The sequence below is a fragment of the Staurois parvus genome, unplaced genomic scaffold (assembly GCF_062004578.1).
Source record: "Staurois parvus isolate SC_StPar_1 unplaced genomic scaffold, SC_StPar_1.0 ptg000439l, whole genome shotgun sequence".
Classification (NCBI taxonomy): domain Eukaryota; kingdom Metazoa; phylum Chordata; class Amphibia; order Anura; family Ranidae; genus Staurois; species Staurois parvus.
This window is the reverse complement of record NW_028318235.1, coordinates 5956903-6028991: the sequence shown is the minus strand read 5'-3', so window position 1 is coordinate 6028991 and position 72089 is coordinate 5956903. Positions and strand designations below refer to the sequence as shown.

Below are 72089 nucleotides of genomic sequence, written 5' to 3'. Positions count from 1 at the left end.
CGGAGATATCTCCCCCCCCCCCCCTGCAGAGCAGATTATTCCTTTCACTTCTTCTCTCTACCTTTTCTCGCATCTAACATTCGAACCTACCAAAAGTTCGACCCCGAATTTTGAACTGGGACAATTTACTGAGTGGTATCTTACCTCATCTGAGTATACAGTAAGATACCACTCAGCTACTAAAATACTGCATGAGTTATATTATTAAGTGCGGTATTTTAGTAGTGAAACATTATTTTTCCCCACTGACAGCTGAATGTAAAACGAATTGTCGGCATTCCCCGACAAAAAAAAAAAAAAAAGCATGGGTTCTCCCCTCCCATTCATACCAAGCCCTTCGGGTCTGGTATGGATTTTGAGGGGAACCGCCAAGCCAAAATTTAAAAATGGCGTGGGGGCCCCCCCAAAATCCATACCGGACCCTTATTGGAGCATGCAGCTTGGCAGGTCAGGAAAGGGAGGGGGCAAGCACCCCCCTTCCTGAACAATACCAGGCCACATGCTCTCAACATGAGGGGGGGACAAGGGCCTCTTCCCCACAACCCTGGCCGGTGGTTGTGTGAGTGGGGCATAATCTGGAAGCCCCCTTTACAAAAGGGGGCCCCCAGATCCCACCTTGTGATGTCATAATGCACTGTGATTGGCCAATAACAATGCACTGTCAGGGTGCAGTGCATTGTGGGGCATGGCGGGCATGACTTTCTAAATGTCTAAGTGCAGAGCTACAGATACCTATTGTCTAAACTGCAATGGCGAGCATGAACATAAAGCTTACGTTTGACTTGATATAAAGCCGATTGCTATTTGTTCAGACATTTATTATTTCAAAATGAATGTATATGACTTTCTAAATGTCTAAGTGGAGAGCTACAGATACCTATTGTCTAAACTGCACTGTTCCTTACACTATGTTTTAGAACTAGGAGTGTCATTGACAGCCACTGGTCTCATAATTGTGAACCAAGAGGACTGGTTCTTCATCACAGGGATTACCTCATTACAGACAATCCTGCTGGCTATGGCTGTCACTGTAGCTCATACAAAGGGAAGCACAGTAACAGCTGCAGCTAGATTATAGTTGTAGCACTACCCCCTTAGGAGTCGCTAGAAATGTAGTTCCCCCTATAGTCATGCACAGCAAGGCAACACGCATTTCCTTCCAGACTTGCATTTCAGTAAACCATCCTTGAACTTGTTTTTCTGGATTTTATTAGGGGATGTAAACTTGGATGGGGATGAGGGGTACATGGGTTGCCCAAGGAAGTGATAAACTGGGGACACCTTCCTTAAACTATGTACAGGTGCACAGAATGATTTCTCTTCTAAAAGAGCTCTCCAGCCTCTCCTGGTATAGGGATCTCTGGACAAGGGGATCTAGAGTCTGACACTTTAAAGGCACAGTCCAGCTGGGGCTAGTCAGGTTTCCCACTCAAATGCCCTCTCCCCTATTCCCGTCCAGGGGGTGTAGAAGTACTCACTTCCCTCTTCTGTAAGCTGGAGGTCGGTAGCTGCTCTCAGGCCTTCTGCTGGGCTACCATCTTCCTCACCTCCACAGATGTCCTCTCTCAGGGGCTGGTGAGGTTCAGCTTTCTTCCTTTCAGCAACACTCCTGGAGGTAAGCCCCTTCCCTGGGCCTCCTCCCAGGATCCACTTTCCAGCTCCTGCTCTCACATAGTCCACTTGAACAGGCTAAGCTATGCTTAAAGGCTGTCCCAACTCCTTGCCAAGCCTCTTGCTTGGGGATTGATCAGGATCCTATAAGCATACAGATCAGCCACTCCTTACCCCATCCACTTAGTACTAGAGACTTCTCCAAGTCTCTAAATCAGGGGGAGGTTTCAGAGAGCTGATTTGCAGAGCCTTTCAGCCCTGACCCAAATTTGACCCAATGACTATTGCGCCAAGCTGCTATTCAGGCTCTGACTAAAAAAAAATAATAATTAACTAGCTCCCCCTAGCTTTGCTAGGAGGGTGCTACAAAGTGTATACAAATAATAATGAAAGAAAGAATACAAAATTATAATACAAACTATTATTTGTAAACTAACCAAAAAAGGACATTTGAAATTCTTTATCTTGGAAGACAGTACAGGACACAGGATAGATATTCATAGACCATGGATTATAAGCTATCTTCAGGTGATTGGACATTGGTAAAGCTTCTGTACAACCCCCTTCCCTTTCCTTGGGTGTATCCATATAACTCTACTCTACTTTGTGAGACTTTAATTTTATATCATGCAATGACCCAACAAGCCCAACAAAACAGGAAAGAGTTAAAAATCCAACTCAGAGTGCCACCGATAGAATCTTCTGTTGGAAAGCTGCATCTGTAGAGACCTGGATATCCATCTGGTAGGACTGTGTGAACTGAAGCCTAGGTGGACACCCAACAAAGTTGAGCAATAGACGTCTGATGACAGAAGGCTAATACTACTATATGGAGAAAGGAGGGTTTTGAGCATAAGACTACTTTGTCTTATCTGAAGGATTAGGAAGAGCTCCCTACAAAGAGCACCACTAACTCCAAAATACATCTGACAGACAAGATAGCCACTTTGCAAGAAAGATCACTCAAGAGCATTTACTAATGGGTCCAAAGGGTGGTTACTGCAGCAAAGGGAGGACCAGATTGAGATCCCAAGGAAGCACAGGGTGCTGTAATATGGGTCTGATCCATGAGACAGCTTAAAATAATATTTTACAAATAGTGAGAAGCCAAAAGCTTTTGAAATAGGATGGACAACACCAAAACCTGTACCTCAAAGTGGTAGTAAACTCACCAGGTCAGCCTCATGTAAACCAGTATAAAATTACTTACTAGTGGGTGTCTATAAAAGTTCTTTCAGGTGCACTGTTTAGAAGATATTGCAAACTCCTTGTTTCAATTACGTCACTTGCACATGTGCATTGTTATCCAGATTGACGGCTCACTGAGTGCCGTCGGTCAATACAGCTATGTGCCGTGCCGCCGTCAGCATTACTCCACTGAATTATGTTATAATCTCATGGGATTGTTGACCATTCACCAGCGCCTTGGCATAACCTTACTGCGCATGCGCAAGATTAATGTGCAGGGCGAAAGTTCAGGTAATATCTACTGATGCCAAGTATTGCCCTCGTCATTAGAGAGTCAATAAATGACCTTGCAGATTCCATGAGAAAATTGTGGTACTGTTAACAGGTTTGAAAAGAGTCCTTTGAACCTGACCTTCGGGGGGACAAGAACAATCAATCAATGGGACAAGAGATGTTTCAGGGCAGTTTGTAATCAGACTGTCCTTGGGCAGATTGTTGGTTTGATAGAAGAAACCAATGAGGGGGTAGAGTTTAGTACCCCTTTGAAAACACTGATTGATCCATAGGTCTGAGATATCTGTGACCCAGAGGAATGCAGACTGTAACAGATATCCCCCCACTCTTAAGAGTGAGGGCACTCCATCATTGTGATGGCCTTGTGGCAGACTTGGTGGGCTTTCATTCATAAGCTAATCAGGATTATAGCCATAATATAACAGTACCTTTTGGTAGATGGATATTCAAAAGATCTATATTGAGTTTATAACCCCACCATATGTTCACTTTTCTGTCCATGCAGATTGTACTAGGGCACGGGTGGGCAACTGTGGCCCTCCAGCTGTTGTAGAACTACAAGTCCCATGAGGCATTGCAAAACTGACAGTTACAAGCATGACTCCCAAAGGCAGAGGCATGATGAGACTTGTAGTTCACCAACAGCTGGAGGGGTACAGTTGCCCACCCCTGTACTAGGGGAATGTGCTTCACACTAGAGACTGGAAAGTGGCAGCTGAAAATGCATAACTCAACACCCCTTACTATGGTGATATATTACTATCCCCTGGGTTCCCAGACATACATATGAATCAATAGGTCACTTCCAATAGTGCCTCATAGTATATACCTGTATAACAGAAGCTTGCCACAGTTACCAATTCATCAGGTAAGTATACTGTTGCAGTATATTCCCTCAGTGCCAAAGGTGTTATCCGAGCTGTGTCCTCCTCCCCCCCTATTCCGGCATTTGACATCACCCAGCCGGACATCACTGTGCATGTACGGCCACCCAGCACATGTGCCCGACGCTTGGCAGAAGGCTGCATTGCCAAGGAGATGTTGACATGGCAATGCAACAAGGGAACTATGCAGGTGCAGTAGTGAAGGGGCCGACATGAAGCTGCCCCCACATGCCATGGATGTGCAGTCCTCAAAACAGCCCAACCAAACTGAGTAGTCAAGCCACATATATCATGGCTTTCCAGCTGCACACTCACAAAAATGCAGGGGACCAGCACCAACCCCCTTGAGGTTACATATAGAAAATGAATATATGACAACCATGATTCTGGCATACAACAGTTAACAACATAACATTGTGTAGCTAAATTGGCACAGGTCAGGAAGTATATATCTCTAGATTATATACAGTATGTCCTCAACAAGAACCCTTGGCCAATTCTACCGAACAAAAAAGTGGCCAATTTCTCAAGGGATAGGTGCAATAATACATAATCAATATAACACAAACATTACAGCAATATACTGTATCATAGGTTATACATATGGGTTTCTGAAGGTACCTATATAATAGGTCATAAGAATGGTTTATCAATCTCATTGATGCCAGGAAGTTTTGTGGCATTCAGTCGTTCAATCCAGAGGGTTTCCCTGCATAGGATTCTCGTATCCCAGTTTCCTCCACGAGGGTCTTTTTTGACTACCTCTAAAACAATACATTTGAGACAAGAGGTATCAAATTTATGATATAAGGCTAGATTGCAGCTGATGGGAGTGAGCATTTTGGTATTAGAAGAGTAGTATATATGGTCATGTATCCTTTGTTTGAACTGATGGATAGTCTTACCTACATAAAAGGCTCCACAAGTACATAACATAAGATATACCACTCTCTGGGTATTACAGTTGACATGGAACCAAGAAATAAATCTTTCACCATTGGGTAAATGGAAGCTCAGGCCTTCCAAGACCCATGAGCAATAGGTACATTCTGTCTACATTTATAGATACCCTTTGCAGATACTGGGGACCTGTTAGGTTTGTAATAGCTAAGCGTTAATTTGATTCTGATAGAGGCTGACTTTCTAAATACTATTTCTGGATAGTCTTTGATGTATTTAGAGAGTGTAGTGTCTTCTTGTAGTAAATGCCAATGTCTTTGTAAAATTCTATGTAAGTGCTGAATGTTTGGTAATGAATTTGACAGTGTTGTGTTCTGTTTTAGATGTACATGTCGAATAGAGCAATGCTGTTCTATCTTTCCCCAAGGCTTAATTATAAGCTTTCCTTAAAAGGCCACTTTGGAGGAGGCGCTGACGCAATTGTGTAGCTTGTACTTTCAAATCTTGTATATGAGTACAATTCCACCATAGGCAATACTTTGAACTAGAGCTGGAGGATGGGCACTTTGGGCATGCAGAATCATATTCCCAGCTGTCATTTTGTTATATAATTTGGTAGCAAGGCAATTGTTAATGTCCTTTAAGATCTGAAAGTCCAAAAAGGCAATAGATGCCATGTTGTAATTCATAGCAAATTTTAGATTAGAAGTGTTCTGAATTTATTCATTAATTCCTCCAACATAGCCACAGTGCCCATCCAGATGACAAATGCATCATCAATATGCCTGAACCAGCATATAACATAGTCCAGGTATGCACTCAAGGTGTCATCAGAAAAAATGTCTCATTCCCACCCCCCAGGTACAGATTGGCATATGCCGGGGCACAAGTGCCCATAACAAAGCCCTGCACCTGTAGGTAGTGGGAACCCGTAAATGTAAACCAATTGTGTGTTTGTATATAGTTCAGTAGTTTGTTTTGTTAAACTCCCAGTGTGTATGATTTTGTTCCATCAAAAAGGGTCATATTACCCCGACACCCCGCTCATGAAGGATGCTGGAGTAAAGTGTTCCACATCAGTTGTCACAAGAAGGGATTTGGAGGACACATCTAACCATCAATCTGCTTAAGTAAATCTAGTGTATCCCTCACATATGAGGTTAGCCTGGTAACATAGGGCATCAGAGAGAAATCCACCAGCCTGCTGGCGTTCTCAGTGATGGGACCCTATCCCAGATATGATGGGCCTTCCTGGTGGTGATGTCATGCCTTTGTGGATCTTGGGCAGGGTATAAAAGGTTGCCTCACAAGGAAATTTTACATTAAGAAATTCTTAAATTACTTTGTCGATTATGGCATTGATATGCGGCCAGTTAATCAGATCTTCATATTCAATGTTAAATTTGGCTGCCATACTAACAGGAATTTTCCTATACATTGCTCATTGTTCAAAATCTCAAAGCACATTGCTTCATATTGGTCAGACGATATCACTACTATATTTCCACCTTTATCGGATGGGTTAATAACTATATTGGGTCTGTTTTGCAATCGAATTATAGCTGGTCTTTGTGCAGATATTAAATTAAAATCTTTGATCATTGTATCCATAGGTTTGACATTGCTGACCATGGCTATAAGGAAGTAGTTGCAGAAAAGTCTGCCCTAAACAGGCAGGCCAAGTGTTGCATGCCTGAGATAGCGATAGTATCTGATGCAGAGACCATCATTAAAATAGGATCTTACTCCAATGCAAAGGAAGCATTGTTACTCTCATCACTTTGCGTACTTTGAAGGCCATCAGCAGAGCAAATGCTTGCCTGAACTTTTCCCTGACTGCCTTGCTTCCGGTTTCTGACATTGCTATCAGTAAGGGTATTCCCCTATGGGGTATTCACAAAGTAGGGTGCAGAGCTCTGGGCAGAAGTGGTGGTAGCGGTGCATCCTGTGTTGTGACCAGGGGCGGACTGACCATTCGATGCCCCTGGTACCTTTCATTGGCTTTTTCATAGGCTTTTTTGGGTGTGGGCAAGGACACAGGGGCCCCATGATCCCCTATTTCCCGGGGCCCTGGTTGTGACCCAAACCTAAGCTCTGAATGGTGACATTTTTACTGCCAAATCTGAACATTTAAAGTGATTCAAAGCTATTGGCTCCTGTTTCTGTCAATCACAGTCAGAAGAGAGCAGGGGCAGGCCGAGCCATGTTCTGTGTGTCAATGGATACACTGAGCCGGCTTGAGAGAGAGCATGGACAAGTGGCTTGCTATGGGGGCACAAAGCAGGTGGGTGGGACCAGAAATACCTGTGGGGGACATGAGAAGAGGAGGATCGGGGCTGTAGACAGCAGGTAATTATGACATGTTTGTCATTTTTCTTTTTAAAAAGTAAAAGTCCTGCCTTTAGAATCACTTTAAACACTCAATAAGGGAATAAAGTCAAACAATTCCAGGTTTCCTGGTTCCAGTTTTTTATAATTGTAAAAATGAATACTCAGGGGAAACTAAGAGGTGCACTGCAAGTGGAGGTCTTGTATTCGTCATAGGGCTACAGTAACAGTGCAATAACAAGAAAAACCTGTCTTACTATTTCTTTACCTGTCCCAGCTACACCTGGCACTGTGGATATACCCCTGTGCAGGGATCTTCGGGGTCTGTAAACCATAGGAATGGGCCATGACCCTGGACCTATATAGAACCCTGCAACTATCTATATCTCTTGTACCAAATGCCAAGGTCAGCACCCAAGCAGAATCCCGAGTTTGAAGCAACATTACAAGTCATCTCTATAGTGTTCCCAAGGTTTTCCTGAGGTTGCCCAAATCTGGATACATTGCTTCTATTGTTGTATTCAAAGGCAGTGAAGAAGTTGATTTAAGAGTTGATTGAAGGAATTGAAGTAAATATGAACTAGTTAAGCACAGGAACTTATCTATAAAGTAAAAATGGTCCATCACCTACAGAACATTAGCAAAACAGAGGTCCCACAGATTGGGGCAGAGTTATAGAAGTGCGCCCAAAATGGGCGTGTCCAAAAGCTTTGGCAGTGACTAAATCACCTGAAAGAATTAGCCTATAACCCAGGGAATATCCAACTTGTGTTCTCTACTGTACGATTAAAGAGGAATTCCATCAATTATATTTTTACATAGTTACATTGGCCTAGTTTGGACCAAAACAATGCAAATAGTGATGTGTGAGGACAATGGCAACCCACGATGCTCAACAAGTACATAGCTATAATCAGTCAAAATACAGTGCACACATAAATATCTTATAAATGTACAGTGAAATACAATATTCCAATCTCAACATTAAATAAAAAAACTTGAAATATACAAAGCATGTGTTCATAGAAAATAAAATGGCCACCCCAACCACATATGTAGTAATCAGATTTTGACCAGGTATTGCTAATGATCGACGTGTTTCGATTACAAGACAATTTTCTTCAGGGGAATAAAAATTGGTGGTTAATCTGTAATATGAATAAACATATCAAAAACGTACTCATATACATGGTATAGAATGCATAAACATGACATATAACAATGGTATCTAAACCCACTTACATGAGAAACTACCCAAACAAGGACCAATTATTAGGCAGAAGTTAAAATGTGTCAGTCAGTTGTCAGTGACCAACTAGAGTGTGAAACATGAGAGAGCAAAGGGCACATGGACCTCCTCCTGCATTAAGAAATATAATTAATAGCAAAAAAATAAAAAATTATTATACCAAAACATATAGGGAAGCCTAAAGGGGCATTGTGTGTAGCTCCTAATATAACCCTTACCCACTGTAGAAAAGAGTTAGCAGGACTGTCCACATAACCTAATAGAGATGCAAATAGCTGTTTACAATATAGTCACATCCAGGAAAAAAGGGGGAAACAGCAACTAATCCCCCAAATGGATATGCACAAAAAAAATCAATAGTCATTAAGGTATGTGGTACAAAGACTTATAAACCACCAACACCATATCAGATTCCCTACATAAAAATAATAGGGGAATACTACCAATAACAGATCAGGAAGGTTTCACATAGTCCCAATAGGTATCCAAACCCCAAGAGGATACAAAAAAAACTAATGTAACCACGGTTTTAAGACACTTGTATTACTAGATATATATAAAAAAGAGGAAAAAAAATGTTACCCAAAGGGATAGTGAAGGGTTGCAAAGCTCACCAGGCAGAGGAGGTACAAACTGTGTTTGCCTAATCAATAACAGAATAGTGTGACAGGAAGCCAGGAAGAACTAAGGGATGTGTCCAGGATGGAAGGTATATATGTCCCAGATTCATGCTTTACACTGACTGTTTCTCCTTTTGTGCTGTGTAGTGAACCTGTTTGGCTCACTGATGATGTAATTAGCTCAGCTGTAGTTGCTTAAGGGCTCTGGGCTCTATAAAACTCCCAGGCTGCTTAAGGAGAATGCTCCAACCTGGAACCAGTTTGCTGTGCAGGACAGACTGGGGAGTGTAACAATATGTTATATGCTGTGTATGGCCTCTAGGGGTCTCACGACTTAGATACTGGTACAACTGTGTTATTGCCTCTCTTTGGTTGTAGTTCTGAGAGCAGACACATGTATATTGGCAGCTAGGAGCACCTAATAAAATGTTTCCTACTAACTACAGTGTGTGAGCATCTGAGCAGGATCCACTAACAGAACATGGTGGCAGCTGGGCACTGAACCTCTGAATAGCAAGTCTTCTGTCTACAAATACAGATTGTGTGACACTAGAACTGTACAGAGAATCAGCAACTGTAAGTACAGAGTCCCTATCAGACTGCACTATGGAGAGTGGCCTGAAACCTCCTCAGAGACTGGATGTCACTTCTTCCAATCTCTCACAGACATGGAGACACTGGAAGGAAGAGTTTACTTTGTATGTGGACCTGACAGTGGCACCCAGAGATGAGCAGAGGGAAGTAAAGCTGTTTTATTACTTGATTGGGGAAAAAGGAAGAGAACTAGCCGAGACCCTGCTCACAGACAGCATGGCACTGACAGACATACTGCATGAATTTGATAAGCACTGTGACCCCAAAAAGAATGAGACAGTGGAGAGATACAAGTTCTACTCAAGGAATCAGGAGATTGGGGACAGTGTGGACAGATATGTGACAGAGCTGAGGAGACTGGCTGCAACCTGTGGATTTGGGGACATCAGGGACTCCCTTATCCGAGACAGGATAGTGTGTGGCATCAGAGACTCTCACCTCAGAGAAAGATTACTGAGGGAGGAAGAGCTGGCTTTGGAGAAATGTATACAAATATGCAGGGCTGCTGAGCTGACTAAAGACAGGCTGAAGATGATGGAGGGCACCAGTGATGCCTCAGTACATGCAGTATCTGTGAAAGGCAGAGCAAGGTCCAGGCTCCCTGTGAGCTCAGTCCAGTGTAAATACTGTGGCAAAAGACATGAAAGAGACAAAGAGAAATGTCCAGCGTATGGGGAGTCCTGCAGGACTTGTGACAAGATGAACCACTTTTCAGCTGTGTGCAGATTCAAAACCAGCAAACAGTACAGACAAGTCCACACAGTGACCCAGGACACAGACGAGGACAGCACAGAGGGCATCACATGGCTGCAGCTGCAGTCTGCAACAGAGAACGTCAATGTAGTCAAACAGCCAGTAGCCAATGATGCAAAGCAGCTCTTTGCCATATTTATGGTGAATGAACAGCCCATAAGATTTCAGCTGGATTGTGGAGCAAGCTGCAATGTCATTCCATTTACTCTGCTTAACAAACAGGTTCCCATTGAGCCCACTGATAAGGTACTGGTCATGTACAACAAAAGTGTTCTGAAACCCATGGGAACATGCAAGCTAAAATTAAGAAATCCACGTAACAGAAAGAGCTACAGAGTGGAGTTTACTGTGGTGCAGGAGGACGATCACATTCCTTTGCTGGGAGTTAAAGCAGTTCAGGCTATGGACTTAATAAAGGTGCAGTCCCATAACATCATGGCTCTGGAAGTTTCTGAGAATACTCAAAATCCTAAAAAAAAGGCAGAATACATTTTGGATTTTCACCACATAAAAACAGAGTATGCTGATTTATTTGAAGGTGATGGGTGCCTGGAAGGTAAATACAAACTAGAAATTGATCATACAATACAGCCTACCAGACTGCCTACAAGAAGAGTACCTGTAGCCTTAATGCAACCACTTAAAGAGGAACTGCAGGATTTGCACAGCAGAGGTATGATAGCACCAGTACAGGAAAGCACAGACTGGATAAGCAGTTTGGTGGTAGTGAAAAAACCATCAGGCAAGTTAAGAATATGCATTGATCCTAAGCCACTGAACAAGGCCCTTAAAAGAAATCACTATCCAATGCCAACAATAGAAGATATTCTACCAGATCTATCAAAGGCTAAAATATTTTCGGTATGTGATGTGAAAAATGGGTTCTGGCACGTGGAACTGGATAAAGAATCAAGTTTATTAACAGCATTTTCTTCCCCATTTGGACGCTATAAGTGCTATAAGTGGCTTAGAATGCCAATGGGAGTAAGCCCGGCTCCAGAAGTGTTCCAACAAAAATTGATGCAAGCTTTGGAAGGACTGTCTGGAGTAAAAATAATAGCAGATGATATACTAATAGTTGGGGAAGGTGATGATCTAGAATCCGCAACAAAGGATCACGATAAAAAGATGATACAATTCTTAGACAGATGTAGAAAAAAACAAATCAAACTGAACCTGGAAAATTTCTAACTAAAAATGACAGAAGTACCATATATTGGACATCTTCTTACCTCAAATGGTGTTAAATCGATCCAGAGAAGGTGAGGGCAATACAGGACATGCCGACACCTACAGATATACGTGGAGTACAACGATTCCTGGGCATGGTGAATTATCTTTCCAAATTTTGCAAGCATTTATCAGACATGTGTGAGCCACTGAGACAGCTAACTCACAAAGACGTACTCTGGGAATGGACAGAAAGCCATGAAACTGCTTTTCAGTCAGTGAAAAATGCTATTGCAGACGCAGCAACGCTAAAATATTTTGATCCAGATCAAGCAGTGGTAGTACAATGTGATGCCTCAGAAACTGGCCTTGGAGCCACATTAATGCAGGATAAACAGCCAATCACATATGCAAGAAGAGCGTTAACTCTAACAGAGCAAGGATATGCTCAAATCGAGAAGGAACTACTAGCGGTAGTATTTGGGTTAGAGAAATTTCACCAGTACACCTACGGTCGACAAGTGGTGGTGCATTCAGATCACAAGCCTTTAGAAAGTATTACAAAGAAGCCACTACTGAATGCCCCAAAAAGTCTGCAGCATATGCTGTTAAGGCTTCAGAAATATGATTTTAAAATTTGTTACTGTCCAGGAAAGGATTTACTGATTGCAGATGCCCTAAGCAGAGCTTACTTACCCATCACAAATGAAGAAGAAAGACATTGAAAGCATCAATATGTGTGAATATCTGTCTGTCTCAAAAGACAGACTGAAACAAATACAGACCTGCACAGCGGAAGATAAAACTCTACAGATCCTAAAGACTGTCATCTTGAAGGGATGGCCAAAACACAAGCAGCATGCTCCAATGGAGGTTTCTCCATTTTTTCATATAAGAGATGAACACTCTGTGCAGCATGGAATCATCTTTAAAGGAGAAAGGGCTGTCATACCACAATCCCTTAGAAGAGACATTATAGAAAGATTGCACTCGACTCACTTAGGTGTAGAAGGATGTCTACGTCGTGCACGAGAATATGTTTATTGGCCTGGAATGAATGACCACATAAAAAACTTTATAGCACAGTGTGAAATATGTGCATCGTGCAATGATAAGCAACCGAAAGAGACATTGCAACCACATACAATTCCAAACTGACCATGGTCAAAAGTAGGAACAGATCTGTTCACGTGGAACGAAAAGGAATATCTGGTAACTGTGGACTATTTTTCCAACTTCTGGGAGATAGACTACTTACAGGACACAAGGGCCAAAACAGTAATTAAAAAACTCAAGGCCCATTTTGCCAGATATGGCATTCCGGATATTGTGTTCTCTGACAACGCCGCTCAATTTACATCGGAAGAATTCAAAAACTTCAGGGAGAGGTGGGAATTTGAGCACCAGACATCATCTCCTGGATATCCACAGAGTAATGGTAAAGCCGAGTCAGCAGTAAAAACAGCCAAAAGACTCATGCAAAAGGCAAAACAGGCAGGTACAGAGATATACCTGTCTATACTGGACCACAGAAACACACCCACACAAGGCCTAGACACCAGTCCAGCACAGCGGCTTATGAGTAAACGTACAAGGACTCTCTTACCAACTGCAGGTCAACTACTAAAGCCAAAGCTTGTGGGCAATGTTAAAGCCAAACTAACGAAGAATCAAGATAGGCAAGCTTTCTATTATAATAAATCTGCAAAAGATCTGCCTGTTCTCCAGAGCAATGAAAATGTACGGATTCAGCCAATAGGCAAATATGACAAACACTGGAAAAAAGCGAAGGTTGTACAGAAATTGGGACCACGGTCCCATGAAATTATAACAGAGGAAGGAAGAAGATGGAGGAGAAATCGGAGACATCTGAGAAAAACACAAGAAGGAGATGATACAGGGCCCTGGGAACAGTATATGGACACTCAAAGCGATGAGACTATGAATACCAGCAACAAAGAAACAGGGACTGCTGAGGAGCATAGGGAGGTCTCTAGGCAGAGAGAGACAGCCCCAGAAAATAGACTGCCAGAATCATAAGAACACCAAGATTTCTGTGAAGAAACCTCATATGTTACGCGAGCTGGCAGAACAATCAGAAAGCCGGCTCACCTCAAGGATTATATCTAACTTATAGCTATGTTCTACTTCACCAATTTGTGTTTGTTATATTTCATTGTTCTTTTATTTAAAAGAGAAAGGATGTAGCAATATGTTATATGCTGTGTATGGCCTCTAGGGGTCTCACTACTTAGATACTGGTACAACTGTGTTATTGCCTCTCTTTGGTTGTAGTTCTAATGCAGACACATGTATAATGGCAGCTAGGAGCACCTAATAAAATGTCTCCTACTAACTACAGTGTGTGAGCATCTGAGCAAGATCGACTAACAGAACAGAGAGCAACCAAACAATACTGTGGTGAGAGTAAATCTGTGTGATCTTGGACTAGGAGATGCTCTGTGTGAACACCGTGTCTGACCAGCAATAGGCTGCATCCAGACAGGTAGATAGGAACCTGTGTTTGCAGTTAGATGCCCAGTGTGGCAAGGCTTTATTTTCTGTTTGTATTTTCTTTGCTGTTTTGAATATATGCACCGTGTGTTCACCAGTCTTGTAAATAAAGCATAACTTTCTTCACCAAGATCCTGCTGTTGTGCTGAGCCTCTTTCACTGTGCTCTGACTTATCCAGGGGGTCAAGCACAACCTGCTACTGGGCTAATCCCTCACAATAGGTATGCACCTTTGGTGAGTGTGATTCCTTAAGTGTGGTGAAGGGTAATTTTAGAGATTTGTTTGATTCATTTGAAGATCCACTGGGTGTTAATTTCCCATATGGAATTATTGGAATTTCACATATGTTTTTTTTTTTTTTGTATGTGATTTTGAACTTATTTTCTATGGATACATGATTTGCGTATTTCCGATGAAGGAAAAGGCTGATGAAGGAGGTGTGGTTTTGCCTCTTAAACGTTCCCTGACTGGCTACTAGCACCCAGGCTGAACACTCGATCTGACAGTTCTGAGGTTCCAATGACGGCTCTCTGATAGCTTCTTTGGATCTTATCACTGGCATCTACTGCCTCTCCATGGTCCCAGCGGCTCCAAGTGGGACTATAACCACTACTGATGACTTCACATTAAGTTAATTCTATGCCTGCATTGTACTGAAGCTTGTGATTTCATTACCATTGTTAATATACATTATATGAATAAATTGTTGCTGCACTATTAAAGGCCTGGGGCCTTTCTCTTCCCTTCCCTTACTATAAAAAGTCCCTCTCTCACATTTTTATATCGGCTTTTGTTTGTTGCCAAAAATTTGAATCGATTTTCATCAATTGACCAAAATGCAAATTGATTTTAGTCTAGTTTTCGTCACTGAAAAACATACTAAATTAGCACTGTTATATTATTTAGGGGGGTATTTTATTTCAAGAGCAGTTGGGTATATTTTTTTCGCAACGTTAGTGTTTTGTTTCGTGTTTCACATTATAGCACGGAAGGCTTAATTATTATGCATATACCAATACCTGCGGGGTCCCTCTAGAAACTGGAAATCACTTTAGTAGACACCACTACTCCAATGATCTCCACTTGCATCTGGGTTGGTTCCAAGCGGCATTGGGAGCACAGAAGGTCGGTCACTCCCAATGAATGCAAAGCATTCCCTGACTGAACGAGATTGAGAGGTGGCAATATCACCGCCTGAATTCGTGGCAGACTCTGTTTTACCGAATTGGATCTTGCCTCTGCGGTGGAACACTTTTCAAAGGGTGGGAGACATTACCATTCATGTAAAAGAGTCCTTAGGCCGATAAATTAATGGTAATCTAGGCTTCAATTACCTCATGGTCATGTAGGGGCTATACTATAGGAAAACCTTTAATAAAACCTTTGCTGATTTTTTTTTAGCATGATTCTGGTATAAATGCTGTAGGGTTGACTATGGATAAAACCACACATTTGTCTCGTACCAATTTTGGCAAGTGAAAAAGAGGTCTCCCGGTCAGCTAGAGGTCTCCCAGGAAAATATCTGAAACTGACAAACTTAAGAGATCCCTCTTTATCAAATTAGAGAGATTCTTAAAATGCTTTATTAAGGCAAAATTTAAAAAAAGTCAAAGATCTTTGCAATGCATGCACATGTCCCCATGTTTTATTCATTATGGGCCCATTCACACTACAGTGGTATGTGGGACACCTCCATTCCATGCTGGTTTCCCACACCACATTGAAATTGGACTGCCCTTGCGATCTGAAACAGGTGTCAGCGCAAAGTTAATGACACCCCAAAAGTGCGTTACTTTTGTACCATGTGATCTGGTTGCAGTGCATTTCCAAAAGTAGTGCATTCACTATGTTTGGTGCAGTGTGATTTATTTTGAATGGGCTGAAATTGCACAGCACGGAACTGCATGTGAATTGCACAGGGCCATGCACTGCATTCTTGTGCGTTTTACAGGCACTTTGTCAGGAAATTCCTGAACAATTAACTTATTCAGCTAAATTGATCGAATCACAGTGCCTCAGAAACAAAAATAATTTAACTGACTTAAATATTTTGAGTTAATTTTGCCAAGCAGAATTCTTTAGGAACACAACAAAATGATGTAAGTATAGACTGAGGCTATGGAAAATAAATTTTTATTCATTACAATGTCACTTACAAACCGGCTGGATATAATTTGGCAGATAATATCCTACATTGGACTAACTCGACACATAAACCCGCTGCAGTAAAATTACCAGGTGAAGTTCACTTAAAGTTATGCCAATTAGGAAAATTAAAATGACCAAATTTTGGGGTGTTAGGAGACCTAAATGGTTAGCAACTCAACTAACAAAAATACTTGCCTATACAGACATCAATAATAAATGTGGAAAACACAGTTACCTTTTTAAAATGGCTATTTGGCCAGACTCTCCTCAAATGCTTAACTAATGAGTAGAGTTGATCTTCCCCAAAATGATGTATATCTAGGCTGCAGCTAAATGCCCTGGTTTCAGTAAGGTATCAGATCTTGATGAGGTGATCCTTCAGATGATGTGTCCTGCTGATGATGAGTCTAATTCAGATGATCCCCTGTACTGATGGTGAGTGTTTCATTCAAATGATGTTGTTACGTACCTGATGGGAGACTGAAATGACGAGGTCAGCCTCACTTGTGTCACTAGCCTTGACCCCACTGGAGTTGGAACAGAGGGAGTATAGGACCCAGGGGAGCAAGAGAGCCAGTAGTTGTTGTTTGCAGCTCTTGCAGATGATGACTCTGGAAGACTGGTGATCTTCTGATTCAGGCACAGTATTAACAAGCAGAGCGGGTCTTGTAGATTGCCAGGCGTGCACCAGAGCAAGGCAGGTAGTGAGCGTAAGAGACAGGAGCAGTGTCATGGGAATAGCCAGGGTCATCAACAATCCGGCAGCATGGTACAGAATCAGAAGGAAAGCCAAGGTCAGGAGCAGAGCCGAAGTCAGGAACCAGTATCAATCAGGAGAGCAATCAGAGTCAGGTGAGGAACAAGCCGGGTCAGCAACAAAGGAATCACACAGGAACAAGCAGGACACGGGGGAGCTGAAGACCAGTCAGCACTCAACATGGGCAGAGACACTCTTTAAATAGGCCGTCTGGCCCCAATCTTCACCTTGCGTGTGCGTGATCGCGCATTTCTGCGTGCATGTGCACAACCGGTAATTCTTCTCCGGGAATTCCTATGCACATGCGCATTTCCGATCGCGCTTCGTCTTGCCGGAAATCCCTTACATTGCCCCTCCCCTTAGGGGCAGCCTCCGGATGCCCACTATGCTCGTTTTTCAGGGTGAAGATGGAGGTAGGCTTGAACTATCCGTGGGGCATGGACATTAGTGGATGGCTCCCAGGAATTATCCTCTGGACCATAACCTTTACATTTAATGAGAAACTGGGTTAGTCCGCCCCTCTTCCTACAATTCAAGATAGCCTCAACCACGTATTCTTCATTTCCCTCAACCAGCAGTGGGGCAGGCGCCTCCGGATCTCGATTGTGAAATCCACTTGGAATATGTGGTTTTAGCAAGGAGCAATGGAACTCCGGATGAATCTTCATATTAGCAGGTAGTTTTAATTCGAAAGCTACAGGGTTAACTTTTCTCTTGATAGTAAATGGTCCCAGGTATCTTGGACCAAGCTTTCTTGAAGGACAATTCAATTTTAGATTTGCGTTGGATAACCAGACTTTATCCCCTTGTTTCAGTTTTAAGTTTCCCCTTCTCCTTCTGTCAAAAAATCTTTTGTTACTCGCCTGAGCTTCGGAAATAGTTTTTTGCAGTATTTCACTGTTCCTCCTGAGGAACTCCATCCTTTCTTGTACTGCCGGGACAGCGGGTTCCACTGGTATTTCCGGAAGGAAGGAGGGGTGATATCCATAGTTTGAGTAAACTATTGCTTTACTATTTACTATTGCTTGGTAGCCGAGTGAATGGAATTATTGTATGCGAACTACACTAACGGAAGGAGAGATACCCAGTCATCCTGTGAATTTGAGGAGAAGAATCGGAGGTATTGTTCCAGAGTTTGGTTCGTTCCCTCTGTCTGTCCATTTGTCTGTGGACGATATGTGCCTCACACAGAGCTTTCCAGAACTTGGATGTAAATTGTACTCCTCGATCGGATACAATATTGATAGGAACGCCATGCAATCTTACTATCTCTTTGATGAAGGCAGAAGCAGTTTCTGTGGCAAAAGGAGCCCCTTTCAAGGGAATGAAGTGAGCCATCTTTGATAGGCAGTCAACTACTACAAAAATAGTGGTGAATCCCTCCGATGGGGGAAGTTCCACAATAGAATCCATGGAGATCATATTCCAAGGTTTTTCCGATACAGGCAAAGATTCCAACAGGCCCCAGGTCATGGCTTTGTCAGATTTGTTTCTAAGGCAAACTGCACAAGATTTCACTTAGTTCTGGCAATCTTTCATTGAGTTTGGCCACCAGAAGGAACAAGAGACCAAATTTGAGGTCTTGTGGATCTCGAAATGACCCGCTAAGGGGTGACCGTGACACCTTTTGAGGATAAGAGTCCTGAGTTCTTCGAGCACAAAGATTTGTTCCTTATGAAAATACAGACCGTCCTTTAGCTGAAGATGCATATCTATGGAGGGTGGATGATTGTCCACCACTTCTCTTATTTGTGATACAAGGTCTGACTGCAGAAGTAAAAAGTTCTTGGCTGGCAAAATCGTGTCAAGTTCAGACTGTATGATTGGGTCGGGAAACATACGGGAGAGTGCATCGGGTTTACCGTTCTTTGATCCAGGACAGTATGTCAAATGAAAGACAAAACAGGAGAAGAATAGCGTCCATCTCACTTGTCGTGGCCTTAGACGTTTTGCCGTTTTCAGATATTGAAGGTTTTTGTAGTCTGTGAAGATGAGAATAGGATGGGATGCTCCCTCCAGTAAGTAGCGCCATTCCTCAAGTGCTGCCTTGATGGCTAGCAGCTCTCTGTTTCCCACATCATAGTTCCTTTCAGAGACATTTAACTTCCTGGAGAAAAATGCAACAGGGTGCAGAAGGAATTTGAGTCCCTGTCTTTGTGACAAAATGGCTCCTACAGCATTCTCAGAAGTGTCTACTTCGAGGACAAAGGCTAGAGCAGGATCTGGGTGCTTCAGGATAGGTGCGGAGGTGAACAAGGTCTTTAATTGTTCAAAGGCTGTTTGGGCCTCAGGAGTCCACCTGAAGGGAATATGTTGCCTGGTGAGCTGTGTTACTGGTGTGATGATCCCAGAGACGTTTTTGATGAATTTCCTGTAGAAATTTGCGAATCCTACAAAACATTGCACTGCTTTCCTGTCTCCTGGAACGGGCCATTCTAATACAGAGGACACCTTTTGGGGGTCCATAGAAATGCCTTTGGGGGTGATCACAAGTCCGAGGAACTGAATAGCCTGTTTCTCAAATTCATATTTTTCAGCCTTTGCGTAAAGGTGATGTTGGTGTAATCTATCCAGAGTCTTTTTTACATGATCCCGATGTCTTTCTATTGAACTGGACAAAACTAAGATGTCATCCAGGTAAACGATAATGAATTGATCCAAATAGTCCCGAAATATATAGTTTACAAGGTGTTGGAAGGTTGCTGGGGCATTACAGAGACCAAAAGGCATCAACAGGTATTCAAAATGCCCGAAGCGAGTTCAAAATCTCGTCTTCCATTCATCACCTTTGCAAATTATAACTAGATTCTAAGCGCCTCTCGCCATGCTCCTCGTAGCCTTTGGAATAACTAAGGACTAGGGGAAGGGGATAACAATTTTTGACCGTTATCTTATTCAGGTCACGGTAGTCCACACAAGGTCTGAGGGTGTGATCCTTCTTCTAAACAAAGAAAATGCCAGCTCCTGCTGGTGATTTAGAAGGCCGAATAAATCCTTTTTCCAGACTCTTATCAATATAACCCCGGAGGACCTCTAATTCTACTTCGGATAGGGGGTAAATTCGTCCAAAAGGAATTTCGGCGCCGGGCAGGATCTCAATCGGACAATCATAGGAGCGATGTGGAGTAAGAGTATTGGCACTCTTCTTGTTAAATACATCCAGATAATCATGGTAAACAACAGGAACGAGTTTTATGGTCTCGGGATCAAAGTGAATACTAAGAAGAGGGGTTGCTGCATTTGGTTCTTTAGGAATGCAGTGATTCAGACAGTATTACAAAGGAAACAGGATCTCTCCAGACAACCAAGTGATGGTTGGGTTGTGTGCTCTTAGCCAGGGCATACCGAGAATAACTGGAAATATCGGGGGAAGTAATAATATCCAGACACAGAAATTCCTGGTGTCCCGAGGAGGTGAGGCATAACATTGGCACGGTCTCTTGTGTTACAGGGCCAGAACTGATACCGGACCCATCCGCTAGATGAACTGAAAGTCTTTGTGCCTTGGCACGGAGCGGAATCTTATTCTGGGTAGCGAAGTTTGCATCCATAAAACAACTACAAGCACCCGAGCCTATAATGGCTGGGACCGTGATCGTCCTTTCGGCCAGTTGTAGTTGAAGGTGGAAGGAGAGATGCGTTCGGCTTGTTCCTTGGGGATGCATCATATAGAACCAGCTGGGAGAGGGCTTATGAGGTCTTATTGGACATGTCACTACATAATGACCTGTGTCACCACAGTGGAGACAGAGATTGAATTTCTGTTGTCGAATACGTTTTGCAGCGGACAACTTTGGTCTCCAAAAGCTCCTTCTAGATGGATTAAGATGTTTTCTTTTATTAATGGGTAACTCTGATGGAACAGCAGTCATAGAGGGCACAGGGGTCCCCATTTCTGAACATATCACAATCATCCTGTCTTTCCCGAATCCGACGGTCAATGTGGATAGTCAGGTCTAACAGGTTCTCCAGCCTGGTTGGTACCCCCACTCGGGCAAGCTCATCTTTCAGGATGTCAGAAAGGCCAAGATGGAACTGGTAGCGGAGAGCCGACTCGTTCCATTGAGTATCGGAACTCCAGATGCGTAAATCGGTAATATATTCCTCAACAGGCCTTTGGCCCTGCTGTAACTTGCTGAGCATGGATTCAGCAGTCTGACGCAGGAACGGATCAGCATAGAGTTGTGCCATTGCTGTGAAAAAAGAGTCCACCGAAGTTAGAGCCGGATCATGTTGCTCACGAAGGTGATGTGCCCAGAATTGGGTTTCATTCCTAAGAAGTGTGATGATGAACCCCACTTTGGTGCTTGGTGATGTAAAGGTCCTTGGAAGCAGGGAAAAATATAGCTTGCAGGAGTTACAGAAAGTTCTGAACTTCCTGTGCATTTCTGCGCGCATGCGCAGCTCGTGACAGCTCGTGAGGAGAGAAATGCCGTTAATGCCGCATTTCCCTATTTACATGCGATTAGCTGTGATTGGACACAGCTGATCACATGACTGAGCCGACATCTTCGGCTCTTTCCGTTGATCGGTGATCCGCTGTGCTCTGAGTGCTCCCGAAGCCGCGCATGCGCGGTTAGAATGGGAGGGCATCATATGACGTCCTCCCAGAATGAGAGAACCAACTTGCGCCCGTCATTAGCTTATATGGCGGGCGGGAGGCGGTTAAACTAAGATTGAGGGGGGAGGCTGAACTAGAATTCAATGGGGCAGACAGGTCAGTTAGGGGGCAGACAATAATGGAGGGTGGAATGAGGATAGATGGGGGGAAGGTTATGACAGGTGATAATTAATTTCCCTTGTTACAAACAAACATTGGAAAGTAAAGTTTTATTTGCACTGCTAAAAAAGATATGTAAAACACAAGAGCAAAATGTGATAATGAATTAAAGTGTTTGTTCACCAATGCCCAATGTCTTTCAAGCAAAATAGGTGAATTAGAAGCTTTGGTGCACAAATAACTATGATTTAATTTGTATTGCTGAATCATTCCTCACATGACTAGATTATTAATATTCCAGGCTGTGCTCTGTTTTGGAGATTATGTCTATGTGAGAAGTGATCTCTAAGAGAGTGTGAAAGAAGACCTGCTTGATGGAGAATGTGATGAGGCCGAAGCATTATAGGTGGAACTGCACATGGATGTTTGTAGTTCAAAGTTAATCATTGGAGTTTGTTACAGGCCACCAATTGTTAATGAGGAGATGGAGACTCAGCTCCTTGCACAGATGGAAAGGACTACAAGGGCACAGTGATAATAAATGGGAATTTTAACTACCCTGATATTAATTGGAGTATTGGCACTGCTGGAAAAGTTAGGGCAAAGGGCAAAAATGTATAAACCTATTACAGGACAATTTTATGGTACAGTTCATAGAGGCCCCAACTAGGAATGATACTCTGCTGGACCTGGTAATCTAAAACCATGCAGAGATTTTTTACTAATTTTCAGATAAAAACATCTGGGGTAGCAGTGACCAAGGCATGGTTTAATTTAATGTTAGCTATAAACAACAAGCGCATAAGATAAAACCACTTACATTTAAGAGAGCAAATTTTCCAAGGCTGAGAGGTGCTCTCCAAGATTTAGATTGGGAGAGAATATTGGCATCAATGAATACAGAACAGAAATGGGAATTCTTAAAAAAACCCATATGTGAACACACTGCAAAATATATTCCCATGGGCAATAAGTATAACAGGCTAAAAATAAAACCTATGTGGCACATGTTCAAAGTTAAAAAAGCTATCAATAATAAGAAAAGAGCCTTTAAAAAATATAAAAATTAAGTAACACCTTCATCATTTAAATGTTATAAACAATATAACAGAATATGTAAAAAGAAAATCAAGGGCGCAAAAAATCAAACCAAACAACAAATTGCAAAAGAAAGTAGAACAAACCCCAAAACATTTTCAAATATATTATTAGTAAAAAGGTCAGGTCTGAGCATGTGGGCCTTTACAAAATAACCTAGAGAGGGTGACTGGGGACAAAGAGAAGGCAAATTTGTGATATACCTTCTTCAGCTCTGTGTATAAAAAGGACCAATAGGGGAACTCATGTCCATAATGGGGATGATATTGACACAACCGCAAATGATCCACAATGGCTCAGAATTTATATGGTATCTATACAGAATAAAAGTGAATAAAGCACCTGGACTGGATGACATACACTCCCGGGTCCAGGGGCGGACTGACCATTTGGAAACTCGGGCACTGCCCGAGGGCCCGGGGTCAGTAGGGGCCCTATGAGATGCCCCTGGTACCTTTTTCATAGGCTTTTTTGAGTTTGGGCAAGGACACAGGGGCCCCATGATCCCCTATTGCCCGGGGGCCCCATGAGTTGTCAGTCCGCCCCTGCACGGGTCTTAAAAGAATTCAGCTCTGTCATTTCAAAGCCATTGTTTCTAATATTTAGAGAAACTTTTATGACTGGCATAGTACCACGGGATTAGCATAAGTTCAATTTGGTACTTATATTTAAAAAGGGGTCAAAATCTTTACCAAGTAATTATAGACCTGTTAATTTAACTTCTATAGTTGGTGAGTTTAATAAAACACCACATAGATGTTTTAAGTAACAGACAGTATGGATTCATGAAAGACAAAAGAGGTGAGCAAAACCTTAGATAAAGGCATGAAAAGGGGGGGAGATTGGAGTATACTCAGTTGTCGGGTAACTGCCAAATAGATAGTACGCTAGTTCTACGTCCTAGTTTACCAAACAACAAGGGGGAAAAAGCAAGGGGAGGAAGTGCATAGCCCTTTAAAGGCACAGAAACCATAAACACATATTTACTAAAATAACGTTGTACTTTATTTTGACAATCAATCATGAAAAAACATCTTTTAGTTTAAAAAGTAATTGTACAATGTCCCCGCAGACAATGTTCCACAGCCCACCACATTGTATGGAACAAAACTAGTGTTGAAGCATATTAAAACCACAAGGAAGGTCCTATAGGGGGGTGAGAGACATTAAGCCGCTGAAAGAATGGCCCAACATGTTTCGCAACAAATCGCTTCTTCAGGGGCATAGTAGTAAAAATATCTAAAAAAGATATACATATGTTGAATATATCAAATTACATCATGTAAAGATGAAAAGTGTCATACAAAAATATAGTAGGACTTACATATAGTAATAATGTGTACCATGCAGCGGTAAACCTCCCAATCATAGAAGGCAGGCCTCCTCTACGTTCCCACAAGGCGAAGGGCCATTCAAGAGGCCAGATATGGGGGCGCAGTAATGGCCATCAATCTAGAGCCCCACAGGTCTAAACCAATCAATAAAGAAGGAAAGAAAAAGTATATACTGAGTCTCAAACCAAGGTGTACAAAGGTATATAAACTACAGATATTTCCTTACATCAGGCCATACCAATGATAGTAATACTGGTTAACTGAGTATTACCTCGAATAAGTGTTGTTGTAACAAAAATCAGGATTTCTTACAGGAAAAATGCCTTGTTCCCAAACCTAAGCAGGAGATGTAAAGAGGGAGAGGGGGCTTACCCCCTAATATCCAAAAGCTGAAAAAAACGGAGAGATATCACAATGGGACAGGCTTGAAGGGTCGAGGTTCTCCCTATAATATATATCGTTAGTACACGATACTTGTTCAAAGGGACTTCCCCAAGATACCCCATTATCTAATAACATAAATTAAGGCAACCTACTGGATTGTTAAAATGATGAGTCCCAGTCACAGTGGCAAAGTCTGAAAAGTACACCTGGGCCAGCCCATCAAAATACAAGAGGGTACTAAAGAGTAGACCTAACTTTCTACTGGAAAGTAGGTCTGGGAACATAAGCAAAGATAGAAGAAGAAAGATTATTATCTTATTGGCTGATTGTGTAAGGGAAAGATCATCCTTATACTTCAGAATAAAAGGTCTTACCAGTGTTGAAAAATGTTGGCGTTTAATCAATAAGCACAAATTGCCCAGCGGGGAAAAGACTGTAGCTACAAGAAAAAGGAATGGCCTCTGCAAGGCACATGTCAGGGTCCTGTCCACAGCAGAAGTTCTGGCGTTTCTGCCAATACTCTACATGGCCGCAGTGGGACACCTCAGCCTCAGTCTGGTGCCAGACGGCCTTTATAAGGAGACTCAGCACTTCCTCTGGTTGCTAGATGATCTTTAGCTCCCGGTGGTTTGTTCCTGTTTCCTGTTACCTGTGACTTCCTGATTCCGACCCGGCTTGTACTTGGACCTGTCTGCTCTACTGACCCCCCTGATCTGACCTCAGCTTGGCTAAAGGATACTCTCTCTCTCACTCCTCCATGCATGACCTCGGCTTTCCCACCTGACCACGTCTGTTCTGTTCCCCACCCGGTACCTGACCTTGGCTCAAACTGACTAACCAACAAACATCCAAATCCCGGAAGGTTTGCATACCACGCACAGGTGCCTTCAGTCTGCAGACCTATCTCCGTGCACCAGCTATGCACCAACCAGCACTCCTACAGGCGACCTGTGCAACTTGGAACTTAGCCGCAAGGGAAGCCCTCTCTCCATTGGCCTCCATCACCAGGTACGTGATAGCACATATACCCAATAACCTACAGGGCTGGCAGCCCCAGAAAGAATGACACTGAGAGGCCTAGAACCTAGGCCTATAAAGCGCCCTAGGCGACGCCCACCCGTGTCCTGACACGCCAAAGGGTGCAGCGGGCTAGGCTTGCTCCGGTGCACAAGGAGGGACGGATATGTCTCAGTCACACAGCGGAAGTCTGGCCCCAGGGGGGCAAAGGCCACCGCAGCCACCCAGCTGCACATCGGGCCCAATTAGGAGTTCTTATTGAGTAACACCATGAATTCATCTAACATCTCAACAGTACCTGTACAGATGACAAATATATCATCAATATACCTGAAGCAGCACAACGCAGGGTCCAGGTAATTGACGAGAGTGTCATCTGAAAAAATGCAGTACTCCCAGCCTCCAAAATACAAGTTGGCATAGGCTGGGGCACAACAAGTACTCCCTGTATTTGGAGATAGTACAAATCCATAAATGTGAAATTGTATAAATCCATAAATTGTATAAATGTGAGCCAATTGTGAGTCAGTATATAATACAATAAACTCACAGTAAAGTTACCTACTGCCCACTGATCCTTCCTGTTCCATCAGGAAGGATCGTACTACATCTATCTCACATGCATGTGGTATACTTACATACAAAGTTCAACATCTATGGTAACCAATATGGCATCCGAAGGTAAAGAAAGACCATCCACATGTTTAAGTAAGTCAAGGGTATCCTTAACATAGGAAGGAAGGCGTATAACATGGGGCATCAAGAACAAATCCACAAACTTGCTAGCATTCTCAGTTAGGGAGCCTATTCCAGAGACAATAGTTCTCCCTGGTGGAGCAGACGGATTTTTATGGATTTTTGGTAAAGAATAGAAAGTAGCTTCTCTGGGGTGTGAGATATACAAAAAAACTGTAGGTATCCTTGTCAATGAGGCACTCAAGGAAGGCCCCATTGATAAGATGCAATAAAAAAAGGGGGAAAACCACTGGAGCAGAGGTCCTAATGAGAACAAACAGCGGCTAGAAAAAGTGTATTTTATTATCAAAAAATAAACACAATAGAGAAGGCAGACGACCTCCACCTAACATAGAAGTTAAAAATAAATGACAACGTTGTCATATGAAAGACAACCCACGTTCCAGGATCCTCTGACATGCACACACTCACGCACAGGACAAACAGCCTCCAAAGAGGAATAAATAGCTGGCTCAGATGGAAATGATAGAGCGGTTGGAAGATGAAAACAGGAATCAGGTCAGAGGAGAAAAGGTGTTGAATAAGTGTGGTTCAGAAAAGAAATATGAAAAGGCAATCTGAACGGCAATGTTAGTACTCAAGAGATACCCTAAACAGTGGATAGTACAGAGTCTCGATATGTGTACACATCATATATGACGGAGCAGCACAGGGCTGGTCAGGACAAAGGTATCCAATGGGATGAGTAGGAGTAGATGTAATACACAATAGCTCCACTAAATGGGGGTAGAGGGTCACTGTATACTGCCAATTTCTCCAGTATTTGACACAGCCTCATACAGAGGTGAGTAGTGCACCTAAGGTGGCGCTTTATAGACAATGGAGGGGCAGTGGATGGTAATGACCTACAGATCACACAGTGCATGTAGAAATGTGTGTTGATATCTTGAGTAGTTGAGAAGACACCATGCGGGGCTGGTATGATATGGATATTACCAGAATTGATCCTATAGACATAGATGTAATAATAATATATACACAGTGTCAATCAGGGTACACTTGAGGTGTATTATATAAATGTCCATTCAATCTCCTGCTGAGGTGAGCAAATTGAGGTAATGGTCATAGATAGACTGCCATGATTCCCAGTATGGAGTGGTCACCCAATTATAGGGTATGATGGTATAGCACTCGGTATAGGAAAGGCAGTATGTATGGTTAATGACCTCAAGTCCTGTGACATCAAACAGACAGCAAGGTGATAAGCTGCAGTAGATGGGTCCCAAAGGAATGTGTTTAGACAGTAAACACCATAAATGTGACGTGTAAAAAGATGGTAACAGAGGTGGCTGATGGTATAGGTGGTCAGGAGCCAGGGGACCCTTAAGTCATATACTAGTGCTGGGTAGACTGGAAGCATAAAGTGATCTGCCTTCTCTCGCCAATCCAGGGATTCAATGACCCTGGTTGTTGATGTCATTACGGAACTATTCAAACATCATAAAAAATTAACCATAAAATATCTCAACCAGAGATGGGACATTCTTTCCCTGGAATCTTACATTGAGAGTGGAATTATTCCCCGTGGTTTAAGGGAGCGAGTGGTTCCTGCTGAGCATCTACATATTGATCGATTTTTGGCTAAAAGGAAACAGCAATGCATTGAACATGGTCTAGCTGTCATGTGGTTGATTGTTGAGGAGGAACAAACTCAGCTTATCGAACTTAAAAATTCTATAGAGGAAAGTACGAAAGCTTTAGAACCATATAAAGATAACCCCAAATTTATACGACTGAATGACCTTCTTAAGAAAGAGATGGATAAGATACAACAAAACCTTCGATCTACCAAACAGACCAAATTTTAAAGGGATTTGGATGATTGATCCCGGGGGAAATTTTTTACCTCACAAACACATGAGGCCATAGCCATTAACGCCGCCATCGTTCACAATCCTTTGCTAAGAATAGACCTACTTCATCAGAAAGTGAGGATGATGAATCTAAATCTCAGTTTTTTAGACAAACCTTTTTGGAGGAACCACACGTGATATCTTCAAGATGACCGACAAAATCAGGGGCATAAACATAAACGATGGAATAGAAAAAGGAAAAGAAAAAGATCGGGGTCACGAATCTACTCTCGATATAACCAAAATGAGCACGCGCAGTCAGAAACGCAAATAACATTACCATCTACTGACCAACACCAATCCCATCTTGATAGACATCTGAGTCTACTCCGTAAGGGACTGTCTTTTTCACCCACCAACACTATGAATCACTTTGACGTGTACAAAGACATCTATCTCTTCCTTAGGAAGGTCTACATAAGATCTCTTTATCGGGATGTTAAGATTAATACTGGCACTGATCCCTTAACCCTCTCTACAGGATAGTGACCAACAAGCCCTAAATGATCTGTTATCCCTGATGGATGAAGCTGCATCCGATTCTTATGTTGATGAGGATCTCTCTGATCCCTAGCTTAGATCGGCCGACCTCCCCATTAAATCCACTAAAATGCCTTAAATTAAGAAAAATAGATGGTTAAGTGTGTTTCTTGACTTAGTCCAACATGACCTTGCTCTTCTCGATTGGCACCCTAAGGGAACGGACAATCTTACCGGAGATGAACGACGAGCATTAAAAGAACTTAGAGAGGCTCCCAATTTGGTCATTAGGCCAAGTGACAAGGGAGGTAACATAGTACTCATGTCTGAGGTCAGCTATGAACGCGAGATTAGGCGCCAACTCCTCGAAACATCCACATACGCTAAACTCAATTACAATCCTTTTCCCAAAGTGGTTTCCCTTCTCAATCAGAAACTTGCTTTGACGCATGAGGCTGGTCTCCTATCTCAAAAAGAATATAGCTATCTTAAAGTAGATAACTATAATATCCCCACCATTTATATTATCCCAAAAGTTCACAAAAGACTCATTGATCCTCTGGGACGACCCATCATCACTGCCATTAAAGGACCCCTTGAAAGGATTGAAAAATACATTGATTCCTTGATCAAGGAAATGGTCCTAATACTCCCTTCATACATCCAGGACACACGGGATGTATTTCCAACATCTCACACATCCAAGTATCTCCTGGAACCATACTGGTGGGAGTCGTTGTGGAGTCCCTTTACACGTCCATTCCCCATTCATGGGGCATTAATGCTGTAACACATTTCCTTTACCAAAATTATCCTTTGATGGGAGCCCAAAACGAGTTTGTGATTGAACTCTTGGAATTTTCTCTATATCACAATGTTTTTCAGTTTTTGGGCACGTCAAATCACCAAATCCGTGGAACCTTCATGGGTTCATTTTGTGGTGTTTGGGGAAGTGACCAGTGTATTAGACAGTATTGCAGTATTTTTACTATCTAACATTAACTAGTAAGGTATTCAGGAGAGTGTCAGCTCTAACCTCCTATGCATAAAAGTCCAGCCAGATAGAATAAAGCTAAAAAAGGGCAGGATCAAAAAATCTGGTGTTCCTTTAAAACCAGTTGCCTACTGGGCACTTTTACCCCCTTCTGCCCAGGCCAATTTTCAGCTCAGTGTTGTCGCACTTTGACAATTGCACGGTCATGCAACACTGTACCCATATGACATTTTTATAATTTTTTCACACAAATAGAGATTTCTTTCGGTGGTATTTAATCACCACTGGATTTTTTACTATTTTGCACTATAATTGAAAAAAAGAGCGAAAAATTTGAAGAAAAAAAAGTTTTTTTTATTTCAATTATAAAATTTTGCAAACAGGTAATTGTTCTCCTTTACTGAGGTGCGTTGATGAGGCTGCACTGATAGGCAGCACTGATGGGCAATAATGGGCACTGATGTGGGAGCACTGATGGGCACTGGTAGGTGGCACTGATGACGCAGCAATTGTGAGAATTGATGAGGAGGTACTGATGATGCTGCACTGATATGCAGCACTGATGGGCAATAATAGGCGGAAATGATGGGCACCGATTGGCGGCGCTGACACGTACAGATTGGCAGAACTGCTGGGCGGCACTGCTGGGCGATGATGGACAGCACTGTTGAGCACTGAAGGGCAGCACTGCTGGGCACTTTTGGGGCTGCACTGATAATCAGATGTTTCCTTTTACAGTTGCCGGTTATCGGCAGTACTTTCCTCACGCTGTGACAGCCTGAGGAAAGTACTGCCGATAACCGGCAAGAGTATTTATGTGGTGATCACCTGTGATTGGACCCAGCTGATCACATGGTAAAAGACCTCTGTGATTGGCCTTTTACCATGTGAGGTGATCAGCTGTGTCCAAAGGTCACAGCGATCACTGACAGGGCCTGGTGTGTGCGGGGACATTATATGCGCCCTCCTAGAACTGGATGACCATGCTGTAGCAGTCATTCAGCTTTAGCTCAGTACGAAAGTGGTTAAAATAAAAAACCACATAGCACATACACACTATATGATTTCCTATGTTCTAGTACTTGCAAAATGAAGGCTAAGAAATAAAAACTCAATAATTTAATGCCGAAATCTAAAATGCTGTGTAAGTAGATATGGTTTTACAGCAATTTAAGTAAGTGAAATCTGGTTTACAACTCATCTTTAGCCAGTAGACTTTTGATTCTAGGCTATTACTTGCTTTTTCCAGTTCTCTTTAAGAGCATACATTATAAAATGCTGAAAGGGACAGTTTCTCTTACAGTGTCAATGACCAGACATTAAAGGCAAACAGTGACTGTCGTAATTATATGACATTGCATTTAGTCCACATTGTACTGGATTGATTACTTAAGCAGTTTTATTCAAAGAAACACACATTCCACATGCGCATCTTGACAGTGCTGCTACGTGCCAAGACAGAAGGAAAAGGGCTTTGGAAATCCTTATACTTATCTATTGTATAAAACCGGGTTATGGAGGAAATCATTAAAGGTACAATACATACCAACACACCAATACAATAACAGCATACCAATATCTGAAAAAGTCCACAGTGATGCAATATGATTGGTTTGTTTAAACTTGTTAATGTCACATCATCATATGAATTATTTTATACATTATATTTGACTGTATATTTATGTATTGTGTATAATGTTTTTTGGCTATACTTGCAAAACTTTTTTACTTGCTATTTTCAATTTTGATCAAAGACACTATTAGGATTTAATTTCTTATAAATGCTTACTTCCCACCTGCAGAAGAATATTTTTAATGGTGTTTTTGTTTCAAGTTGTCTTCCTCCTTTTATTATTATTATTGTTATTATTCTACAGGATTTATGTAGAAGCTTTACAAAATTAAGGTAGTCATTACATTTACAATACAATTGGGTACAAGATGAATCAGAGGGTCCTGCTCATTAGAGCTTACAATCTAAGAGGGAAGGACAAGTGATGGGAAAGGTAATAACTGTGGGGGAATGGGCTGATAGAGAAAGTACAAATACAGTGTTAGTTAAAAGCAGGCTAGGCCTCATTAAAGAGAAGAGTTTTCAGGGATCAGACTGATAGTTGTGCTACTGATCTTGACAAAGAAGTCAGGGGAAGGGGCACGTGGGGGAGAAAATAGTATATGCTCAGTTTTGGATAGACTTTTAGATTTACTTTGTAGAATTTTTAGGGAGGTAGAGATTTTATGATATGATTGGCCTTTACTGAACATTGTCTACTTTTACGATAAAAGCGGAAGTCTGTTTCTCAACTTTCTTCATGTTCCTATTTTAGATTTGTCAGAAGCATTAGAAGAAAACTGTATTGTAACTATGGTTTGTTTATGTAAGCAAATATATCTTGACTATCAATTCTCACAGACCTATAGAGCTATATACTTTTTCTGACCCATGATAACCCTAGCATTTACATGTATAAGAAGGCAACTGTTTCAGTGATTGTGCAGTCATTCTTGTTCAGTTACTGTGCAGAACAATTGTTTGCCATTTATTTGTGGTCCCACAAAGCCTTTTATGGTACAGTGGGGTAATGTTTGCAAAGAAAAAAAAAATACACCGAAGCCCTGATTCACACCAGCGAGGCTTTAAAATCGTGCTACTTTAGCGTGATTTCAGTCATGCGGATCAGTGCGATTTGGATGTTCGATTTCATTGTGGCTTGCAACTTCATTTAACAGAAGTCAATGCAAATCGCAATGAAATCACAGAAAAGTAGCGCTGGAACTCTTTTCAAAGTTGCTGGGACTTGAGTCACAACAATTTGAATGATTCCACTTCTGCAAATTGGGTGCGACTTGTCATGCGATTTTGAACTGTAAAATGGCATGACAAAATCATATTGGTGTGAACCAGGGCCAAAAGCAAAAAAAAAGTAACTTTTTTTTATTTTTTTTTTATTTTAGACATTAGGTCCAATAATAGAAGTAGTTCAATTTGTTCCAGGGTGTATTACATTAGCTGCCAATAGGTGAACAAAAATACATGTCAGAAAACAGATTAAATATATATACACATTTAAGGGAATCCATAAAAAAGTTTAGAAGCCGAAATTACTATATATCACATACGTGGTGGAAACTGGAACATTATGGGGGTCTCTTTGCAACTGGCAGAGTGGCAGAAGTGCTGGAGTAGCTGGCTGATGAAGTCCATACTGTTAGTGGGTGGAACTGGCAGTCACAGTCCTGGGGCAAGATGCAGAAGCAGCTTGGCACCAGAGGAGGTGGTGGCAGAGGAAACTGGGAAGCAGGCCAAAGTCAGCTGTCCGGAGCAGGGCAGCGTGGGACCGAAACGGCAGGCAGGGTGAGTCCAGGGAGCAGGTCAAGCTCAGTACCAGCCAAGCAAAGCAGTAAAAAATCAGCAGACAAGTCCAGACAGCTGGGAACTGTCACTGTACGTCTGATTTTGCCCTTTTGCATGGAAGTACAAGTGCCAAAATACACACGTGCATGAGCATACTATACTGGCTTTCTGGAAATCTGGTTTACCTTAAAAATCACACATACAGTAAGCTCTATTTTTATATAACAGAGTAGTTTTTTGAATGGAAACATTTTTGGGGCCTGTGTGTTTTTTGTGATCCCACAAAATCTTATAATGCATAGTCTAGGTTTTTGCCTCATTTTGATTCAGTGTATTTTATAATCACATTATTTTTAAAGCTAATCTCCTCAGACTTTTGTGGTTTGTTTTGAATTGAAATTTGGACGAAGTTTTCCTTATTCAGAAATTCTGATATATCCTAATTTCCAAATAGAACAATAACAAATTGCAACGAATCAAAATTAAACATTAACTAAATTCATTTGTTTCATTCGGATGTTAAAAACATGCCAATAAAATGAATGATTCAAATTCATTCAATAATAGCCGATTGGAAAGAGCGGGGTAACCTGTCGACTGTGGCTTCCTTAAAGTGGTAGCAAACTCTACTTCTTTACTTAGCTCCATTTAAACCTTTAATATAAGACATACATGTAGGTTTCTGTAAATACTTGTGAAGGTGTGCAGTTAAGGAGATTATGCCTGTTCCCTGCGTGTTTACATCATTCGCATGTGCAGCATTTACTGCACACTGATTGAATGCGTGACATGGTGATGTACTCCTCACTTCCAAGCATTGAATTCCCCAAGAGCTCTGAGTATTTTCACTAGGCTCTGCTATATCAAACTACACATGCGTGAGATTTCCGCGGTGGTGTAATAAAAGGGCGGAAGTCAGTCTAGGAATGGCATCAGGAGGTTTCCCTAAAGATGACGCCTGCTTCTGCAACTCTGAAAGAAATAAAACTTCTGCTGCAATAAAAGTAAGGACAGTCCAATGGTGCTGTAACTTGTCTGGTAATGATTGTAATGTGGATTGTAGTGACAATCTGGGGGCCGCCACATGCCTTCAGCATGGGGTGGGTGCTTTGGGGCAGGGGGGAGTCCTGCTTCCCCTTAAAGTACCTTGCTCCCATGTTGTTGAGGGCAAGGGTCTCTTCCCCACAACCTGCACTACTTTAACTGGTAATTGCAACACCGTACACAAACAAAATTTATATCATTTTTGTCACACAAATAGAGCTTTCTTTTGGTGGTATTTCATCCCCACTGGGTTTTTTATTTTTTGCAATATAAACAAAAAAGTACCGAAAATATTGAAAGAAAAAAAACCCATTTTTTTTCTTTCAATTTTCTCATTTCTGTATATTATTATATTATTTTCTCATTTCTGTTATAAAAAATATCCAATAAACTTAAATTTCATTATAAATTTAAGCCGAAATGTATTCTTCTACATGTCTTTAGTAAAAAAAAAAAATCCCAATAAGTGTATATTAATTGGTTTGTGTGAAAGTTGTAGCATCTACAAACTATGGCATACATACTGGAATTTATGCAGCTTTTACTTTGAGATGTTAAAACACAAGGGTAGTACAGACACCCCCCAAATGACCCGTTTTCAGAAAGTAGACACCCTAAGCTATTTGCTGAGAGGCATGTTGAATCCATGGAAGATTTATTTTTTCCACAAGTTTTTTTTTTTTTTACACAAAGTATGGGGATACCACATGTGAGACTTTTAGGGGCCTAGCCACATACAGGAGTCCGAAATCCAATGACCCCCTTTGAAAGCCTGATGGTGCATAAATTTCTTATTTCACTTCCTCAGTTTTCGTTTTCTTTCTACATTTTCCAAAAACTTGTGGCAACAAACGAGATCTGAAAAATACTCACCATTCCTCTTAGCAAATACTTTGGCATGTCTACTTTCCAAAAAGTGGTAATTTGGGGGGGGGGGGGACTATACTAATCTAGCATTTCAAGGCCTCTGAAACTGTGATAGGTAGGCAGGAAGTGTAATGAGCAAATAAAACCCTTTAACCGCCTCCCGCCTGCCATATAAAGTAATGAAGGGCGCAAGGCGGTTCTCTCGTTCTGGGAGGATGTAATATGAAGTCCTCCCACTCTAACCGCACATGCGTGGCTCCGGGAGACATAGCCCTCCTTGGACATAGCGGATCAACGATCAACGGAAAGAGCTGAAGATGTCGGCTCGGTCATGTGATCCGCTGTGTCCAATCACAGCTGATCACATGTAAATAGGGAAATGTCGGTTATCGGCATTTTTCTCCTCACGAGCTGTCACGCTGACAGCTTGAGAGAAGAGGAGAGCCGGTAATCGGCATCCCTCAGAGGGGACATGTACACTGATCATCAGGGCACTGATGATCAGTGTGCCCTGATGATCAGTGTAGCCCCAGCAGTGCCACCTGTCAGTGCCCATCAATGCCAGCTATCATTGCTCATCAATGCCACCTGCCAGTGCCCATCAGTGCCTCATCAATGCAACATATCAGTGCCTACCAGTGCACATCAATGATACATATCAGTGCCCATCTGAGCTGCCTTTCAGTGTCACCTATCAGTGCCAGTCAGTGCCACCTATCAGTGCCAGTCAGTGCCACCTATCAATGCTGCCAATCAGTGCCACCTATCTGCCAGTCAGTGCTGCCTATCAGTGCCAGTCAGCGCCACATATCAGTGCCAGTCAGTGCCACTTATCAGTGCCCGTCAGTGCTGCCTATCAGTGCCAGTCAGTGCCGGCTGACAGTGCCGCCTATCAGTGCCACCTATCAGTGCCATATATGAGTGCTGCCTTTCAGTGCCCATCAGTGATGCCTGTCAATGCCCATCAGTGCCACCTACTAGTGCCTCCTCATCAGTGCCCATCAGTGCCAACTATCAGTGCCCATCAGTGCAGTCTATCAGTGCCCATCACTGCAGCCTCATTAGCGCACATCAGTGAAGGAGAAAAATCACTTATTTACAAAATTTTATAACAAAAATGTTTTTTTTTTTCAAAAATTTCAGTTGTTTTTGGTTTGTTTAGCAAAAAATAAAACAACTCAGAGGTGATTAAATACCTACAAAAGAAAGCTCTATCTGTCTAAAAAAATGATAAAAATGTCATATGGGTACAATGTTGCATGACCGCGCAATTGTCATTCAAAGTGCGGTAGCGCTGAAAGCTGAAAACTGGCCTGGGCAGAAAGAGGGTATAAGTGCCCTGTAGGCAAGTGGTTAAAAGCCTGAAGGTGCTTATTGGATGTTGGCATCCTGTACATTGCTAGACTATCAAAAAGTCTCTCACATGTGGTATCCTAATACTTGGGAGAAGTAGCAGAAAGAATTTTGAGGTGTAATTCCACATATACCCATGACCCATGAGTGAGCAATATATCATTTAGGTGACAACTTTGTGTGGAAATTTTTTTTTGTCATTTTCCAAAAACTTGTGGTTAAAAATAAATTCTTTTATTGACTCAACATGTCTCAGCAAATAGTTTGGGATGTCTATTTTCCAAAAAAGGGTCATTTGGGGGGGTTGCTTCTACTATCCCAGCATTTCAGGGTCAACATTAGAAGCTTATGCCACACATCACCCACTCTTGAAGACATAAATTTTTCATATTAATAGGCAACGTTTTAAAAGCCTTTACACAGGAGGTCTAGCGCTAGAATTACTGCACTGATATCGCGCTGCTTATTGCACTGACATATATTCTGAGAGCACACCCTGTTGCTCTCAGAATAAACAGATTGGTGTTACAGGTGAATGGTGTTCCTGTAATGAAAAAAACAGTGGTTAACAATAAAACACAGTAACAACAAAACATGAACTCAATAAAATAACAACTTTTTCTATTGAAATCTGTGCCAAATATATATGCCGAAGCATAGGAGCGATCTGCCCATGGACCACCCCAGACCCCCATGCTTGGGCATATATGTTCTTTTTTTTTTAAATGCCGATGATAAATCTCATCCAGCAACGCTGTATGCACTGACATATATTCTGAGAGCATACCCTGTTGCTGTCAGAATAAACAGATTGGTGCTGTAGTTGAATGGCATTCCTGCAAAGAAATCTACAACGGTTATCAATAGAACAGTAACTCATTAAAACACCTTTTTTTGGCTTTAATTTTTTTTTTTTTTTACTTTTTCTAACTTTTTTTTTTATTTAAAAAACTAACTGCAAACCAGACTGACTTTAGGATCTCCCAAAACGCAATAGCCAATTCCCTGACTACCATCTTTCGTGACCCTGTGTAAATGTGTATCTAGACTGTGTTGTGCTGTACCCTATACTAATACACCACTAGCGTGTGGTAGCGAAGGAAGCAATCCTTGAGGCAGAGACCAGGTTGGCCAGGACAGGAGGGACAAAGTCGCATCTTACAGACACATCTTTTTTGAGGTACCAGGAATGGTATCAGAAAAATGCCTCTCATGCAGCTGGCCCACTGCATCTGGATTTGGTGATTGGGCCACAGCACCTTCTGGATACAAAAAGGGCCATATTGATCTCTTCCTGAAATTTTTGGAAGGATCCACTTCATCAAATTGCTTTGTAAAGCACAAAAATGTTGTACAGAGCCAATTAAAATAAAAATAGACACTTTTTTGTACCAGCGTCTGTTTGTCCTTCCACTTCCCTGCATGCAATTCATCATTTTTCAAGCAGACTTTCTCACTCTAAGGCTAGGTTCACATCTATGCAGGTTGCGTTTGAGGCGTTTCTGCATTGCGTTTTGGCAATTGCACTTTTGAAGCATTTTGCATTTCATTTTCATCAACAAAAACGCAATACATGCTTTTCTGCAGCATTCCCATTGAAGTCTATACAACCAAAAATGCAAAGTCCCTGACCCTTTACAAAAAACGCACTGGGTGAAAATGTGGAAATGTGAACCTGTCCCATAGGAAATCATGTTAAACGGACTCTATGTGGCAGAAAATGTTTAGTTGTGAACCTAGGGTAAGTAGGGTATTTATAAGCCGTTGGGGGAAGCCCCAGCAATTAGGTCACATGATGCCACATGAGCCAATTCCAAGATTGTACATATGTCTAAATAGTGGCACGTATGTATAAAAATTGTCCACATATAAGTGGTACCCCATATGGAAAAAGGGTGACATCAAGTCCCAAACTATCTTACCACTGCTCCCTGTGTAGTCTGGTCATGGTAGCATTGAACATGGGTATATGGTGAATGGTCTGTGGACCAATATGACCGCAACTCAAAAAAAACTTTGAATTTGGAAACTGTAATAGGTTTCCTTGTAAATGGTCTGGCAAGGTTTGAGATTGGGTTGGCAGGAGTATATTGCTGTGTGTATAATTTGCTTTGCTTCACAATCAAATTATACAAATCTTCTGTGGAAACAGCTCCATACAAATCAAGGGGAGTAGTTACATTTGCTGTTTCCTTCTGAATTCCAGGCTGGGCAGTGAATGGGGGAAGTACAGGTGCTGCAGAATTTGCGGGCTGATTTGTGGGCAAGCACATCTGGAAGAACACTATTGGCTCTACAGGTTTGTGTTTGAATTCTTGGTGGCTGCAGGACACTATTAGTGCTAGCCACCACACCAGCTTGTATTGCACTTAAGTGATACTGCAGTGCTGGTATGTAAAAGACCAGGATGTACTAAGTCGCTGGTGTAAAAGACCAGGATGTACTAAGTTGCTGCTGCAAATGTGAATCTAAAACCTCAGCAACCTGGGAATGGGGTCACGTATGCCTGACCTTAGCAGGAACCTCTACTCCATAGTCTGAGCTATCTGTCAGGGTGCTGCTGCTCTCTACAGATTTGTATTCTGAGGCAGATTCGGTCAGTGAGGACTCCCCTTCATGCTCATCTGAATCTGACATGCTCAGAATCCTGCAGGCCTCTTCACTAGTGTACCTTTCATTGGACATTGTAGCCACTAAATTTATAGGTACCTAGTGCGATGGGAAAAAAGAGCACCTGGCTGGCAGGGACTGCTTGAGCCGCTACAAAAATTTTTTACCTGCTAGTTCTAGCAGAGATCAGGTCTGATCTTGCTGACAATGCAGTTTTGTACACAATGTATCAAGTGACGGTGATCTACTGACACTGCACTTGCTGAGGGAGGGGGGGGTCAGAGGCATGGCATGTGCGAGAAATATTTTTTTAAAGTGACAATTTTGTATTAAATACAAATTTGTCATTTTTTAAAAACTAAAATCTTCCATGGGCTCAACATGCCTCTCAGCATATTCCGTGGGGTGTCTACTTTCCATAAATTGGTAATTTGGGTGTTTTTGTACTGCCCTGGTATTTTAGCACCTCAAGTAATGTGATCAGAATGTGTCAGAAAGTAAAGGCTGCGTAAATTCCAGTATATATATATATATATATATATATATATATATATATACATACACACACAAGCACACCATAGTTTGTAGACGCTATAACTTTCACACAAACCAATATACACTTATTGGGATTTTTTTCTTACCAAAGACGTATGGTAGAATACATCTTGGCCTAAATGTATGAAGAAATTTGAGTTTATTGGATGTTTTTTTTTGTTAATAACAAAGTAGAAAATATTGTGTTTTTTCAAACTTATCGGTCTTTTTTTTGAGTAGGGGCCTGTGTGGGCTGCATATATCTAAGGGCCTTGTGTGGCCTGAGGGAAGTAGGGTGGCTATTAGAGGGAGGAGGGAGAAGGGAGCCTTTGGGCTAACTCTCACCTCCCCATCTTCTGTCTATGTACAGTTCAGACCTCCTCAGAGTGGCACCTGCCAAGAATGCCAGCTGTGTATTCTTTCCCTCTCTGATCTTATGATAAGTCATATGACAAAAGGAGACAGGAAGATGACCAGTCTGCTCTCACTCTACTGCAGGGACATCTACTGAGAACTAGGTGTGTTTTAAGCAGTCACCCTCCCGCCCACATCAGGCTACTGGTAGAGGGAGGAAAGAGCAGAATGCTCCCTCCAGCAGTTATCACAGCTCTGTGCTCCATTCTCTATTCTCCAGCTGCTGTCACTCCTGTCATTCAGATAGCATGTAGCTTTGACAACTAAAGCCCCCCTTTGAAAACTGCAAGCAGACAGGTTCCTGGAAGAAGCTGGGCAAACGATGCGGATGCCAGCGAGGGAGGTCCAACAATTATTAAGTATGACAGAGTTTATCTCTGCTTTAAATTCCACAGTTGGTGTAGAGGTCTATCAAGGGACACTCCATGTGTAACAGTACAATAATAATACCAGCCCATACCAGAACCCCACCTTCACCTTGCTGGCATCTGAGTCAAAGTGGAGCTCTGTGCCAGTTACTGATCCAGACACAGGCCCATCCATCTGGTCTGTTAAGAGTCACTCACATCTCATCAATCGATAAAACCTTTGAAAAATCTGATTTCAGATATTTCTTGGCCCAGTCCTTCCATTTCAATTTGTGTGTTTTGTACTGTGGTGGTTGGGTTTCAGCCTGCCTTACCTTGGCCAGGTCTCTGAGCACTGAACACCTTGTACTTCTGGGCACTCCAGGTAGGATGAAATTCTGGAATATGACAGCACTGGAGGATACTGGGTTCCTGGTAACTTCACATTTGATTGTTCTCAAATCTTTGGCAGTTAATTTGTGTCTTTTTTTTCTCAACACATTTCATGCAACCCTGTTGACTATTTGCAAAAAATGTGATGGTTCTGTGATCACGCCCCAACAAAATGTTTGATGGTTCTGTGATCATGCACCAATATCTTACCAATTTCAAGAGTGCTGCATCCCTCTGAAAGACAATGTTTTACGATTTTTGACTTTTTAGAGTTAGTTTAATCTATTTTTGGCCCATTTTGGCTGAGGAAAAGAAGCTGCATAATAATTATGAACACCTTGATATAGGGTGTTGATCTCCATAGGCCACACTCTCCCTCATTACACAAATACAGATCACCTGATATGATTAAATCCAATAAGCATTCAAGTTTACACAGGTTGGAGTTGGACAATATGCATAACAATTATGATTTGTTCAAAAAACTCACTTTATATAATAATTATGCACACAGTGTGTGTGTATGTATATATATATATATATATATATATATATATATATATACACACACACACATGCATACTATATGCTATAGTATAGGCAGTATACACCATGCACCACATACCTTAATACTATAATCACAAAAAGAAGAAAGAAAACTTGGGACTTTTAGAGGTGCATAAAAGAGTAGATGCAGAGTATACAAAATTAACTGAGATTTTAACTTCATCAATTTTGCTAATACAGGAAGAGAAGGTAATTTGATTTGTTTTGTTTTTATTAATGTGTTTTAACTTTATTATATTTTGTGTGGATGAAGTAAGGTGGCCAAACAGCCAACTTGATCCTTAGATTGGGAGATATTGTACTGACTATGGCCAATCATTTTCACAACACAAAAGTACCTTTAAGTTGTTAGAAAAAAACTACAATGCTCATGTTAATGCTACAAATCTTTGCTGTGGTCTTGCTTTTCCTTTCAGCAAAGGGGTACATGCTAAAGGTTTAAAAAGAAATAATACAAGGATATACTCACCCGTATCCTCAATCATACTACCCAGAAATTTGACAAAACGAGGGACCCATGGACCTGATATATATCGGTCCCCTAATGAGGCTGACCCCTTTTCTGGTTTCTTCTGATTTTCCTTCTTTCCTTTTCCCTTTTTTTTTCTTTTCCTTTTTTCTGTTGGACTTACTCAGCTATTTTAGGAAATCTGCAGGGCCCCTCATGGCACTGACTCTGCTTATGTAATGGAATATATAATAGAATATTCTCAGACTTACAATGAATGGGGTGTTTTTGTTTTTTTTTGGTGTGCCCTCTACCCATCACCCTTTCCCTACGTTTCTTTGTATTGCCCCATTGTGCCACTGATGCTACAACTTCATTCTGTTATTGACACTATGTTTACTCATTGGGATTATAATGTTCTTGGTCCCTTGCAGATTGAAATGATGTATTCTAGTTTAATGTGGAATATCTTCTTTGTATCGCATATACCTATTTGTCTGACAATACTCCTAAACTGTGTGTTGTTCATAGGGTAACAATTTACTTCGTTTTGGTTGCTATTAACAACTTCATGTCTTTTTTGCTTTCCCTGTGACAATTTCTAGAGACATGATTTATGCCCAAATGTTATATTTATTACTTTTATACGTTTCAATAATGGAATATAAAAAGAAATAATACATAAACAGCTGTTTATATTATATAATTTGCTAAAATATTCACCAAATATAATATATTTCAAAAGTCAGAACAATGAAATGTTCCCTTGCCTGTATTACACATTTATACACACATTTTAAAAGAGGTGTAACAGTTGATGGAAGAATAATAAAATAGTGTTAAAGGTTGAATCTCCCTTTAATCCCTTGTTTACCAAGGTACTTTTATAAATGTCCTGACATTCAAGGGGTAAAACAAGCTCATAACTGCAATCAGCTTTTAGGTAAAGGATGATCAATTTTATTGGAGTGTGAACATGATGCCCAATCCACTACCAATGCTGGCACATGCAGTGCTTCCCAGGCTCTCCCATTCTACCAGGAAGACTGGGACCACGGTAAACTATTGTAACATTGAACATCCATTTCCTAATCTCCTCTGCAACTAATGAACTTGGAAGTGACAAAGATTTTGTCAGATATATATGTTTGATTAGCTGTAGTGGAGCACACAGGAGAAATTGGATGTCTAATAGACCCCTGATGCCTCCATAAAGAGGACTTGTTACTTGCCCATGCTATTATCACTTAGGGGGGCCTGTTAGCTGATTCTACTGGCAATTAAGTTAAATGAAAAACACGTGTTGAAAAATCTATTTTTAAGGAACTATATATATATATATATATATATTTTTTTTATTATTTAAATCACTCCCATACACAACCCAAAGCAAACGCACACATAGGGTGCAGACATCTATATAAATATGCATTGTGCAACATATGTCCAATATCACCAGGAATGTCAGAGTGAAAGCAATAAATCTAGGACCATAATTCTCAGTTAAAAAAGAAGTATGGGAATAGTTTTTTTCTCAAAATTATACGTACCTAGGTGGAGGCAGCATCGGTCCGATGCTGCATATGTCCCCCGTTGGCTCTAAGTGTGAGAACTCAGCGATCACATGACCACTGATTGCTGAGTTCTCACAGCTGCTCTGAGCAAAACTGCCAGTCACCGATTTCTGCTTGCGCCCCCTCCCCCCTTTAAACTGGAGCACTGGGCTATGGAGCTGGACAGAGCGTCTGGCTCTGGCTCTCAGCGGCTCGCTGTGAGGCTGAGCCAGGTGCCACTCCAGACTCTGGGGTGGAGCCTGACTTTAACATCTGGATCTTTCCCCAGCGTGGACCTGCTGAGTGATGTCAGCTGACAACAGGCTTTGCAACTTTCACCATTTTATTCTACAAGGCCACTACTTTCAGCAAATATATAATTGTTTGGAGGTTTAAAGTAGTTTGAAGCAAAAAATGCAGATTTTACCACATCATGGGTGTAATGTGGGCTTCTGCAGACATGTCCTCTGTCTTTCAACTCATACCTCTGTAAAGGCATTCTGTTTGAAAGCAGAAGGACATGTCAGTGGACTAAGTAATAGCTCATCAGCACTATTGCAGCCCATTGATAACTACAATTCATCTGCCGCAGTGCAAGATGGTACCTGTAGTTTATTTATTCACAAAAAGTGACAGTGGGTGCAGGGAGAAGAACAATGTCACAGGTTGGGGGGGATGGGAATCGGGGGGGAGGGGGGGTAACATGTGACATGTTCCAACCAGAGGTGGGGGGTGTAACCAGAGCTGGAACATGTTACATGTTCCACCCTAAATACGGTTCCAAAGGTGAGCTTCTCTAAAGGGGAACTAATTCATATACAAAGCTAAGTATACCACATTAAAATATATTTGCATGATTACCAGACAATTTGTAATTCAAAATGATCTGATATAATTGACATTTGGAGGTCATGAGGGGATGAGATAGTGGGTCAATACTATTGTTAAAAACAAGTTTGGAAACTGATTGTGTTATCATTTTAGTGCATGAACTGCATAATTGCTATAATAAACCTTGAGCTCTGACTTCTAATGAAAGCAAAAACAACTCTTCAAGGCTAAACACGTAATGTAGTCTTTGGCCAGTGGCCAAACTTTTTTTTTTGTAAGCCCACAAATTGCGTATGGGTTCCTTACTTTCAGATTGCCTTACACTACGAGTATACACACTGTAGTAGAGTCTATCTGTGGTATGCAATAGTAATAGAAACCTGTAACAAATGTATTTCCCCCTTTGTTTATATGAATGATATAATTACTAAAGTATCATATGTATCTAAATCTGCTAATAAACCGAACACTACCCTCCCCTTAAACTGGCAATGTTGTTCTCTAAAGGTGTATCTTTTGCTCTTTCATCCAGAGTGGAAGCACTCTAATACAAGAGGTATTTTGCTGGCCAGATCACCAGGTCAAAACAGAGGGCAAGAAAAGCCTAAAAAAGGAAACTAATGCAACCACTATAATGACTGGCAAGCTGAAATATATTGCATTTTTGGAATTGGGTTTAATGCTGCTTTAAAAGGAGTGGCTGAATATTTCCAATTTGTTGCAGTAAAAGAAAGTGATGGATTTGTATGGCTCTCCACAAGTCAGTCTGAGCTGTAGTTATTAGCTAAGTTTCTGAGACACTGTTAGCCCTGTTGGAGGAGTTGGAATTTTTCTGGAGGAGTACTGGAGGGGTTTCTCACAATGAGAAGCATACCAAATGTTTCTAGGGGTGAGATTATATTTTGAGATATGGTACTGTATGTAAAATGTCCATAGTAGCCCTTATGAGCAGATGTTAAAGGTTTGTAGATGTGAACTACATGGTAGCTAAAGAAGAGCTTCAAAGGGCATAGGCAAAGAATATTGTTCAAGGGGTATCCATTTTTTATAGGGGTTAATCTGCACCATGCAAGAATTCTCACCATGTGAGAAATCTTGTAATAGAGAATAGGATTCAGGAAACATATTCCCCTCTTTTAATCTGTGGAGCATTAGTATGTCTTTGTCTATTTGTGAATGCATATATACAGTATAAATGCGGAACAGATTCAATAGTCATGCAAGTACATTTATTGAAGAGTGTTATTCCTACCAAACCAGAAGGTCCTTATGTATAGCAGTGAGGAATAGATGAAAGTTTGACATTTTGGAAATGGATGGTGCAATGTGAACTGCTAAGTATATAAAGAGTAGATCTTGCTGAGAAGACATGGTCCTGAGAAGCTGGGTTTGGGAGCTAAACCCAACTTGGAGGAACAAAGAAACATTTTGTAGGATAAAAAAGGTGTTGACCTCAGCCACTGATCCTTATTTTCACATAGTGTATCTCAGTGAGTACTTAGTCAAACAGATGGTCTCCCACTAAAGGAAGTCACTGCTCCACTGACCAACACAAATCCTGTGATGTTGGGCAGATTCATGAAAGGCTCAAAACCTGCATGCCATGCTTCCTGCGCTATTCATTGATAATGACCGCTTCTCGGCCTTTTGGCTAAGATCAAGTGTAGTATCGACCTTGCCTTTAGGGGTGTCCCGGCTTCCAGCTAGGACGTTGAGAAACACTTGTATCTATCCAAGCCATTTGGTCTGTGTGGGGTACCCTCTTCTCGGCCTTGTAGGATCGTCGATTAAATTCGGCTTCACCTACTTGCTGCTATTGGGTTTGAGGCTTAGCCCCCACACAGAACGAGTTTGTGATCTTCCCCCCCCTTGTTCACTCTGCGTTACTACCTCCGGGCAGTAGACGCTCAATAGCCTTTTCAAAGGCTAAGCAAGCGAGAGTGAAGCTGCCGAGGAAGAAGAAGGAGAAGGAACCCGACCAAGATCTCTGGGAAGCCCTCCTGAGAACTCCTCTGCGCCAAGATGGGGAAGAAACAGACCATGAAGAAGCCACAGAACGCCGCTCCCGCCAAGACCCCGGGAGAAGCCCCCTCCGCCTCCACCTCCACCCCAGACCGCTCCGGCCCTGCAGACGGTCTCCCTCCCTTGGAGCCCTGGATGAAGCAGACAGTCGTGCTGCGGCTGAAAGAGGTGGAAGGCAGAATCCCGGACATGACCCCGGAAGTCTTTGGCAAGAAAATGATCCTTGAACAAGGATTCAGCAAGGCAGAGACCCTGTCGGTGCAGTCCTTTGTGAAAGGTTTGTTCCTTGTCACATTTGTCTCCCTACAGGTGTGCAGAAGGTACTGGGAGGCAGTGAAGACCGCTGGACCCGACTCCCTCTTCCGAAAGTTCGCTGCGAACTCTCCCATTCAAAGGGACGAAAGAAGGATCACGGTGTCCATGAGGAACCCTCACGTCCCCGGCAGAGACATCGCCACCTACCTCCAAAGGTTTTGTGTCGTGTTGAAGGACCCAGTCCGGATACTAGACACCAACGGCTTCTGGACTGGTAAGTGGGCTGTGTTTTGCAGGCTACTAAGAGATCGTCCCGCTGGAGATCTCCAACACCTGCAACAGTGCTTCTCCCTGGGATCGTCATCAGGACTCCTACACTACCCAGACCTACCCCAGTCATGCCGCAGGTGCGGCCAGCCGGGGCACGAGGGTAAGGAATGCAGTGTGCTTTCTTGTAGGTTCTGTAGGTCTGCAGGTCACGAGACCAAGGATTGCCCGAGGTCCAGAACCTGCAACCTCTGTGGACGGTCAGAGCACGTCTACAGAGACTGCCCGGAAAGAAGAAGGACGTACGCTGGGGCCCTGAGCAAGGGCCCTGCCACCAAACCAGCGCCACAGAAACCTCCAAAGGACCCGGGTAAGAGGAACCCCCCCCAGGCCCCAGGTCCCCCTGCCCCTGGTCCCCCTGCCCCAGGTCCCCCTGCCCCAGGTCCCCCTGCCCCAGGTCCCCCTGCCCCAGTTCCCCCTGCCCCAGGTCCCCCTGCCCCTGCCCCCCCTCCCGCCCCTGCCCCTACCCCTGGTCCCCCTACCCCTGGTCCCCCTACCCCTGGTCCCCCTGCCCCTGGTCCCCCTGCCCCGGGTCCCCCTGGTCCCCTCGCCCCTGGGCCCCCTGCCCCTGGGCCCCCTGCCCCTGGCCCCCCTGCCCCGGGCCCAGTTCCACCTCCCCCTGACCTGTCCTCACAGGAGGACTTCCCGCCCCTTCCCCCTGTCACCCCTGTCAGCAACTCTGCGACGGGATACAGGAAGCGGAAGAAGGAGCAGGCTAGCCCGGCGGCGGAGGACCCCTCCTCTGCCACCAAGCGGCCTGCCGTCCTCCAGAATGTCGCAGGTCCCGACCCCGTGGGGGAAGACCTCGACACGCTGGAGGAAGAAGAGGTGGAAGAAGAGATGGCTCTGACCCAGTTGGACCCAGATCTCTCCACCGACTTCGATGAGGTCCTCAACGAGGTCCTCAATCAGATTGGTCTGGGCCAAGACACTTGTCAGGCTGCAGAAGTCACAGAGGTCGCCCCCCCTCTCCAGGGGAGGTAAGCACAGCCCCTGCCGACTAACCCCTTCATCTCTTTCCCATGATGGCTGAGATCTCTATCTTTTCCATTAATGTGAGGAGCATCAAGGATGCGTCTAGGAGGCAGACTGTGCTGACCTTTCTCTCCACTCAGCAGAGTGATGTGTACATGCTTCAGGAGTGCGCACTTCCCCCTCTGAGGAGGTACACTCATTTGTCCTCCCAGTGGACCCACGGTCCCTCCTACTGGTCTGGGGGTGGCGATTGCAAGTCCGCAGGGGTCGCGGTTCTTATCAGGGGAGGACGTTTCACTGTTGACTCCGTCCATGAGCTCGTCTGCGGCCGCCTTCTGGTCATAGACGGTTCGTGGGCGGGGGAGCCCGTTAGGCTCATCAACGTGTACGCCCCCCCGGATAAGAACGCGCGGCTGGAACTTTTCCAAACCCTGCGGACGCAACTCGCCACAACGAGAACAGTAGTAATCGGCGGTGATTTCAACTGTCCGATAGAGGAGGATGGGCGCAGCTCCAGCATGTACGCAAAACTCGACGCCACCTCGAAGCTGCTCCGGGAGATGATTGCGGAGGCTTCCCTGCGAGACGCAGTGGGATCCGTGGGGCGCGGTTCCGTGAATTACTCATGGAGCCGCCCCGATGGATCTGTGCGCTCCAGGATTGACTTTGTGCTCACCTCCAGGGCAGTCAGGCACCGCGGGTTCTCCATGGTTCCCTGCTTTTTCTCTGACCACAGGGCCATTCACTTTCAAGGTGATCTGGGAGAGGGCTTTGCCCCGGGCCCAGGCTCCTGGAAGCTGAATTGCACCCTGCTGGACGATGAGGAACTGCTAGAGGAGCTCAGGGAAACCTACGGTGCCTGGCGAGAGGAGAAGTCTTTCTTTCCTAAGGTAAGCGACTGGTGGGAGTTCGTGAAAGTCAAGCTGCGCAGCTTCTTTCAGGCCAGGGGACGCCAGCAAGTGTGTGCCAGGAGGAAGGAACTCAGGAGGCTGCAGCGTCAGCTGCAGTCCCTGCAGGACCTTCATCACTGTGGCTGGGACGTGAGGCAAGACCTGGAGGACACCAAGAAGTGCTTGAAAAAGCACTTTGAGGAAGAATCCAGGCACATTGTCTTCCGTGCCAAGGTGGAGCATCTCGAGAAAGGTGAGAAGTGTAACTCTTTCTTTTTCAGGAAACTCCACTCAGGACACACCCCCCTGTCGGAACTGCGCGACAAGACTGGAACGCTCCAGAAGGGGAAGGAGGCCGTGATGGAAGTGGTCAGCGACTACTACTCCGACCTCTACTCCCCCAAAGAAACAAACTCGGACGCGGCCGACAGGTTCTTGTCAGGTATCTCTAACGCTATTGATCCTGCAGGTTTGTCGGCCACCAACGCCCCCTTGACGTTGGAGGAACTGCACTCTGCCGCTAAATCCTTTAGGCAAGGCAGGACCCCGGGCTGCGACGGTCTCCCAGCGGAGCTATATGTAGCGCTGTGGGATCTCGTGGGCACGGACCTGCTCGAGCTGTACGAGGAGATGGTGGTGGAGGGCAAGATGCCTCCTTCGTTGAGGGAGGGGATGATCACGATCCTGTACAAGCGTAAGGGGGAGAGATGTGATTTGAAAAATTGGCGTCCCATCTCTCTCCTGAACGTGGACTACAAGATCCTCGCCAAAGTCATGGCGAACAGGCTGAAGACTGTCATCGGACAGATCATCCACCCGGATCAGACTTGTGGCATTACTGGCCGCAGGATTGCGGACAGCCTAGCGCTTGTCCGGGACACGGTCCAATACATCAAGGACCGCCGTGTGCACGCGGCCCTGGTCAGTCTTGACCAGGAAAAGGCCTTTGACCGTGTCTCCCATGGGTTTATGTGCAGAGCCCTGCGCAGGTTTGGTCTCGGGGAAATGTTTTGTGCATATGTTGACATCATGTATAACGACATCTGTAGTTCCGTGCAGGTGAACGGCTGGAAGACTGACCCCTTCCCGGTTCTCTCCGGGGTCAGACAAGGCTGTCCTCTCTCACCTCTGCTTTTTGTTTGCTGTATAGAGCTCTTCGCCGAATGCATCAGACGGAATCCAGAGATCGGGGGAATCACCGCACCGGGACCAGACAGACGGGAAGTGAAGTGCTCGCTCTACATGGACGACGTGACGGTGTTCTGTGCCAACTGGCGCTCCATCGACCTGCTCGTCCAGACCTGCGAGGACTTCGGCCAAGCTTCGGGGGCAAAGGTCAACTGCGGGAAGTCGGAAGTCATGCTCTTCGGAAAGTGGTTCCTGCCTTCTTCTGCATCCATGCCCTTTGGCATCAAGACAGACTTCATGAAGATTTTGGGAGTTTGGTTTGGTGCTGAGGGCGCAGCCCTGAAGTCTTGGGAGGAGAGACTGGCCAAGATGCGCCAAAAGTTTGGACTCTGGAGCCTCAGAGACCTCACCATCGAAGGGAAGACACTGGTACTCCGCAGCGAGATTCTCCCTGTGTTGCAGTACCTCGCCCAGGCCTGGCCCCCTCGGGGCAACACCTGCAAGGCCATCACCAGGGCGGTGTTTCACTTCATCTGGGGCTCCAAGATGGACAGAGTGAAGCGGGCAGTCATGTTCAAGGAACCCCTCAAGGGCGGTAAGGGCGTGCCCGACATCGCCACCCAGCTGAGGGTGTTCTTTGCTTGCAACTGCATCCGCAGAACTTTGCCAAGACGGATTATGGACTCTGGCGGGAACGCAATGTCTCGCTTCTTCCTGTTGCCTCTCTGGAGGTCCCTGGGGTGGGACACTTGGGATAGTTCCATCCCCTACAACTGGGACACTCCTTGGTACTACTTGGATACTTTCAAGTTCATCAGGGAGCAAGGGCTACAGGGAGTCAAGCCTGACTTGTGGAAGCCAAAGACTATCTACAAGCTCATCCGAGCCAGCGACATTTTGGAGTCGGTTCCAGGCCTGCCTTCGGACACCTGCAAGGTGGTCTGGAGGAATGTTTCTTCAAACATCCTCACCAACAGGCACAAAGACCTGGCATGGATGGCTATCCAGGGGGGACTGCCTCTCAGGACATTTATGCATGCCAGGAACCTGAGCAGATACAGACACTGCCCCTTCTGCATCATCCATGAGGAAACGTCTTACCACGTTTTCTGGGAGTGCTCATTTGCTCAGGCCCTGTTGGGGGCCCTGGAACCTGAACTCAAGGACTTTGTGCCACAGACAGCCATCACTCACTTTGGGGTGCTGAATGGACTGTTCTGTGGAACCTTTTCTCTGGAGGACATTGACAGCGCCTGGCGGGTGCTGTGCTGTTTTAAGGACGCTTTATGGTGCGCCAGAAAGCGCCTCACCCTCCAGCGGGAGAGGATGTCCATTGAGGACTGCCGCAGACTGACCCTCAGTCTGCTCAGAGACTATTCTTTGATGGACTTTAAGGAGGAAGAGGACGTCTGAAGATTTCCCCCTTCCCCCTACTCCCCCTTGCGTGTCTTTGTCCCTTCAATAAAGCTTCGGGCCTGTGTTTCCCCCTTCCTCCCCCTTCCCCCCCCCACACACCCGATGCCTATTGTTGATCGTGTTTTTCAGTTATCGTTATAGTGCATGACATAGTGACTAGGAAATGTATATTGTATTAGGATGCTACAGTTTTTTGGGGTAAGCGGCGTCATGCATGACGTGGTGGTCCGGGGGATTCATCCTCCGTGCACATCACGTCAGGCATCATACCGCTGAGCGAATGTATTTATTTGCCTGACTGTATTTATCGTATGCTTGGAACTGTATTGCTATGTGGTGCGCTGCGTCGCAGTACAGGGTGAGATGTACCCCGATTACACGTAACATGTTGTTTTTGATGCTTCTGCAATAAAAGTATCTTTTCAATCAAAAATTCATTGATAATGACATTCTCGGCCTTTTGGCTAAGATCAAGTGTAGTATCTGTTCTTATCAGTGTCCAGTAGGGGTGCTCCACCATCATTCCTGCTTGCGGGGATGATTGGTTGTATAGTACCCCTGCTGGTAGGATGGGGGTCCTGATGGTTAGTACAGGCTGGAACAGAAACCGAGACGCCCACAGGCTGCTGGGGCCGGGAGTAATTCCCCCTGGAAAACCGGAGGGGCCCAGTTCTTCCTGGTTTGAATGGATCTACCTTGTCTGGCCAGGGGCCGGGGAGGCAGAAAGTCCACAAACCAGTGCCCCCTGAGAGTGGTCGCCTCAGGGGTGCTCTTAGTAACACTTGGGTGTGGGACCCCAACGTGTGAAAAGGCACATGGTCACTGTTTCAAACACTTTTCCTGCACTGCGCCTTTTAGGGCTAGGCCTTTTGGCTAAGTCCTGGGCAATTTTTGCTACGGGCCTCCGGGCCTGGCCAGTGTACAATTGCACAGCCACTTATTTATTTAATTTATTTTTCTCCTCACGTTTGTCGCCTTTCACTTTTGTGTGTGTTTTCTTTCTCACAGGATGGTAGGATGTGGGTCCTCGGGCCTACCCTGAAGTCTAGAGGGAGGATGTGTGGCCTTTTGGTTCCTTCCTCCCCTGTCCCTAGGGTGTTTTCTCTTTGGGAGAGCCCTCTTACCAAGTACTTGGTGGCTGGCTTCGGCTGGCTACAAGGAACGGGGTCCGCCAGACCTTTTGGCTAGGCCACATTGGAACCTTGTCCCTGTCAGGAGCTTCGTGCCCCGGGGAATCAGGGTAGAGAACCAACCCCTTCGGGGGATGGACAAAGCACACCCCTAAGTGCACTTGTTTGTGTTTTTGAACTTGCACGCTTTTTTTGTACACTTACGGGTTTTTCGTTTTTCGCACGTTCACGGACTTAAAAAAAAAAAATCATTGATAATGGCACCCCATATGCGGAAATAGAACATGCAATTTTGCACATGAAAAACAAGCACAAAATGCATAGCTAATAAATGCAGCTAAAAGCTCAAAAAGATATTAAAACGTCTTTGCCACCTTTTTATGTGTAGGTCAAAAACACTACATATTGTAAAAGGGGGCCTAAGCCAGAAAGATCTGCAACTCTGAAAAAGAAGAAAGGGATGCATGGGACAGAACATGACTATCAGGCACTACTATATATATATATATATATATATATATAATCTCCCACAGCTGACAGCTCGTGAGGAGAGAAGAGCCGGTAATCGGCAATCCTCGGAGGGGACATGTACACTGATCATCAGGGCACTGATGATCAGTGTGCCCTGATGATCTGCGTAGCCCCAGCAGCGCCACCTGCCAGTATCCATCAGTGCTAGCTCTCAGTGCTCATCCATGCCACCTGCCAGTGCCCATCAGTGCCGCATCAATGCCACATATCAGTGCCTACCAGTGCACATCAATGCCACATATCAGTGCCCATCTGAGCTGCCTTTCAGTGTCACCCATCAGTCCCAGTCAATGCCACCTATCAATGCCAGTCAATGCCACCTATCAGTGCTGCCAATCAGTGCCACCTATCAGTGCCAGTCAGTGCCGCCTATCAGTGTCAGTCAGTGCCGCCTATCAGTCAGTCAGTGCCGCCTAACAGTGCCAGTCAGTGCCGCCTATCAGTGTTACCTATTAGTGCCGCCTATCCGTACCATATATGAGTACTGCCTTTCAGTGCCCATCAGTGATGCCTGTCAATGCCCATCAGTGCCACCTACCAGTGCCTCCTCATCAGTGCCACCTATCAGTGTCCATCAGTGAAGCCTATCAGTGCCCATCACTGCAGCCTCATTACCGCACATCAGTGAAGGAGAAAAATCACTTATTTACAAAATTTTATAACAAAAACTAAGAAAAAACTTTTTTTTCCCAAAATTTTCAGTGGTTTTTGGTTTGTTTAAGAAAAAATAAAAAACCCAGAGGTGATTAAATACCACCAAAATAAAGCTCTATCTGTCACAAAAAAATGATAAAAATTTCATATGGGTACAGTGTTGCATGACCGTGCAATTGTCATTCAAAGTGCAACAGCGCTGAAAGCTAGAAATTGGCCTGGGCAGGAAGGGGGTATATGTGCCCTGTAGGCTAGTGGTTAAGATATTTATATGATATAACTTTATATCAGGATTACTTTTGGGAGATTATATATATAGGACTATAAGAGAGAGAAAGGAAAACCAGCCCACTTTTAGGAGAAGGTGGGGGCTGAATTGCTCCTTATAGAGAAGAACAAAGACTTTTTAGGCTCACTTTTTTATAAGCCCAGATTCACATCACACAGATTCACACCACACACACACAATTACATACAATATTTATCTCAAGAACATAACTATATTTTTGGACATTATATAAACATTCTGTATTCCAATATTTTATTTCTAATTTTATGCAATATTATTATTAAATCCATTTTTGAGTTTATGCAAGAGTTGGAAGGACTTTCTATTTTGAACTTTTCTCACCAATACAAGCTAACAAAATATAGAGACAATACGATATTTTACAGTGACCAAGTTCTTATCTGATTTTGTGTGGTATAAATTCAGAGTGAATTTTCAGTAAATGGTTCCTGTTTGCACCTAAGCAATTCCCAGCTATAATAACCTAGATTGTAAGCTCGAAAGAGCAGGGCCCTCGAACCCCTTGTGTATCACATTGTATTGTTTTCGTACTGTCGCATGTTCTGTCTCCCTTTGTAATGTACAGCGCTGAGCGAACTGTTGGCCCTTTATAAATACTGTATAATAATAATAAAATGTTCCAGCAATAACCTATTGGAGAGGTGACGGGCTACTGCTTACAGGACCTATTCCCCAAGGCTTAGCTCCAACTGCAGAGTAGAGCAGTCTGGATGCATCAAACAATGTACAAAACGTGTACAAGAAACTCACTGGTTCTCTGTCTATGCTTGAGGCCAAAGCAACCTGTGAAATTACCACACTTGCAAATGGGGCCATTTGTGATAGCTGCAGAAGACCCAGCAGGGGTTCCACGTCATTAGCTGTAGTGCAGGAACCAAAGAGAGGCTGACAGCTCCCACAGCTATTCATAGCCCATCAAATGTGCTTGCTCATGCAGCAATTACCTGTGGGGAAAAAAGCCCTGGATACAAGCAGTGTGTGTCCAGGGCTGATCCACCAGAATCCTAAACCAGATATTCCACATGGGGGAGCTACATAGATCGCGCACTGGGGTCACTCAGATGCCTCCAGGGCCATATATGGAACTACAGAGAAAATGCCACCCAGGTAGAGAAAGAAGGCCGCTAGTGATGGTATCAAAATCCTGGCAGATAATGCCAGGACTTTGGTTCCATCATTGGGTGTTCTCTCTCTCTACCTGCGAGGCAGCTACACTGTAGCTCCATATATGGCCCTGAAGGAGTCAGAGTGACCCTGCCAGGGTGTGAGTGACCCTGCCAGGATTTTGGTACCATCACTGGCGGCTCTCTCTCTCTTTATCTACCTGGGTGGCAGTTACTCTGTAGCTCCATATATGGCCCTGGAGGTGTCTGAGTGACTCCAGTGTCGGACCCATGTAGCTCTGGGACACTGGTTGGCAATGCTGGTGGATATAATGAAGAAAAAGTGTTTAATCTTTTGGTGGTAATGAAGAGAAAAAGATTAAGTGAATGAATCTTTCAGCCATCCTCTCACTTCAGTTTATCCCTGATGAAAGACAATGTTCTGAAACGCGTCAGCTCTCTAACTGAAGATATACTCATTCTTCCCTTTTCATCATTCGGAAGAAGGTTTTATTGGTATATTAAGCTTGCGCTTGCTATGTCAGTCGCCTTATATTAGTTGCTTTTTAACTATTGTGCGCTTTTGCAAAAAATGTGTCTTAATATTTGTAATAAAAATTATGTTATTTTTACTTTAGTATGTTGCCCAAAAAGTCCCATTATTGATTTGGGGAAAATCCTTTGTTTTATTATCACTATACTGTAAATACATTGGGGTTGATTTACTAAAGGCAAATAGTCTGTGCACTGAGAGTGCAGTTGCTTTAGATCTGAGGAGAAGCTCTGAAATGACGGGAAGTTGTGCTGATTTGTATCATTCAATCATGTGCAAGCAAAAATGTTGCTTTATTTTCTTTGCATGTGATTGGGTACTCCTTGCAAAGAGAAGCTTTACCTCATTTACCAAGCTCTGGATCAACTGCACTTGCAGTGCACAATATATTTGCCTTTAGTAAACTACCCATACTGTTACAGAAATTGCTGGATTGCCATTTTGCCATTGGGTCCTAGCGTATTGAATCTTTATTGAACCCATTTGACTATGCAAATAAGGGACATCTGTAGATAAAACAAACTTTGCAGCTTTGATCAAAGTTGAATAATGCCCTTGCTATAGGTGTAGACCACTTATATACCTCGTGAAATCTGACCTGAAAACTCTCAGGCCATAGCTAAGAGAGACCCAGCTAATATGGTCCACTTTCACCATCATAGGAGTGAAGGACATTATTCAACTTTAATCAAAGCGGCACAGTTTGTTTTCTTAGTTTTTTTGTAAAAGGTGAACTGATCCTTTAAATATAAAATTTGCAAAAGTAATCCATGCTAATTCAAACAAATTTTTTCATAAGCAGCTGACACAAAATCCTAATACTGGGATTTTTCAAAATATGACCATAAAACAGTATAGTGCTCAAAAATGTAAATGCTCAACTAATACCATGTGAAGATATGAATAAACAAAACATGCATATCACTAAAAATCAAGATAAAAATGGGAATATTTCATGCTCATAAATAAATAAATATAAAGTGTAAATATTGTGAAAAACTTGTATAGAAAAACTGGATACTCTTCAAGTGATGGAATGATGAAACTGTGTTATCAACACATGCAAATTTGTCACACCACACCATGCTCACAGAAGGCTTACCAGATGTGTTTGAACCCCATGTTACTGAGTGGTCAAAACTCGCTCAATGGTATCAAATATCATCAATCGCAGCTCCCTCCATACCATCAGATGTGACTCCTTATATGTCGGCATGCTTCATAGAGGACAGCCACTCTCGATGTGTCAAACATCTAATTGTGACATATAGGAAGCAAATAAGCCATCCATAGCTTAAAACCATAGCTAAAAAGGTAAACTAATTCCCAATCAATTCCCGCATCAAAGATGGCCGTGAGGTGCACACATGCGTGGTACATACACCCTGACTCCGTCCAATGCATTTCGTCAGATGTGACATCATCAGGGGGCCAAGGATGCATGTCCGCCACCACGCATTTATATAGGAAAACACTGGAGAGAATACCAGCATTGATTGGTGTTCCCCCTATGACCGCAAAAGGTTGCCATAGGACACAAAATAAACTATGCCACCTAAGGGAATGTTATACAACACTTAAGGCCCCCTAGTGGTAAATGGTGTAACTAGACAAAATGACAATCACAATGGTATTTCACGACCCCCTATAGGTAAATTATGTGATTATATTATACCCCAACTATAATTGGTTGCCACGAAGTACGTTGCAACCCCCTAGTGGTATAAAAAGAATATTATAAAATTCAAAAAACATACCTCTTGATGTTCTTCCTAGGTTCCCTAAGGGTAAATATTACAATTGCATATTATGAATAAACAAAGAGGGCAAATTTATTCCATCCATATACGTGAAAAATTAATGCAAAATGTCGGTCATCTCTCCACTGGATCTCCTCAATATGACAACATTCTACCTCAATATTTAATAATATTCAAAAATATAAAACATATAATTTTTTTTTATTTTATTCCTAAACATCCAAGTTTATTCCTAAATGGTTTATTCCCATACTGTAAATTTATACGCAGAGGCAAACTTATTGCAGAATGTATGAAGTTAGTGTTAAAGTGTATTCACAAAAAAAACACAATTCATGGAGCCACTTATGCAAGTAAGGCATATACCACAAAGCAGATGATTAGAAATATCACATTTACAGTCACACATAGTGAATTTCATATATGAAGCCTCATCCATGAGAAAAGAGAAAATCAAGAGTTAGACTTTCCGTTAACTCTATTTTCAAGAGTCATACAGGACAGCATGAGAGACAGGCTCCTCATCTAACAGGAACAGGAAACACCCACCAAAACACTTTAAAGGTAAGTCCTTTTGCCAAACTAGTCTGAAGTAAAACACCCCCCCCCCAAAAAAAAGAGAATTCACTAGATTAAGGAGGGAAAAAAGCATGGAGACATGAATATTATAGATGGACCCAGGTTTAAAAACTTCTCTACAGTGGGAGATTAAAGTCAATGCAGGAGAACTAAACTTCACAGAAAAAAATATTAAAGTACATAATCAACTTGCACACATTGATTCCTGGCAGACCTAGTATGAAGTTATACAAAACTAACACAAAGAAAATATAAAGCCAAGAAGCAAACCAACTAAGCTGTGCATTAAGATTGTACACTTGTGTTCTGCATATGAAACATAAGTATGTAATATGTGTATTCCTGCATATCTATTTAAGAAATAATTTTTTGAAGTCTTGAGTGCAAGATGTATACCCTCACCAGAACCAGAATGTGCTGAGTTCAGGCTGGGTTGTGGTACAGAAAAATACCTAGACCCATACAGTGTATTAGACTAAAAAAAGAGACTGCTGCATAAGCGCGCGCGCGCACACACACACACAGCAACAACTTACAATGTACCTCGTGTATATGGCTGTTAACCAATCCTTGTGACCTAATAAACTGATCTAGGACCTTGTTGCCCCACTGTACAGGAATAACAGCCTACTTACTACAAATTTATGACAGAGTGGCACCAACATAAGCCACTGTACACCTACAGTAACTGAAAGGACTAATTACAGTACCTTTGGAAATGCCTGGTGATACAAAAATTTATTTTGGAGTTTTTCTCTGACCCAGCAACTGCAGCTGTGGGGGAGTATAATGATACTGATATACGGATGGTACAACTCAAAGCACATTCTGCTCCTCCCGAGTATGGCAGTACCACATGTGTGAGACTTTTAGAGGGGCCCACAATTCAAGGAGTACCTTTAGATGTTCTAGGGGCTTAAACTACACATTCAATTTCCTGACTACCTGTAACAATTTTGGAGGAAGGGAAATGGAGTCCTAGAAGTTGTACATCACAACAAAACCCTGTGAGGAAGTGTATGACAACTTCAGCCTGGGCTCCAACCAGGCCACATCCCCAAGGGATTTTGATCCACACATGAAGCTTAATCATGGGGATAGAGACCCCATGAGCAGGGAGGAATACAGGCTTCATTAGCTGCCATTCAGTTAAAGAAAATGTGTATCAGGTGAACGTTTGCCTTGTAATAGAGCAAGAAGGGTAATATAAATGCAAAGCATTGTGTTTATTAAACACAGTACTAAAAGGCCAATGGTGGCAAACGGAAGAAAATCAAGACAAAAAGCAGCTCAAAAAACAAAAATAAAGAGGAAAAATCCCCCTAAAGCATGAAATAAGGGGTACAAAAAATATTGATCTTTATTAACCACTATATTAAGAACAACAAATACATGGGGTTAAATGACTCCCTATAAAAACACACTCTAGTGTATTGAGATGTGTAAATAACATGCATAATGATTTCATATAAAACAGAATTTACAGGTGAGAATAAGTTTAAGAAGCAACTTTAGAGAAAAATATATCTTAGACACCCCCCATTAGTCCAGAAACCGGGGCGGGGCGGAGCTGGCGTGCCTCGTCGCCTGGCAACGAGGCACGCCCCCTGGACACGGGCCGCGCTTCTCGTGAGCGCCCTTTGTCCAGGGACATCCGCAAGCGTGGGAACTTCCCGTGCCCGCGCTGCGAATGACAGGGCTGGGGCGGCGTCAGTCTGACGCCGCAGCACAGAACATCCCCGCAGGAGGTTTTCACCTCTCCGCGGAAAGGTGTGAACCTCGCTACCTTCTCTCTCCGACCGTACGAGGGGAGGAGAAGATAGTGGCAGGGGTGGTGAAAGCCGCACCTCTCGTTCTGCGCGGCAGGATGAGAGGTGGAGGGGGGTCATTTGGCAACGGGGAGAGAAACAGGCTGGAAACAGGGGACATCAAGGGGACCTGGTGGAGAAAATAGTTTAATGAACTTTGTGGACATTTAGCAAGCTGGCAGGGAGGAGGAAACTACGGTAATTGAATTTGGCCCATTTGGCCGGATGACACAGAGGACATACAGTAATTAAATCTAAGGACGTTTGGCACAGGGAATTAATGAGAGGATTAAGCAGAATTAATAATTGGCAGGGCCCCTATACCGTGACATAGGCCAAGATGTATTCTGCTACATTTCTTTGGTGAAAATAACCCAAATCAGTATTTATTATTTAGTCTGCAGGAAAGTTACTGTATAGAGTTCACAAACTATGGGATATATCTGAAAATTGATCAATCCTGAAGCTCTGGTGGCCAATCTAATTGCTTGAAGCCCAAAAATGTCAGAACAGTATAGATATCCCCAAATGTTTTTTTGAAGTAATTTTTTTGTCATAATGTTTTGGAAAATGAAGAAATTTTAAGAAATGATTTTCACTTTTTTTATTTTAACATACTGTCACCAGTGCAGTACAGCATCATCATATAACTGGTGTGGTGATCAGATATAATAACAAAATAATCAGAATAACAAAATAAAAAAATTGATAATTATTTTTTAATACTTTTATTTTAAGTAGTATAATGTTACCATAGTAACATTATACTATGACCAAAGTAGTATAATGTTACCATAGTAACATTGTACTACTTTGGGGAAGTGATCAGTATTTATTTTTTTTTATACAATATGATTGCTTAAAGCAAATAATTTCTTTGCTATAAGCAAGTATTTAACTGAATGAAATTGATTCATTCATTCATCATGTCTAATCACATGATGGGCTGTGATTGACTGTGCATGTCTGTGCATGTGTTCATTGTGACCAATCACAGCTAGTGACACAACTGTATACAATGGATGGCATGAAAGGAAGCCACCCATTCTTTACAGTTCTCATATGACCTGCTGTGATTGGTCACAGAAGGTCACATGCTATTGGCAACGGGCCGGTACACAGATATGTCATCGGCTGTGTCCAAGGTACAGAGCCGGTGACAGATTTCGCCATAGTGCAGCCCTGTGGGCAAGCTCAAGGTGCGATGCGGGAAGGACGTCATATATCGCCCACCTGGATCACTGAGGGTCCCACTCGGCCGTCATTTTCCTATTGGCCAGGCGGGAACAGGTTAAACTACAGAGGCTCAAAGGATTATGGGACATGTAGTATCAGGATTGGTAAAGGAAGGAAACAGGAAGTCAAAGAACTTTGAAATTCAGCCAGGAGGAATGACAGACACAGAAACCTGCTGTATAAAGATAAAGGAGATAAGTTAAACATAAACGAACAGTCGGGTTGTGATTCATTTTAATGCACAATGCATCTGTTTTGAGGAGGAAAAGCTGAAGTTCTTCTTTAAAGGAAAAAGCACCAGATAATCCGCTACCAAGTAAGACTTGGACAGGTAAAAAAAAAGGCAAAGAATAAAAAGTGGAAAACATTCCTTGGTACCTCCACTTCTGTTTTTGGGGTAAAAATAGGGTGAACTACATACCTAGCAAAACAAATTAGCCTCATGGCTATAAACAAAAAGGCTCTATTTGTTTTCAGCCAGACAAATGTTGGAACAGTTATTACTCTCAAACCCCTTGGCATGGTGGAATCAGACTGCATGGCATAGCACTGCTGAGCAGAGGAAGTCTGCTGTAATGTTCCTAGAAAGGTAGAGGTCCACCTACTGCTCCATGTTCCTTCTCTAGCAACAGTGGATGCCCATGTAGGGTGTACCCTTGCACCTGCCATATGGCTGTTATAGGAAGCCTACGGTGCACCAGGGGGAATTCCTATGCATCACCTGGTTTGGCTAAATGTCTGGAAGTAGCCACGGAGAAGGGGTGTTTCCTGCCCCAAAGGGCCCAGAGAAGCCAGCGGCCACATTCCATCAACAACAATCAGTAGCATACATCACCAGCTTGGCTAGCCACCAAGGGTCCCCCCTATTCACCACCTCCCAAGAAAACACAGGGGAGGATTCAGAGCCTGAACAAATTTGATAAGCGAGAGAGTCCCATTAGAACTTCTGTAAAACTTTGGAGAAGGTGATGGGGAGGGAAGATTCTACAAATAAAAAAGGTAATGCTAGGTAGAAAAGCCCAGATTTGCAACCCTTCCAGGTCCACTTGTCGGTAGATGCAGTCTGCCTTCTCCACTGAAAGTGGAGCTCAAATCACAGCAGCATTGCTGAGGGAGAAGAAGTCAAGAGGAACATGGTTCCTCTATGGTTTCCTGGGTCACTGGGGAAGCTATCCAGTTGGATGCTGCTGTCCCATGTGACTGGCACCCATCTTGGGTCAGGCAGAGTCTGTTTAAGACCCTGGCTCCCAGGCGTAGCATGCATTCTGCATGTGGGTAGTGTAAAGACAGGTCACCCATCTGTCAGGTACAGTGAATAGTGGTAGGGAGAGGCTCCAATTGAGTAGGGAAAGGGTAGGGACACACCATCCTTCTTGAAAGCCTACCCATTTAGGTATGGACAAGCCAGGCTGCATTCCGCCCCTCAAGACAGATACTGTTGACACATCTGAGACCAGCTCTGCTACACATCACTGTTACATCCTGTGAGTGTTCCCAGTTGCATGCCTTGCCGCCATGTTTGCTGTGAAGTGCAAACTTTAACTAATACAAGTTCTATTTCAAGCAACTGGAATCTGAGTGCTTACTGCCACTGCACCACTCCACAGACTGTCCCTGAAGTCAAGGGGGAGAATATATTGGTGGGCCCCTGCAACTAGAAATAAATCCCAAAATAGCACAAGGTTTTGATGTTCCTGTTAGGACAAAGGAAACAAGAAAGGATTAAGGTGATTAGCTGACTTTGCTATTTTTATGAATGTGGATAAAGTGGTTCCTGTTTAAGATAGGAGACCATGACCTTTTTTTTTTTATTCTGTTTTATTGATCTTTAAAAAGGTATGACAAGGTTACAGCACTGTGACAAAACCAAAAAGTCACAGACAAAATCAGACAAGAAAACAAAAACTTACACAATAGAAAAGCCCGTGGGCCAGTTCTAAGTCACGCAGGACCGTACTGCCCTATAACAATTTAATTTAATAAATGTTTTATGGCATTCCCTGTTGATATAAGCAGCTTTATAGAGTGACAAAGCAACGTTTATCAATCTCTCCAGAACTGAAGTGTGGGAGCTGCAGGGTTCTTCCAAAGTAATAATATTGCTTTACGGGCATAAAACAGTAGAATACTTCAAAGTAGAGGTTCACCCAAAACCTTACTAACTCTAAACTGCTATACATACCTGTTCTGCAGCCACTTTGATCTGGTCCCACGCTGAGATGTCAGCGGTGGCTGCAGTGTGTAGGTGTGGGCAGAAGATGCAGCCAAGAACAGAAGCCCCATAGTATGTCTATGGGTGACAACACTTCTCTGGCATTTCACAGCTGTTGTTGGTTCTTTCCTGAAAACATGCATCTGCTGCTGGGAACTGGATCGGTTTAAAAAAAGGTATGCATAGCAATTTCTTTTATACAGAGCTAGACAGATTAATTATAGAATGTGGATGAGAGTAGGTTTAAAGTTAGTTAGGTTTTGGGTGAACTTCTACTTTAAAGTTCTATGAGCTACTGTCATAGCTAGCCCCTCCACTAATCCAAGCAAACAAGTAAAGAGAGTGAAATAGAAGTTGTGAAAAGGAAAGGTGGTGGTGACAGGTTTGAAAAGAAAAGGTGGTGGTGTCAGATTCCAGTTGCATGAAATAGAACTGGTATTAGTTAAGGTTTGCACTTCTATGAGAGAAGTGTTCTCAGAGTGAGTGTGAAAGAGGACCTAGTTGATGGAGAGTGTGATGAGACTGAAGCATTATGGGTGGAACTGCACATGGGGGTGCGTACTACAAGGGTAATCGTTGGAGTATGTTATAGGCCACTCAGTGTTAATGAGGTGGTGGAGTAAGGGCTGTAAGGGCTGGGACAGTGATAATATGGGGGATTTTAACTACCTGGAAATTGACTGGAGTAATGGTACTGCAGGAACAGTTAAAGGGCAAACATTTATAAACCTACTACAGGACACTTTTTTGGTACAGTTCATAGAGGCCTCAACTAGGAATGATGCTCTGCTGTACCTGGTAATCTCAAGCCATGCAGAGCTTATTACAAATGTCCATATAAAAGAACATCTCGGTAGCAGTGACCATAACAGGATTTCATTTAATGTTAGCTGTAAACAGCAAGCACATACAGGAAAAATAAAAACGCTCAACTTTAAGAGAGCTAATTTTCCAAGGCTGAGCGCTGCTTTCCAAGATTAGACTTAGAAGAAATATTGGCATCAATAAACACAACACAGAAATGGGAGTTATTCAAAAAGACTGTATGTGAACACACTGCTAAATCGGAAAGGTGATGTGATGATAGATCCCAGTGCGTTTTGCCGAATTGGCTTCTTCAGGGATTCAAAAGAGGGGAAAAACACTGTAAATATAAAGAAAATCATCAAATACAATATATTCAAATCACACCTTTACTCAAGTCATAATTTACTGTGACTTGATGTTAATTGATACACTATCAACAAATAACATAATTAACACAAACGATACATTATATAGTCTCAATTACCCATACTGACGATTGTTCAAATCAAAAAGTCGTCCCCAAAAGAGAGAGAGGGGAAAGGAGCCAAGGGCCAAACGCCGTGTGGGAACGTCCAGAGCCAAGGCCCACTCACAGCCAACAGACAGCACAGCCAGAAGAGGGAGTGGTTCCAGAGCCACAAAAGTCCACCTAAACGATGTTTAACAAACAAGGAGGGATATAGGTCTTACTTAGAAGTTAACTTGATTGATCCATAAAGGTTGAAAAAGACTGTATGTGAACACACTGCAAAATATATTCCCATGGGCAACAAGTTTAAAAGGGCTATAAATCAAACCTAGGTGGTTTACGGCCAAAGTTAGAAAAAGCTATAAAAAAGAAAATAGCTTTTATTAAATATAAAAATGAAGGAACACTATCATAGTTTAAACATTACAAAGAATATAACAGAATATGTAAAAAGAAAATCAAGGCTTCAAAAATTGAAAACGGACGACAGATTGCAAAAGGTAGCAGAACAAACCCCCAAAAATTATTCAAATATATTAATAGTAAAAAGGTCCAGTCTAGAGTGGGTGTTGTGCTCCACTATCAATATAATGAATGAACATAAATTAAATGAATTAATAAAATATATTACAAACAAATACTATCAAGTGACTGAATCCTAGTAAATTTCCAGAGTGTGATATTGCAATCACACTAGTGCTGCATGCATATCTTCACAAAAAATCCTCAAAAAGAATCCTCAAATAATCTATAATCCTATGGTGTCTTCTGTGGTATATTGGCAAAATAAATATAGTCCACCAAATGTATATATATTGTGCTCCTTCACCAGTTGTGCTCTCACCTGACGTATATCACCAAACCGTTATGTGAGGTCATACAAGCTTGTGCCACTTTAATTGGGCTCAAAGGTGGACAAATGGATAAATCCCTGTATCCCAGATGGATGGGTGAATGGAGGTTTTCCTTTTTCTCAGCAGGGGGTCTCGCCGTTACCAAGAGATCCTTTTCCTGGAGGTGGATGGATGGATGGAGTTATCCCTCTTCCCACTAGGAGGTCTCTTGACTCCTTTCAGACTTTTTCCTCCATATATATATATGTTCCATGTAATTAAAAAGAAAATATAGTGTCTTATCCTCTTTTTAAAAGATTTATTAAATAAATGTAGTGCACTCGCATAAACATAATAAACAAATAAAAATCGCCTTTGGTACAATTTTGTATGATCCTTAGTAAGTTTGCTACTCTCCCATATACTTGCTCTGTGGTTTGCCTATAAGCATCATGATTTCAGAGCCCCTCCCCTACGCATTACGCAACCGGGTCACGTGGCTTCCTCATTGAAAATTTTTATAAACAATATAGGGTCTGGGATTAAAAATACAGTTTCAGTTTTTGGAGATGACACCAAGGTTTGCAGTGGAATCACGTCCTTACAGGATGTCTCCAACTTACAAGTTGACCTCAATGCGCTGTTTAATTGGGCAACTATGTGGCAAATGAGGTTTAATGTTGTTAATTGTAAGGTTATGCACTTGGGGGCTAAGAATATGTATGCATCATACATACTAGGGGGAGTACAACTGGGGGAATCAATGGGGGAGAAGGATACAGTATGGGAGTTCTGATAGATCATAAACTTATTAATGGCATGCAATGCCAAGCTGCATTTTCTAAAGCGAGCAAAATCCTCTCTTGAATTAAAAGAGGTATAGACTCCAGAGAGAGATATCATTCTACCCCTGTACAAATCATTAGTAAACCTCATCTGGAATATACAGTTCAGTTTTGGGCAACAATTTACAAATAGAACATTGGGGAACTGGAGAAAGTGCAGAGAAGGGTGACCAAACTGATAAGAGGCATGGAGGAGATCAGCTATGAGGAAAGATTAGAGGAACTGAATTTATTCTCTCTTGAGAAGAGTAGACTAACCGCTTAAGGACTGCCCTATAGTACATTTACTGCTGCAGGGCGAGCCCTGTGCGCAGGATCACGAGTGTCAATCACCGGGTACCGACTGGGGGTTTCCGGCGATCACCGACAGGGAGGAGGGCTGCATTGTTTACCAACAGCCCTCCTCCCTGTCAGTTTGGGCACACTACTCTGGATGGCTGAGCAAAGCCATCCAGAGCAGTGTGCTTACAGTGAAGCACCCCCCTACCCCCTTGTAAAACACTCCCATCACACAGTTAACCCTTTGATTGCCCCTCATGTTAACCCATTCTTGCCCAGTGCCATTAGTACAGTGTCAGTGCTATTTTTTCTAGCATTGATCACTGTATTGGTGTCACTAGGGATGTCAGTGATACCAAGTCAGTTCCCCCCAGTGTCAGAATGCCTGATGCAGTCCCACAGTCCCGCTATAAGCTGCTGATTGCTGCCATAAGTCGCTGATCGCACCATTATTAGTATAAAGAAAATTCCAGTATCTATACCACCACCACGTAAACCAATTCATTTACACATATTTATTTTTAGCAAAGACATGTCGCAGAATATATTTTGGCCTAAATTTCTGCCGAAATTAGATTATTAATTTTTTTTACTGGACATGTTTAATAGCAAAAAGTCCAAAATATTGTTTTTTTTCTCAAAATTGTCAGTCTTTTTTTTTTATAGCGCAAAAAATAAAAAACGCACAAGCTCAATTTGTGGGAAAAAAGGACGGAAATTTCATATGGGTGCAGCGTTACATGACCGCACACTTGTCAGTTAAAGTAGCAGCGCTGTAACGCAAACCGCTTCTTTAACTGCTTCCTGACCGCCTATAGCAGAAATACATATACAAATATATACATGATTCACGCTCCCATGGTTTTCACGCCCCTCCCAGATAGCGTTATTTGCCCCTCAGTACACCAGTAATCACATTTAACCCCTTGACTGCCTGGAACACACTCATACACAATAAACCTCCATTGCTAGTATAGAGTCTGAACAGATCAATATCTTTGATCAGATCAGCACTATACCAGCATTCACATTAGTATAGGATTACATTAGCAGGATCAGCCCCGGCACCTGCCAGCACCTGCGTTTAGCCCCTACACTTACCCCCCCCTTCTCCCCCAGCAAGTGCAGTGTCAGTAGGACACTGTCACTTGATACATTGCACACAAAACCGCAGTGCTTGCAGAATCAGGCCTGATCTCCGCTAGCACTTGCCGGTAAATTTTGATGACTCTCATATGCAGCAAAGTGCCAGTACTAGTGCCACTCTACCTTTTGGTGAACTGGCAAGCACCAGTGGCCTAGTACAACCTGGTCTTTCACATACCAGCACTGCAGTATTACTTGGTGACGTGGTAAGTTCCATAAGTGCAGTACAAGCTGGTGCGGTGACGAGCACAAGTATTGTCCCGCAACCACCAGGAATTTGCACACAGGCCCGTAGAGCCCCTAGTATCCTTCTGGATGTGCTTGCAAGTCCCAATTGGCAGCCCACAAATTCTGCAGCACAGATCTATATGCATTGATTGTGGATCAAAGCAATTTATATGCACAACAATTTATCACCGCCAACCCAAATTCAAACCTTGATAGACCATTCACATGAAAACCCATTACGGTTTCCGAATTAAAATTATTTGGGGGCCTAACCCTCAACATGGGCATTACTAAAAAAAATTAATTGCGGTTGTATTGTCCACAGACTTGATTCATCATATGCCCATGTTCTCTGCTGCCATGGCCAGACATATGAGAGGATAATGTGTTTTATGCATTTAAACGACAATACACTGTCGTCCTCGGAGTGACACTGAATTTGAACGGCTCCACAAAATTTGGCCCCTCGTAAATCACCTTAACCAAAAATTTGCAGATGTCTATATTCCCCGGCAAAAAATCTGCATTGAGGAGTCCCTCATTAATTTTTTTGGCCGCCTTGCATTCAAAAATTTCTCCCCCGCAAGCATAACAGATATGGGGTCAAGATGTATAAGACCTGTGAGAGGGCAACAGGCTATACATAGAAGTTTCGGATTTACGAGGGAAAAGATAGTCACGTGGAGCCCCCCGGATGCCCAGACTACAAGGGGAGTCGTAGTGGCAAGATAGTTTGGGACTTGGTGTCATTCTTTTTCCATATGGGGTACTAATGATACGTGGACAATTTTTATTCAAGTGTGCCACTATTTAGACATTTTTACAATCTTGGAATTGGCGCATGTGGCACCGTGCGTCCTAATGTGTGCCCACCATTAGAAGTGGGTGGATGCAGGGTGGTATATTCTAATGGTGGGCATACTACACACTTTTTCTGGCAGAGATGTCTTCTCTTTTTTCATTCAGCCCACAGGCTGCATACATATAAAACCAAAAAAAATCAACATAGTATATATACCCAACAAGGTCCAACGACGTACTGGTACATCACTGGACTTTGAATGGTTATACCAGGATGATGCCTACAGCTGCAGACATTATCCTGGTATAGTTTTTTTCAGCCGGCGATCAGCTTTCATGTAAAAGCAGTCCTAGTGTCTAATTAGCTGCAGGATTGCTTTTACCAGCAGCGGGAGATGTTGACCAAATCTATAGATTATGAAATATAATATTTCTCTGATATGATTTGATTAACCTTAATGAGAGTTCTTTGACCAAGAGTGAAAGGTTTAACACAACAACCAAAATTTATTCGTGAATAGTAAGGAGATCTAAACTAAACAAAATGTATACGATTCAACCAATGAATTAAAGAATATACTACTTATACCCTAAACCCACCAACAGCAAGACAGACAACACATACGACAATCATGTATACATGAGAAATGTCCTGATATTTACCAATGGTGCAGCATGAGGACCCCCCAGGATCATTGGATCTTCTCTCTTGTCTTCCCCCAAAACCTACCCTGATATACACCTATCTCCCATAGACTTGCATGGGGCCATCCTGATTGGTAGGACTATCCAATCCATCTCCCATATCTGACGCATCTCATCCAGGATTGGACAATTTCCCCATCCCATATCGCTTACATAACTCAGCCCCAGAGCAGAGCCTCCCCTTTTGGTGATAAAATTACATATGCCAGGTCATGGCACCGAGGCGTCTGGATTCAGGCTCTCTTATCAAAATTCCCTCCATTATTGAGAGTTTGGAGGGAACCTTAGGTCATAGCCTGGTAAAACCGCATTCCCCAGATAGCCATCACCATTGCATATCTAAAGAGAGGGTACTTTGAAGTGGCCTTCATACAAACAAAGAGATTTAAATGGCCTGGTCTAGATCGTTATGTGGGCCCCATAAAGTCTGAGATAAGGTAGTTAATTTAGTGGTTGCCCCCTCTCGCATTATAGAGCATTCCTTATGGCATGCACATGTTTACACATCAAACATTCATCCAATACAATACAAAGCTATCTCTACAACTTGATCGCTTGCTCCAATGTCTATGTACAGCACACCGATATCAAACCAAGCTCTGATATTTCTAACTTTGTAACTTGGTTAACGTATAGTTATATAAAAATATCTATTTACAGTTGCTGATGAAGATTATACATAAACCCCTCATAAGTCAACAGAGACGATGCCCCCCCTCCCTCGTTGCCTTCCACGGTCTTCTTGGGCAGTCCCATGCCATCAAGGGAACCTGAGAATGCAGCCAGTGTTTTCTGCCAGCTGACAAAAATGGCGCTGTTTATAACCTGCAAAACCGAAGTGATGAAATGCTCGTAGCTTCCAATTTCTTAGACAATAGAGATGATTGGCACCATTCTGGTCTCCAATCAGCCCTGGAGACCAGAATGGTGCCAACCATCTCTATAGTTTAAGAAATCGGAAGCTACAAGCATTTTATCACTTCAGTTTCGCAGGATATAAAAAGCGCCATTTGTAAATTGGGAAAGCATCTGATCACACCGATCTTGGTGAGATTAGATAATGTAAGGGCAGAGGAGATATCTAGTCTGACAGACCCCAGATTTCTCGAAAAATAATATATGACACTTCCCATTGAAGTTATAGGGGATATGTGCATTCCCTGTGATAGCATTAAAAGTGATAAAAAAAAATGAAAGGGACAGTGTAAAAATAATTTTAAAAAAATCAAAATAACTTAAAAAAAGCACCCTCGCCAGTATGTAAACATCGGCTGCACCATGCATGTGAGGTATTGCCGCGAACGTCAGATCAAGGGCAGTAATTCTAATACTAGGCCTCCTCTGTAAATCTAAAATGGTAGCTTGTAAAGGCTTTTAAAGCATTGCCTATGGATATTAAAAATGTTTTCAGTTTGTCGCCATTGTACGGGGCATGCACAGTTTTAAAGCATGTCATGTTTGGTATTTATTTACTCATCATAGCATCATCTTTTATACCTTACCAAATAATTGGCCAATATATTGTGTTTTTGTGCATTAAAAGTAAAAGAAGTGTATATTTTTAAAAACATTTGCGTTTTATTCACTAGGGTGTCTGCTTTATTATTATTATATTATTATACAGTATTTATAAAGCGCCAACAGTTCGCTCAGCGCTGTTTATTACAATGGGGTTCGAGGGCCCTGCTCCTCAGAGCTTACAATCTAGGAGGGAAGGGATAGTGGTACAGGTGGAAAAGCTGTGGGGGATGGAGTGGTAGGAGGAGTAGAGGAGGTCGGCAATTAGCAGGGGGTGGGGTAGGCTTCCCTGAAGAGATGGGTTTTCAGGGTGCGCCTAAAGGAGAGGAGAGTAGGTGATAGTCTGATGGATTGGGGTACGGAGTTCCAGAGGATGGGTGACACCCTGGAGAAGTCCTGGAGGTGGGCATGGGAGGAGGAGACCAGGGAACTAGAGAGAAGGAGGTCTTGTGAGAAGAGGAGAGTACATTTTGGGTGGTATTTGGATATTAGGTCGGTGATGTAGTTTGGGGCAGTATGATGGACAGTCAGTGTTAGGATTTTGAATTTGATCTGTTGAGCAATCGGAAGCCAGTGGAGGGATTGGCAGAGGGGGGTGGCAGAAACGGACTGGTTGGTAAGGTGGATGAGTCTGGCTGCCGTATTCAGGATCGACTGAAGAGGGGATAGCCTGTGGCGAGGCAGGCCAGTGAGGAGGGAGTTGCAGTAATTGAGTCCTGATATGATGAGGGAGTGGATGAGCTGCTTAGTGGTTTCTGGGGTTAGGAACGTACGTATTTTGGCGATGTTGCGGAGGTGGAGTCTGCATGAGTTTGTTAGTGATTAGACTTGGGGCTGGAAGGATAGATTGGAGTCAAGAATGACACCAAGTACTCTGGCCTGCGGGGCAGGCCTGATGGTGGCATTGTTGGACGTGATGTAGAAGTCAGTAGGGGGTGGTGTGTTGGCTGGGGGGAAGACTAGGAGCTCAGTTTTGGAGAGGTTCAGTTTAAGGAAGTGGAGCGACATCCAATCTGATATGTCGTTCAGTAGGCTTCGGGCGGAGACTGAGGGTGTGAGGCAAGGGGTTGAAGGTGGAGAAGAGTCGGCGAGGATTGGAGGAGAGGGTCTTGATGAGGGTCAGGAAGTAGGCTTGTTTGGCAGCGTGGAGGTGTAGGTGTGGAAGGCAGATTTATAGCGGGAGAACGCTAGTTGGGTTCTGGTTTTGCGCCATAGTCGCTCCAGCGCATGACTGCATCGTTTGAGAGTTTTGGTATGATCAGTCTACCAGGGCTGGAATGGTCGGGGTCTGATGTTTTGTGTGGTTAAAGGCGCTAGCGAGTCAAGAGCGGTTGACAGAGAGTTGTTATAGGCAGTAGTGGCCAGGTCGGGGCAGGACAGGGGAAGGATGCTGTCATAAATTTGATCAGCTGCAGAGTGGAGGGGGGCAGGGTTCAGGTTGCGGAGGTTTCGGCTGGTAATGGTATGACATTTGGAGGGGTAGGCATTTGAGGATGAGGAGACAGAGAAGGTAATAAGGTTGTGGTCAGAGAGAGGGAAGGGGGTGTTTGTGAGGTTGTGGGGAGCGCAGAGATGGAAGAAGACAAGGACCAGGATGTTCCCGTCG

General features: G+C 43.0%; 2 pseudogenes; both read left to right on the top strand.

The window, feature by feature from the left end:
• The first annotated feature begins 45594 nt into the window (after positions 1–45594).
• LOC149454060 (U2 spliceosomal RNA) lies at positions 45595–45800 on the top strand (annotated as a pseudogene).
• A 5619-nt stretch (positions 45801–51419) lies between these two features.
• Positions 51420–51537, top strand: LOC149454059 (U2 spliceosomal RNA; annotated as a pseudogene).
• The last annotated feature ends 20552 nt before the right edge of the window (positions 51538–72089 follow it).